The sequence below is a fragment of the Pecten maximus genome, chromosome 8 (assembly GCF_902652985.1).
Source record: "Pecten maximus chromosome 8, xPecMax1.1, whole genome shotgun sequence".
In the NCBI taxonomy this organism is placed as follows: Eukaryota; Metazoa; Mollusca; class Bivalvia; order Pectinida; family Pectinidae; genus Pecten; species Pecten maximus.
Window position 1 is genome coordinate 22,094,417 of NC_047022.1, and position 64,696 is coordinate 22,159,112.

Here is a 64,696-nt window from a genome sequence, read left to right on the forward strand (position 1 = left end):
GTAAAGACAAAACAAGACAGAAAATATCCAAAGAAATGGAATTCGATATTCCGTTAGCGGCATTGCATGTTTTGATGCTTTTTTTATCAAATAAGAGTTATCTCCCTGTATAGATCTTGGTAGATCGACCGGATAAGAAAAGGTCAGTTGCACACCTCCTGACCATGATGTACAATTGTGTCAAGTTTCATGAAGTTCCGTCGAGTTGTTTTTGAGAATCGATTACTTATCTCAATTATTTCTAAAATATGAATGATGAGGAAACTATTTTTTATAACATTTTTTTCTCAAAAGTATTTTTTCTATGCGGATAAATATCAAAGTCAATGCTTAACAAGGTGCATTGTGTGTAATCGTGCGTTATTGGAAGTTATGAAGCATCGGAGTTATGTTTCAATGCAATTTGGTTACGGTGTTATGCTATTTTGATCCAACCCAAGTGCGCCAATTTTAGCTTTAAATGTAATAGGGTTAGCATTAAATGTAATAGGGTTAGCATCAATGTATGAGGGTTATCATAATCAGTGGTTAGGATTAATTCGTATAATTATTGATCATAAAGTTATTAATATGCATACATCTGACTTAACAGTAAGGAAGCTTAATCAGCACAACAAAATGGTTCAACGAATCATTTGGCCACTCATTATCAGGTTAAGTGTCTGAAATATACAACGATATTTTTAATGGCAAATGAAACACCGTGAAGTGGCATAAATTATGTTTATATCGAAAAAAAAAATGGATAATTTGTCAATTTTTTTTTTTTTTTTTTTGAAAATTTGTAAAAAAAAAATGGTCAGATTGTCCCTAAAACGCGGATAAACGAGTTGTTTCCATGCGTACTGACCCCGTTTTTTGATCTTCAATCAATTTTGACTCCAGCTAGGTCCAAACCAAAAGAAAAAGCAATATAATCGTTAGTTTTTTTTCAGAATTAACGCTTGTGTTCACATTTGTTAGTTTAGGGTTTGAAGTGAAATAAAAACCATTCGGAAAATAGGTCAATATATTCTACATTTCGAAATTGCTCAAAGTCAGAATTAAAAGTATCAATAAAAACAATTCTAACCCCCGAACCGGAAGTAAGATTTTTCTTAATTTTTATAAGTGTCACAAAATTAGCTTAAGAGGTTTTGTTCCGACCTCTAACCCTGATATTAAATCAAATGTTTAGAATCATTTGGTTTGCTGCTTCTCATAGTAATGACCATAAACTATATATTTAGAGTTTTATTTTTTTTTCTAAACGACTTTCAATGGCCAATATAGCATCATTTAAATGGAGATTAATATCTCTTTAAATAGGGTCGATATGTACAAAATGAAAAGGGGGTTATGTGTAGTTTTGAAGCACCTAACTTGCGAAAACAGGTTCGATTCCGAACGCGTCCGGCAAGGCGTAATGGTTAGCGATGTAAAAAAAATTAGCATTAGGACTTGCAAATTTTTCCTTATGCTACTTTTGTAACAGTTGGAAAATTGAAATATTTTACTGTTATAAGTGGAAAATCGTTGCAAAAAAGGTGTCAAACAAAAGATTAATAGCCCTTCTAAATAAATATAAAAACAAAAGTGAAAAAATCGGTCGGAAAATGTCAACCCTAACTGTTTTACTTTTTAGTCCGAAAAATTACTCTTTTCTGCGGTTAGGAGTCGAAAAATCAGATAATGTTTTCTAAAAAAAAATTGTTTGGGAATTATTAAAATACGAAGGAGGCTTTGGAGGTTTTACGACATGCTCTTTCAAGTGATCCAAGTCTCATCTTCCTAGCATAACGGGAAAATTTCCTTATGCTAATCTGTTGAGACAAAAAACGAAAGTGTCTCGGGATCTCACTTTTGGTATACCCTTTTACTGAATTTGGCAAAACTTCCCAAAATCGATTTTTTTGAAATCAGAAACTTGTGGAAGGGTTAGAGAGGTCTCTAGGTCATCATTTGGGGTTAGAATAATAACATTTCTCCACAAAAAAATCAGTTCTAAACCCGTTTGGGAAAAAGTGTTATTCTTACGGAATTCCAGATATTTTATATTTTTAACCTTCGCAGACATCTGAGAACAACATCTCCACAAAAAATCAGATTTCTAAAACATCGGGAAATTCTAACCCCAGAGGTCAGTTGATCGCGTTTAGCATAAGCATTTTCGGACCCTAATTAGGGCCTGCGTCCGTCCGTCCGGTTAAAGTTTTGGTTAAAGTTTTATAATGGCACACCATTCACTTAATAATGGTATTAGGATGCTGATTCTTTGCATAGAGGTTTTTTTGGGTGGCATTACTTTTGCGCGGTTGAAACTGAAAAAAAAATATTTTCATTATTTGAAATTTTGGCAATATTATTATATATTATCATCCATTGCATGTTATTAACATTTAAATGTATTGAATGGTTCACTGATATAATTTTTTTTTGGAATAAAATCAGTGTACTACTATGCTGTGCTATGCAGAATCATGTTTATATTTCAATCCAAGGCTGTTATTACACATTTCACTTTAAATTCACTTTTAAAAATTAGATTCTTTTACTCTGTACAGTACACATACCAAAAGAATACCTGAATATCTTTTAGGGGCAGGAAACATTGTTTATTCAACCCAATAGAGTTGGTACACATTGTTTGGAATGAACTTATTTTCATAAAATGATCATGTTTCAGTTTTGGCTAAAGTTTTTTACTTTTTGTTTCTTCAAGCTTTCTGCAAAACGCGAAAATTAGTAATCATCGAAACAGTTACAGTATACTGCAGTATGCATAAAATCAATATACTTCTTCAAGCTAATTAGTTGGAATTTTCACTGGGTATAATGGTGTTATAAATATCTTATATAAATATTGCTATCGATTCAGTCATTACCTTAGAATCATCAACGAAACTCTGTATTGTATTAACGTTTTATTCATTATAAGTGTTGCCACGGCGCTCGAGCGTATCGATGTAGATAAAACAAACGTATCCTCCTGATACATTGGTATAGAATAATATATTTAAAAAAAATAAATTAATATTAATGTATTGGGGAACTGCAAGCTGTTATCGACCACCTATACATCAGGCTAACTCATGAGTGTTTCAAGGGACATGCATCAGTGATTTTATGGAGACGATATCAATAATTTATTGCATTCAGAATTGTCGCCAATCGTATCTACAACAGTCGTAACTTTTAGCAGAGTATAAATTTCACCCTGTTCTTCCGTAGATCAGTCATCATTACAAGTAGATCAGTCATCATTACAAGTGGTCCTAGTTCTTCAGTGAACGGCTGTCATTAGAGAGCAAAAATATCACATATGAAAAATATAACATATCCCTAAAATTTCAACAGTGTCACTCTAGCATAAGTTTTATTCCGTCGATGTTCAAGTTGTTCTTGAGATATCATCCACAGACTGGAAGAAAGCCATATATTGGAGGTGAGTTTACACATCGTTCCTATGGGATGTAGGAATGAATATTCATGTTGATGAAAACTTCAATAGAAGATTTTACATGATTGAATGATATCAAGTTTTAAATGCCTAACTCTCGGACATGATGGAATGATATCAAGTTTTAAATGCCTAACTCTCGGACATGATTGAATGATATCAAGTTTCAAATGCCTAACTCTCGGACATGATGGAATGATATCAAGTTTTAAATGCCTAACTCTCGGACATGATGGAATGATATCAAGTTTTAAATGCCTAACTCTCGGACATGATTGAATGATATCAAGTTTCAAATGCCTAACTCTCGGACATGATGGAATGATATCAAGTTTTAAATGCCTAACTCTCGGACATGATTGAATGATATCAAGTTTCAAATGCCTAACTCTCGGACATGATGGAATGATATCAAGTTACAAATGCCTAACTCTCGGACATGATGGATTGATTTCAAGTTTTAAATGCCTAACTCTTGGACATGACGGAATGATATCAAGTTTTAAATGCCTAACTCTCTGACACGGAGGAATAATATCAAGTTTTAAATGATAAAATCTCGGATATGATAGAATGATATCAAGTTTTAAATGCCTAACTCTCGGACATGATTGAACGATATCAAGTTTTAAATGCCTAACTCTCGGACATGATTGAACGATGTCAAGTTTTAAATGCCTAACTCTCGGACTTGATGTGACGGATCATCAATTAGCGTAGTAATGTATTTCTCGGTACAGTAAGGTCAAGTACTATCAGCATTTTTGTGACACTTATATCACGTATTTGACATTTATTCTGACAATGTCCATCATTCACCAGAGAACCAGGAGGAAACGTGGAATTAAGTACACTCAGTTTTGCTGTGGGATAGTAACATATTGTCTTTTCTATATTGTCAACCAATCGTGCTTGGTGGGTAAACCAACAGTGAGTGAGAAACTAATTAAAACGACAACCAAAGCAACAACCAAAACGACTACCAACTCCTTGGCGAGAACGGTTGTCAACAATTACACCCAAACCGAAATCAACAAAAATATCAAAAATATTCCAATAAATTCAATCCGGCCGTTTGCTAACTTCACTTATGCACTTGAGGTGGACATGGTGGAACTTGTAGAGACTTACAAAAAACAAGGTTTTGTCAAAGAAAAGGTAATAAATCCCTTCCCTTATACATACATTACCAACCCTTCTCAAAAATGTAGACTGACGAAACATACAGGAAGGGCAGATAATGTGTTTATTCTGTTTCTCGTTAAGTCATCGTACAGACACATTGCGCAAAGAGACGCTATCCGACGCACGTGGGGGGACGAACGATACATGACATACTTCAAAATCCGAACTATCTTTGTTCTCGGTCTTCCGCCAGGTGACACTGATTCCCGCGTCAATACAGAATGGCGGTTACATCGTGACATTCTTCAAATTAACTTCACCGACACCTATATGAACAATACCCTGAAGATGATGGCGAGTGTGTATTGGACAACCGAATTCTGTGAACATGCCCAGTTCGTTATTATGATTGATGACGATTTTTATGTTTCCTTGGAAGTCTTGATAACCCTTTTACAAAAATTGCCGCCGGAACTACAACAGATGCTGTACCTGGGAAACATATTCACGTTTCGAAAACCCAGTCGTGATAAAGGATTCAAATGGTATGTTTCTCCTTCGGAATATCCTTTTGAACTTTTCCCGCCTTTCATCAACGCCGGAACTATTGTTATGTCCATGGACTTTGTGAAAGACGTACGGATCGCTATGCCGTATACAGCTTTTTTCCGTTTTGACGACATTTACATGTCAATTGTTGCATATAAGCTAGGCGTGGCGCCTTTAGGGAGCGGAAGGTTCTGTAATTGTAAGATCCTTCCAGGTAGAAAAGAATATCTATTTAATTACATAACGACGTCACATGGATATACACCCAGGGAACAGATATGGGCGTGGAATCGACATACTAAACGCCCTGATATGACGCCGTTGATAGATATATGACATTATCCGAATCTCTGATATCAATTTATATCAATTAATGCCTGGTGTTTTTTTATGTCCGTATTGTAATAAATTACTTGTTTTACCATATAACACTTCCATTCCATAACGTTTATCGAATGACACCTCTAACAGTTCTGTTTATTTCGATTAACGTCCTATTAACACCAAGGGTCATTTAAGGACGTTCCAGGTTTTGGAGGTGGAGGAAAGCCGGAGTACCGGAGACAAACACCTGCCTGCGGTCAGCACCAGGCAAATACCCAACGCAGGTTTCGAACTCGCAATCCAGAGGTGAAGGGCTAGTGATAAAGTGTCAGGACACCTTAACCACTCGGCAACAAAGGCCCCTTCAAATCATGAATATCTTTTTAGTGCAAAATGTATTGTCCGAGTCGTATTTTCACTGCTAATAGTTTATTTATAAAGCATTAAAGTCATATCAACATACTAAAGTGGAGTCTTGTTTAATAGCATCGATTGTGTGTTCGTTATGACGGTATTATTGTAGACATTAGGACTACAATAGATCACCATTGTGTTCGTTATGACGGTATTATTGTAGACATTAGGACTACAATAGATCACCATTGTGTTAGTTATGACGGTATTATTGTAGACGTTAGGACTACAATAGATCACCATTGTGTGTTAGTTATGACGGTATTATTGTAGACTTTAGGACTACAATAGATCACCATTGTGTTCGTTAAGACGGTATTATTGTAGACATTAGGACTACAATAGATCAACATTGTGTGTTCGTTATGACGGTATTATTGTAGACATTAGGACTACAATAGATCACCATTGTGTTCGTTATGACGGTATTATTGTAGACATTAGGACTACAATAGATCACCATTGTGTTCGTTATGACGGTATTATTGTAGACATTAGGACTACAATAGATCACCATTGTGTTCGTTATGACGGTATTATTGTAGACATTAGGACTACAATAGATCACCATTGTGTACGTTATGACGGTATTATTGTAGACATTAGGACTACAATAGATCACCATTGTGTTCGTTATGACGATAATATTGTAGACATTAGGACTACAATAGATCACCATTGTGTTCGTTATGACGGTATTATTGTAGACATTAGGACTACAATAGATCACCATTGTGTTCGTTATGACGGTATTATTGTAGACATTAGGACTACAATACATCACCATTGTGTTCGTTATGACGGTATTATTGTAGACATTAGGACTACAATAGATCACCATTGTGTTCGTTATGACGGTATTATTGTAGACTTCAGGACTACAATAGATCACCATTGTGTTCGTTATGACGGCATTATTGTAGACATTAGGACTACAATAGATCACCATTGTGTGTTCGTTATGACGGTATTATTGTAGACAATAGTACTACAATAGATCACCATTGTGTTCGTTATGACGGTATTATTGTAGACTTTAGGACTACAATAGATCACCATTGTGTGTTCGTTATGACGGTATTATTGTAGACATTAGGACTACAATAGATCATCATTATATATAAAAACATGCTGTGTTGCATTTGCCTATATGTCGTTAGTAAACCAAATTGTTTTCATGAGGCTGTATACTACAATTTACAGTGATTCGGTCAGAGTAGGAATACAGCCCCAGGTGTTGCTGGTCAAAACAATGGCCGCCAGTTACTTTCGGCCTGGAGAGATTTCGAGGCTAGCATTTATAATCCACGACACAAAAAATAAAGCAACTTCACAAGTTATAAGAGTAATATTTTATAATGAAAACAAAATGAAGTCAACACAAAATAACTATAAGCACCGTTCTTGATCTAAGAATTATCAAATTGTCAATGTCGTCACACTCACAGGGGCTCGTTTCCGAATTTTCAGAAATGTAAGACACGACAACATTAAAAGTCCAGTATTTATAGAAAAATAAAATAAAAATCTTGTGAAAAATCGGGAGCATCAGCATGGTTTCCGTTTGTGTATGTATATTGGATTTTAGTTTTGTGGTTATTCACTGATGTTAAAGGCCTACTGTACCTTGCAAAAGCATTGTAGGCATTTGCTATTAATAACGACATGAGGGACTATATTAATCCTTCTGGAAATTTCGGCTCTTACGGTATTTGAACCTGATGACGTCAGTGATAGGGGAAGCGGCAAATTTAAACGCGTCTTAAGCTACAGTATATAAAAAATAACAGTTCAATGCTTAAATATTTACATTCTGTGTTGCATTTGCCTATATGTCGTTAGTAAACCAAATTGTATTTATGAGACTGTATACTACAATTTACAGTGATTCGGGCAGTGTATGAATACAGCTTAAGGTGTTGTAGGTTAAAACAATGGCCCCCATGGCAGTTACATTAGGCCTAGAGAGCTTTCGAATGCTAGGCTAGCATTTATCTACATAAACCACCACAAAAAAAAGTAATGCAACGCAAGTTATGAGAGTAAAATTTAATGAAAAAAATGTAGTGGACAAACAGTTATTATTAGTTCTATTCTTGATATATACATGTAGGATGTAATCACATTGTCAATGTCGTAACACACAAACAGGGGCTCGTTGTCGAATTTTCAGAAATGCTAGACACGACATCATTAAAAGTCCTGCATTGATAAAAAAAATCTTTCGAAAAATCGGCAGTATCGACATGGTTTTTGGTTGTGTATGCATACTGAATTACAGTTATATGGTTATCCACTGATGTCAAAGGCCTACCTTACTCCAAAATCGAGCCCCTGTGAAGGTGAACATCGTCTGCTAAGTTAGCGACACTGATGTGACCGGTTAGACTAGATTCCGTTTCGAACGAAATATCATTGGAATCGTTTTCACCTACTGTCAAGACGATTTTCATTTAGAATTTAAGAGCTGATATTCTTCTGAAAATAACGTAAATCCAGTCGTTAGAAACATAAGTGTTTCCGAGGAATCGAGTATGTCACCGCATCACTTCTAAATGTTAACCGTATATCATTTCGTCGAAAAAATGGCCTTATTTTCAAACAATCAGAACTTATGCAATTGTGAACAATTTGAAGATATCTACAAACGTATATAAAATATAATATAAAGCCAAATTTGTGCAAAAAATTTTATGTGATTGCTATTAATAACGACATGAGGGACTATATTATTCCTCCATCTCCAAAACCTGGCACGTCCTTAAATGACCCTGGCTGTTAATAGGACGTTAAACAAAAAAAACAAACAAATATTATTCCTTCTGGAAATTTCGGCTGTTCCGATATTTGAACTTGATGACGTCAATGATAAGGGAAGCGGCAAATTTAAACGCGTCTTGAGCTACAGTAAATAAAATAAAATCATGAATGTAAATAGAAGCATTGAACTGTTACCAAATCGTAGTATACAGAAGATATGAATACAATTTGGGTGACAGATAAATATTTCATGTCGCCCTAAAGGGCGACATTCTATTTATCTGTCACCAAAATTGTATTCATATCTTCTGTATACCATTTGGTAACAGTTCAATGCTTAAGTGTTTGTTATGACGGTATTATTGTAGACGTTATGACTACAATAGATTACCATTGTGTGTTCGTTATGACGGTATTATTGTAGACGTTATGACTACAACAGAACACCATTGCGTGTTCGTTATGACGGTATTGTTGTAGACATTAGGGCTACAACAGAACACCATTGTGTGTTCGTTATGACGTTGTCAGTGTTGACATTGGGGCTACAATCAATCTTCATCAAATGGCTGTTCCAATAATAAGGATCACAGCGTCGCTAAGGAAAGACATCGTCTAGGTTTAATCGAATGATAATTTACTAGAGGCTGTTAAAGTTGTAGAATTGCAAAGAACTACCTTGCAATGATTTTGATACATTTAGTAGAAATATACTATAATTCGTGTTGGCCTGTAAAGGTCTGTCATTTATAACTACTATATATACCATAACATGATTATCTCTTCTGTTGATGCATCTTTATTCACAGAAATATTTCAAATACATGTAGAAAGATTTTAAAAAGCATAATTTTGAAAAGTTAAGACTATTACTTATATTTAATACCTATATTGTATAAAAGCAACATACAATACCAACATTATAACGAAATTATAATACAAACTATAAAAACAAAATATCTAGGGAAAAACAGGAGCAAAAACAAAAATATATTTGCGTGCAACTCTTCCATGAAAAAGTAAAAAAGTAATTAAGATCAGGTGTCCCGGAATAGTAAGCGTCGCATGCTTTATCAACGACATCCTCCATGGAAAAATTGTCAAATGCAGTTTAAAATATTTAAAAACGAGAAATAGGATAACGACAACGCAACTACTACGCATATCAACAAGCATCGAAAGCGACGACTTCATATCGCACGCCAGAAAATAGAATATTTCCTAATGTGATTATGATGTCGGCCATATAACTTCACCATGTCCTTCATCAACCTGCATCTCTCTAAACCTTGCGTTGTTGATTTCTCCATCAGTATGAGTATATTTCCACCAGTATAGCTCCATCAGTATCAGCATAGCTCCATCAGTATCAATATGTCCATTGATATCAGTATATGTTCATCAATATAGCTCCATTAATATCAGTATAGCCCCATCAGTATAGCTCCATCAGCATAGCTCCATCATTATCAGTATATCTCAATCAGCATATGTCCATCCGTATCAGTATAGTTCGATCGATATCAGAATAGCTCCATTAGGATAACTCCATCAGTATCAGTAAAGCTCCATCAGTATCAATATAGCTCCATCAGTATCAGTATAACTCCATCGATATCAGTATAACTCCATCGATATCAATATAGCTCCATCAGTATCAGTATAACTCCATCGATATCAGTATAACTCCATCGATATCAGTATAACTCCATCGATATCAGTATAACTCCATCGATATCAGTATAGTTCCATCAGTATCAGTAAAGCTCCATCAGTATCAATATAGTTCCATCAGTATCAGTATAACTCCATCGATATCAGTATAACTCCATCGATATCAGTATAGTTCCATCGATATCAGTATAACTCCATCGATATCAATATAGCTCCATCGATATCAGTATAGTTCCATCGATATCAGTATAGTTCCATCGATATCAGTATAACTCCATCGATATCAATATAGCTCCATCGATATCAGTATAGCTCCATTGATATCAGTATAGTTCCATCAGTATCAGTATAACTCCATCGATATCAGTATAGTTCCATCGATATCAGTATAGTTCCATCAGTATCAGTATAACTCCATCGATATCAGTATAGCTCCATCGATATCAGTATAGCTCCATCGATATCAGTATAGTTCCATCGATATCAGTATAGTTCCATCAGTATCAGTATAACTCCATCGATATCAATATAGTTCCATCAGTATCAGTATAACTCCATCGATATCAGTATAGCTCCATCGATATCAGTATAGTTCCATCGATATCAGTATAACTCCATCGATATCAGTATAGTTCCATCAGTATCAGTAAAGCTCAACCAGTATCAATAAAGTTCAATCAGTATAGTTCCATCAGTATCAGTATAGCTCCATCGATATCAGTTTAGTTCCATCGATATCAGTATAGTTCCATCAATATCAGTATAACTCCATCAGTATCAGTATAATTTCAACAGTATCAGTATAACTCCATCAGTATCAGTATAACTCCATCGATATCAGTACAGTTCCATCGATATCAGTATAGTTTCAACAGTATCAGTATAACTCCATCGATATCAGTATAGCTCCATCGATATCAGCATAGCCCCATCGATATCAGTATAGTTCCGTCAGTATCAGTATAGCTCCATCGATATCAGTATAGTTCCATCAGTATCAGTATAACTCCATCGATATCAGTATAGTTCCATCGATATCTGTATAGTTATATCAGTATAACTCCATCGATATCAGTATAGCTCCATCGATATCAGTATAGTTCCATCGATATCAGTATAACTCCATCGATATCAGTATAGTTCTATCAGTATCAGTAAAGCTCCATCAGTATCAATATAGTTCCATCAGTATCAGTATAGTTCCATCATATCAGTATAGCTCCATCGATATCAGTTTAGTTCCATCGATATCAGTATAATTTAATCAGTATCAGTATAGTTTCAACAGTATCAATATAACTCCATCAGTATCAGTATTAGTCCATCGATATCAGTATAGCTCCATCGATATCAGTAAAGCCCCATCGATATCAGTATAGTTCCATCAGTATCAGTATAGCTCCATCGATATCAGTATAGTTCCATCGATATCAGTATAGTTCCATCAGTATCAGTAGAACTCCATCGATATCAGTATAGTTCCATCGATATCAGTATAGTTATATCAGTATAACTCCATCGATATCAGTATAGCCCCATCGATATCAGTATAGTTCCATCAGTATCAGAATAACTCCATCGACATCAGTATAGTCCCATCGATATCAGTATAGTTCCATCAGTATCAGTGCAGTTTCATCAGTATCAGTATAACTCCATCAGTATCAGTATAGTTTCAACAGTATCAGTATAGCTCCATCGATATCAGTATAGCCCCATCGATATCAGTATAGTTCCATCAGTATCAGTATAGCTCCTTCGATATCAGTATAGCTCCATCGATATCAGTATAGTTCCATCGATATTAGTATAGTTCCATCAGTATCAGTATAACTCCATCGATATCAGTATAGTTCCATCGATATCAGTATAGTTCCATCAGTATCAGTATAACTCCATCGATATCAGTATAGTTCCATCGATATCAGTATAGTCCCATTAGTATCAGTGCAGTTTCATCAGTATCAGTATAGCTCCATCGATATCAGTTTAGTTCCATCGATATCAGTATAGCCCCATCGATTTCAGTATAGTTCCATCAGTATCAGTATAGCTCCTTCGATATCAGTATAGCTCCATCGATATTAGTATAGTTCCATCAGTATCAGTATAACTCCATCAGTATCAGTATAGTTTCAACAGTATCAGTATAGCTCCATCGATATCAGTATAGCCCCATCGATATCAGTATAGTTCCATCAGTATCAGTATAACTCCATCGATATCAGTATAGTTCCATCGGTATCAGTATAGTTCCATCGATATCAGTATAGTTCCATCGATATCAGTATAGTTTCATCAGTATAGCTCCATCAGGATAATCACACCAGTATTAGAATAGCTCCATCATCATCAGTAATGTCCATCAATATAAATATAGGTCCACCATTACCTGTTTAAGACCACACATATCAGCTTATATCTATGCTGCTAATATGTAAACCTATCAAGAATCCAATCAATAAAATATGTAGAGAATTATTATCGGTACCACAACCAACTAGTTATTAAATATCACCTATCTAGGGTAGTTAACTAAAGGTTTGACCAAATATGTGTGGCATGTAACGAATATACCGCCAGGGATCGAACTCGAAACCATGTTTTACTAGACTGACGTTCTACCGAATGAGAAATTCTCTAAGAAAGAAGAGGTTTTTAGAGGAAACAGTTGTGCTTGTTAAACAAGGCTTAGGGGTTTTCTTTGGTCCAATCACGAGCGCCAATGTATCAGAGGTGCGCTTAGTGATTTTCGCTGCGAATATCCTATTCTTTTTCGGAGACCGTAACAGAAGCTTGAATCAACAGCTAGGGTCTTTTAAGGACGGCCTTCTCTACACATCCGTGTGGTGAGTGTGTGTGGCGGTGGTGTTGTGTGGGTATTGGAAGGCTCCGGCAAACGCATTACTGATGTCAACTTTATAGTGTTACCTTACTGAAGCATACCGCCATTTTACCAGTCGTCTCATTCCCGAAAATGCCGAGCGCCAAGCATCAGTAGCATGCCTCGGCAATGGTACAGAACCCAAAGCCTTCATATTACAGGGACGGACGTTTAAAAAGTGGCCAAAAATGAGGTAGTGTCAAAGGAGATTTTAGGAAAGAGATGTTTAGAAAGAGAGAAAAAGTCAGATCCCGAATTTAGAATTAAGTCGCCTCTTACGATCTTGCAAAGAGGGTACAATTCCCTTGAATTGACTTCATCGTGGTTAAGTTAGATGTTAGATTTAGAGTACATGTTTATATCATTTCACTGTTTTCATCCATATCTGTTCTGGACAGTTATCTTCAACACGTGTATGTAAGTTATATACTGGTGTATGAGGAAAACTCAGTATTATAAATATTGTAGTGGCACATTAGTAGAATAGCAATAACATTTCTTTAATGGCATGGCCATGGTTTAAAGGGCGTGATGGCGATACTTCCCTGTAATATATACGGCATGGCCAGGATTTATATGGTACGCTAGCGATGACATGGCTTCCTGGAAAAGTTACTGTGGCGTTATCATTCAATTTGATATGAGATAATCAACAGTGTATCTTCACACCAATGTAAAATTGATACACCCTGAAGACACCATATAATTGTTAGCCTTACCTTTTTTTTCAAGTATGAAATATCATATAAACAGTCAGACAATATGGGGAAAATTGGATCATAACATAATACATATCGTGTAATTGATATCGTGTCTAAATAGCTTTAGCCATTAATATTTCAGCTTGTAAACACATCGACTGGCACAGATAATTGTCCCGTGCCCAATGGACCCTGAATATCTGTAATATGAGCAAAATCGTTATACATTATATATGGTGTAATGATGTTCACTGGAAAGGCTCGCTTCTCCCATCACGAATAGTATTAAATATTTCAACAAGTTCTACGAAACACGTTAAATATAAACATATACATGTAAGGATCTCATCTTTAATGCATATCATTTTATCTATATTTATTATACTAATGTGCTAAAGTTAGTCTTCATATACTTTAAATATGCTTGTTTGGCGTATTCAAATCCTAGGGTAATATATAACCGAATTTAAACAATTTTCCTGCTGCCCATTGAAATATTTGAAATATAAAAGACTATATGGGGATTTTGTAACTATGTGGGGATTCTGTAACTATGTTGGGATTCTGTATCGATGTGGGAATTATGTTACTATGTGAAGATTCTGTTACTATGTGGGGATTCTGTAACTCTGTTGGGATTCTGTATCTATGTGGGAATTCTGTTACTATGTGAAGATTCTGTTACTATGTTGAGATTCTGTAACTATGTGGGGATTCTGTAACTATGTGGGGATTCTGTAACTATATGGGGATTCTGTAACTATATGGGGAATCTTCTGTAACTATGTAGGGACTCTGTAACTATGTGGGGATTCTATAACTATTTGGGGATTCTCTAACTATGTGGGGATTCCGTAACTATGTGGGGATTCTGTAACTATATGGGAATTTTGTAACTATGTTGCGATTCTGTAACTATGTGGGGATTCTGTAACTATATGGGAATTTTGTAACTATGTTGCGATTCTGTAACTATGTTTGGATTCTGTAACTATATGGGAATTTTGTAACTATGTTGCGATTCTGTAACTATGTGGGGATTCTGTAAGTATGTGGGGATTCTGTAACTATGTGGGGATTCTGTAACTATGTGGGGATTCTGTAACTATGTGGGGATATTCTGTAACTCTGCTAGGATTCTGTTACTAAGTGAAGATTCTGTTACTATGTTGAGATTCTGTAACTATGTGGGGATTCTTCTGTAACCATGTTGTGATTCTGTAACTATGTGGGGATTCTGTAACTATGTAGGGATTATGTAACTATGTGGGGATTCTGTAACTATGTGGGGATTCTGTAACTATGTAAGGATTCTGTAACTATGTAGGGATTGTGTAATTATGTAGGGATTATGTAACTATATTGGGATTCTGTAACTATGTGGAGATTCTGTAACTATGTGGGAATTCTGTAACTATGTGGGATTTCTGTAACTATGTAGATTATGTAACTATGTAGGGATTATGTTACTATGTGGAGATTCTGTTACTATAGTAGGATTCTGGAACTATGTAGGAATTCTGTAACTATATAGAGATTATGTAACTATGTAGGGATTATGTAACTATGTGGGGATTCTGTAATTATGTTGAGATTCTGTAACTATGTGGGGATTCTGTAACTATCTGGGAATTCTGTTACTATATGGGGATTCTGTAACTATGTTTGGATTCTGTAACTATGCGGGGATTCTGTAAATAGGTGGGTATTCTGTAACTATGTGGGGATTCTGTAACTATGTAGGGATTCTGTAACTATGTGAAAATTATATTACTATGTTGGGATTCTTTTACTTTGTGGGGATTCTGTAAGTATGTTGGGATTCTGTAACTATGTGGGGATTCTGTAACTATGTGGGGATTCTGTAATTATATGAGGGTTCTGTAACTATGTGGGGATTCTGTAATTATATGAGGGTTCTGTAACTATGTATGGATTATGTAACTATGTAGGGATAATGTAACTATGTGGGGATTCTGTAACTATATGGGAATTTTGTAACTATTTTGAGATTCTGTAACTATGTGGGGATTCTGTAACTATGTGGGAATTCTGTAGCTATATGGGGATTCTGTAACTATGTTTGGATTCTCTGTGTTGGGATTCTCTAACTATGCGGGGATTCTGTAAACATGTGGGTATTCTGTAACTATGTGGGGATTCTGTAACTATGTGGGAATTCTGTAGCTATATTGGGATTCTGTAACTATGTTTGGATTCTTTAACTGTGTTGGGATTCTCTAACTATGCGGGGATTCTGTAAGTATGTGGGGAATTTTCTGTAACTATATGGGGATTATGTAACTATATGGGGAATATTCTGTAACTATGTAGGGATTCTGTAACTATGTGGGGATTCTGTAACTATGTTGTGATTCTATAACTATGTGGGGATTCTCTAACTATGTGGGGATTCCGTAACTATGTGGGGATTCTGTAACTATGTGGGAATTTTGTAACTATGTTGCGATTCTGTAACTATGTGGGGATTCTGTAAGTATGTGGGGATTCTGTAACTATGTAGGGATTCTGTTACTATGTCAAGATTATATTATTACGTTGGGATTCTGTTACTTTGTGGGGATTCTGTAAGTATGTGAGGATTCTGTAACTATGTGGGGATCCTGTAATTATATGAGGGTTCTGTAACTATGTTGCGATTCTGTAAATATGTGGGGATTCTGTAACTATGTGGGGATATTCTGTAACTATGTTAGGATTCTGTTACTAAGTGAAGATTTTGTTACTATGTTGAGATTCTGTAACTATGTGGGGATTCTTCTGTAACCATGTTGTGATTCTGTAACTATGTGGGGATTCTGTAACTATGTTGGGATTCTGTAACTATGTGGGGATTCTGTAACTATGTAGGGATTATGTAACTATGTGGGGATTCTGTAACTATGTAAGGATTCTGTAATTATGTGGAGATTCTGTTACTGTGGTAGAATTCTGTAACTATGTAGGGATTCTGTAACTATGTAGGGATTGTGTAACTATGTAGGGATTATGTAACTATATTGGGATTCTGTAACTATGTGGAGATTCTGTAACTATGTGGGAATTCTGTAACTATGTGGGATTTTGTAACTATGTGGAGATTCTGTTACTATAGTAGGATTCTGTAACTATGTGGAGATTCTGTAACTATGCAGGAATTATGTAACTATGTGGGGATTCTGTTACTATGTAGGGATTATGTAACTATGTAGGGATTATGTAACTTTGTGGAGATTCTGTTACTATGGTAGGATTCTGTAACTATGTAGGGATTATGTAACTATGTGGGGATTCTGTAATTATGTGGAGATTCTGTAACTATGTGGGGATTCTGTAACTATGTGGGAATTCTGTAACTATATGGGGATTCTGTAACTATGTTTGGATTCTCTAACTATGCGGGGATTCTGTAATTATGTGGGTATTCTGTAACTATGTGGGGATTCTGTAACTATGTAGGGATTATGTTACTATGTGAAAATTATATTACTATGTTGGGATTCTTTTACTTTGTGGGGATTCTGTAAGTATGTGGGGATTCTGTAACTATGTGGGGATTCTGTAACTATGTGGGGATTCTGTAATTATATGAGGGTTCTGTAACTATGTAGGGATTATGTAACTATGAAGGGATTATGTAACTATGTGGAGATTCTGTTACTATGGTAGGATTCTGTAACTATGTAGGGATTCTGTAACTATGTAGGGATTATGTAACTATGTAGGGATTATGTAACTATGTGGGGATTCTGTAACTATGTGGAGATTCTCTAACTATGTTGGGATTATCTAACTATGCGGGGATTCTGTAATTCTGTTGGGATTCTGTAACTATATGGGAATTTTGTAACTATTTTGAGATTCTGTAACTATGTGGGGATTCTCTAACTATGTGAGAATTCTGTAGCTATATGGGGATTCTGTAACTATGTTTGGATTCTCTGTGTTGGGATTCTCTAACTATGCGGGGATTCTGTAAACATGTGGGTATTCTGTAACTATGTGGGGATTCTGCAACTATGTGGGAATTCTGTAGCTATATTGGGATTCTGTAACTATGTTTGGATTCTGTAACTATGCGGGGATTCTGTAAGTATGTTGGGATTCTGTAACTATGTAGGGATTCTGTTACTATGTCATGATTATATTATTACGTTGGGATTATGTTACTTTGTGGGGATTCTGTAAGTATGTGGGGATTCTGTAACTATGTGGGGATTCTGTAATTATATGAGGGTTCTGTAACTATTTTGCGATTCTGTAACTACGTGGAGATTCTGTAACTATGTGGGGATATTCTGTAACTATGTTAGGATTCTGTTACTAAGTGAAGATTCTGTTACTATGTTGAGATTCTGTAACTATGTGGGGATTCTTTTGTAACCATGTTGTGATTCTGTAACTATGTGGGGATTCTGTAACTATGTGGGGATTCTTCTGTAACCATGTTGTGATTCTGTAACTATGTGGGGATTCTGTAACTATGTGGGGATTCTGTAACTATGTAAGGATTCTGTAATTATGTGGAGATTCTGTTACTATGGTAGAATTCTGTAACTATGTAGGGATTCTGTAACTATGTAGGGATTGTGTAACTATGTAGGGATTATGTAACTATATTGGGATTCTGTAACTATGTGGAGATTCTGTAACTATGTGGGAATTCTGTAACTACATGTATGTAGGGATTCTGTAATTATGTGGAGATTCTGTTACTATGGTAGAATTCTGTAACTATGTGGGATTTCTGTAACTATGTAGATTATGTAACTATGTAGGGATTATGTAACTATGTAGGGATTATGTAACTATGCGGGGATTCTGTAAATATGTGGGTATTCTGTAACTATATGGGGATTCTGTAAGTATATGGGGATTCTGTAAGTATGTGGGGATTCTGTAACTATGTAGGGGTTCTGTTACTATGTGAAGATTATATTACTATGTTGAACTTCTGTTACTTTGTGGGGATTCTGTAAGTATGTTGGGATTCTGTAACTATGTGTGGATTCTGTAACTATGTGGGGATTCTGTTACTATGTGGGGATTCTGTAACTATGATGGGATTCTGTAACTATGAGGGGATTCTGTAACTATGCGGGGATTCTGTAAACATGTGGGTATTCTGTAACTATGTGGGGATTCTGCAACTATGTGGGAATTCTGTAGCTATATTGGGATTCTGTAACTATGTTTGGATTCTGTAACTATGCGGGGATTCTGTAAGTATGTTGGGATTCTGTAACTATGTAGGGATTCTGTTACTATGTCAAGATTATATTATTACGTTGGGATTATGTTACTTTGTGGGGATTCTGTAAGTATGTGGGGATTCTGTAACTATGTGGGGATTCTGTAATTATATGAGGGTTCTGTAACTATTTTGCGATTCTGTAACTACGTGGAGATTCTGTAACTATGTGGGGATATTCTGTAACTATGTTAGGATTCTGTTACTAAGTGAAGATTCTGTTACTATGTTGAGATTCTGTAACTATGTGGGGATTCTTTTGTAACCATGTTGTGATTCTGTAACTATGTGGGGATTCTGTAACTATGTGGGGATTCTTTTGTAACCATGTTGTGATTCTGTAACTATGTGGGGATTCTGTAACTATGTGGGGATTCTGTAACTATGTAAGGATTCTGTAATTATGTGGAGATTCTGTTACTATGGTAGAATTCTGTAACTATGTAGGGATTCTGTAACTATGTAGGGATTGTGTAACTATGTAGGGATTATGTAACTATATTGGGATTCTGTAAATATGTGGAGATTCTGTAACTATGTGGGAATTCTGTAACTACATGTATGTAGGGATTCTGTAATTATGTGGAGATTCTGTTACTATGGTAGAATTCTGTAACTATGTGGGATTTCTGTAACTATGTAGATTATGTAACTATGTAGGGATTATGTAACTATGTAGGGATTATGTAACTATGCGGGGATTCTGTAAATATGTGGGTATTCTGTAACTATATGGGGATTCTGTAAGTATATGGGGATTCTGTAAGTATGTGGGGATTCTGTAACTATGTAGGGGTTCTGTTACTATGTGAAGATTATATTACTATGTTGAACTTCTGTTACTTTGTGGGGATTCTGTAAGTATGTTGGGATTCTGTAACTATGTGTGGATTCTGTAACTATGTGGGGATTCTGTTACTATGTGGGGATTCTGTAACTATGATGGGATTCTGTAACTATGAGGGTATTCTGTAACTATGCGGGGATTCCGTAACTATGTGGGGTTTCTGTAACTATGAGGGGATTCTGTAACTATGAGGGGATTCTGTAAATATGTGGGGATTCCGTAACTATGTGGGGATTCCGTAACTATGTTGGGATTCTGTAACTATGTGGGGATTCTGTAACTATGTGGGGATTCTGTAAATATGTGGGGATTCCGTAACTATGTGGGGATTCTGTAACTAACAGGGGATTCTGTAAATATGTGGGGATTCCGTAACTATGTTGGGATTCTGTAACTATGTGGGGATTCTGTAAATATGTGGGGATTCTATAACTATGTGGGGATTCTGTAACTATGTAGAGATTCTATAACTATGTGGGGATTCTGTAACTATGTGGGGATTCCGTAAGTATGTGGGGATTCTGTAACTATGTTGGGATTCTGTAACTATGTGGGGATTCTGTAAATATGTGGGGATTCCGTAACTATGTGGGGATTCTGTAACTTTGTGGTGATTCCGTAACTATGTTGGGATTCTGTAACTATGTGGGGATTCTGTAAATATTTGGGGATTCTGTAAATATGTGGGGATTCTGTAACTATGTTGTGATTATGTAACTATGTTGGTATTCTGTAACTATGGTAGGATAATTGCTAATTAAATTAAGATCTACCAACAACTTCATCTGTAAACGGCTTACATTTAACTTGTCAACTGATATGAAAATTAAGCAAGTGTGCTTTAAACAATCAATTCCAAAAATGAACTACAAATGTATAAGGTAGTACAGTACATTTGTAACCAATCTAAACTATTTTTAGGAGAAAAAATGTTTAAAAAAAATCATATTTCAAGATGCAAGGACACCAACAACTACAGGTATCACTTCACAGTTAAGGAGTTAAAATTATGAAACTATGAACACTTACCTCAGCCTTGTCACTGCGCTGAGACGAAAACGAGGTTCATACGAAAAGGCGCGAGGATGTATCATGGTGACTTCCGAAAGTAGTTTTGGCGGGAATTACATAGTGTGTGTGCGTGTATACGGTGACTGTGGTCTCATCGATACACCCTACGTGGCAACACACTGTGTGTTGACTTACCAGCGTTGTTGTGAGGTATCCCCTAATATTTCGTCTGCGTACTCAGATTAGAGTTTGAAAGCATATAATGAGGTAATCAGAGCGAGGTAACGGGAAAAAGTACCTCGTTTCGTGGTTGTGTACTCAGGGTCGGTACCTCGCTTTGTAGGGTACACCAACACACACCCACACACCAACACACACTGACACACCCTCTCTCTCTCACACACATACGCACACACACACACACACACACACACCCACACACACACCCACACACACACACACACACACACACACACATGGGCGTTGTTCCATGTTCATGATTCAACGCAACGTTTTTTGTTAATGTGACGCTTGTCAACCGCTTCCAAGAACACAAGGACTGCTTTCAAATCAGTCATTCAAGTACTAGATTATTGAAGTGCTGTTCTTCTGATGATGAAAGCACAATGAGTTAATTAGATGACATTAACGTATGAGGTTCGTTTCAATAAGATCTCCATGTTTGATATCTACGATGAACTTCATGTACTATGTATGTAATAGATTGGTGTGACTATCAACACAATCTCTTCGATCCGTATATATTATAATGAAATCAGAACGTTAAGGTTACTATTGGACACGGTGAAAATATCAGTTATATTGATATTATACAATGTTTGTTATAGCTTCTCTTCACTGATTGGTTCTGAAGGTGATAAAGCTACGTGGGTGTCGACATCTGATTTGAGTTTACCAGAAACAGAGAGAATAGATATATATTTCGCCCACATTAGCTGGAGTTGGAAAATAATCAAATGCACACACGTATTTCCAACACGAGAGAATGTTGGATATTATATCACTATACATTTTAATTATATTTCAGTCATAAATAAAGTCTGTATTGATTTCTTCACTGAGTGTATATATTAAATATATATAATTAAACAGGTCGAACCAAAACGATAATATCAACGGCAGTATTAATCAGGAAATGGTAATTGATTGTTTAATGTCAGCACGGGCAGCTGATGGATTGGGTGACAGTGTCGTAACAGGTATGATAAACGCAAACAATACAGGTACATTTCCCGGTGTTGTTCAGCATCATAGGTCAGGCACCACTGCGGAAACTTGTTGACATTTCTCCAGAGTTAACATCACCAGACGTCACGGTGGCTGGCTCCATTCTTGTCTCCAATCATGCGGAGCGATCGACATGTCGCGTGCGCTATGGATGTCACAGCGATGAAAATCAATGATTTTTCTGTCTCAAAATCACAGTCATCTATACACCATGGATTGGAAGATGAACCTTGATGTAAATGGCTACAAAGGCATCACGACGCCGTTATCATCGGTTTGTTTTAATACACTGTCAAGTTGATGCCTCGATGATCTACTCCAAAAACCAGAACAATGGAGAAAACTGGTGTTCTCCGATGACGTTACTGAGGATAACCTGGATTCAATTTATATTGTGAGTCACGCCTGTTGGTTGGTACGAAATGACGTCTTTCGTAACAATAAACCGTAAAATGTTCGTCATGACAATAACATCAACGATAATCTGCCTGTACTTTTGTGTGGGTATATTAGTCCCCAAGGAACAACCACCGGATGCACCTCTTATTAACTTTACTACCAACTTTTCATATCCTCTGGATATAGACATGGTCAAGCTTGTCTCCGATTATCGGAATGGACATATCATTACTGACGAGGTCATCAACCCTTTTCCATACGAGTTCATCAGGAACCCATCGCACAAATGTAAACTGAGTAAGGAAGAGGTCAAAGTTCAAGACAAAGTCTTTATCTTGTTCATGGTGAAATCAGCTTACGGAAATAGGCGGTATCGAGACGCCATTCGTCAGACATGGGGACGCGAGGGGTATCTAAGATATTTTAATATCAAAACTGTATTCACTGTCGGAGTTCCGAAAGACCGAAGTCAGATCGAACGTATAAAAAACGAAAGTGATCTAGTGAAAGACATACTCCAAGTCGACCATATCGACAGTTATTTTAATAACACATTAAAAATGATGGCAGAGTTTAAGTGGGTTGTGAAGTTTTGTCAAAATGTCAAATATGTTGTTTTTATAGATGACGATTATTTCGTATCGCCGGAATCTCTGGTAAGCATGCTTGAATATTCACAGAACGTGAGGGATACAAAGCTTCTGTACATGGGACATAAAGTCTCTAAATCAAAACCGATCCGAGACAAACGAAACAAGTGGTATGTCTCGCATTCGGAGTATCCGTACGATATGTACCCAGACTTTATCAATGCTGGGACTATCATTATGTCTATGGAGTTTGTCATTGATGCTCAAATCGCCATGATGTACACAAAACTGTTCCGTCTCGATGATATATTCCTATCTATTGTGGCCAAAAAGCTACAAGTGAAGGCCTTTGGAACGAAACGTGTGTTTAACAGAAACGTGATGCCTTGGGACACATTAAACTTCGAGTTTCTCGTGACTGCCCATCATTACAAACCTTTCGATGTACAATGGCTTTGGAGGCGACATGGACGTAAGAAAAATACGGATATACATCCACGACCTAATTAGACTTCTGTGTGCAATGTAAACAATGTAAGTGAATTGTCTTTAAGTACTATTCTACGATCGATTGTGTGTGACAAGAAATTCATCGAAAATTTGATCGTTTAACCAATACGTGTCTGTATTGCTTCACATCGTATCTACAGCTACATGATCATTAAGGGTTTTTTTTAATCTCAATACAATGATTTGGAGGGAAAACTTTGTGTTTCGTTAAATTCAAAACAATGAACTAAAGCCACTATATGGGATAACTGATTGCTTTTAATTAAAGTCATCAACCAATTATGAAACCTTTATGAAATAATTACAGCAATCGACAAAATTGTATGTAACGCTTACTGAATTGGTGACAAAACACTACTCATATGACAGAATAGTAACGTCAATTTAATTGGTGACTACAAACACGAATCATGGGATAGAATAGTATCGTCAATTTAATTGGTGACTACAAACACGAATCACAGGATAGAATAGCTATTAACGTCAATTTAATTGGTGACTACAAACACGAATCATGGGATAGAATAGTAACGTCCATTTAATTGGTGACTACAAACACGAATCATAGGATAGAATAGCAATGTCAATTTAATTGGTGACTAAAATACGAATCATAGGATAGAATAGTAACGTCAATTTAATTGGTGACTACAAACACGAATCATGGGATAGAATAGTAACGTCAATTTAATTGGTGACTACAAACACGAATCATAGGATAGAATAGCAATGTCAATTTAATTGGTGACTAAAATACGAATCATAGGATAGAATAGTAACGTCAATTTAATTGGTGACTACAAACACGAATCACAGGATAGAGTAATATCGTCAATTTAATTAGTAACTACAAACACGAATCATGGGATAGAATAGTAACGTCAATTTAATTGGTGACTACAAACACGAATCACAGGATAGAATAGTAACGTCAATTTAATTGGTGACTACAAAAACGAATCATAGGATAGAATATTAATGTCAATTTAATTGGTGACTACAAATACGAATCATAGGATAGAATATTAACGTCAATTTAATTGATGACTACAAACACGAGTCATAGGATAGAATAGTAACGTCAATTTAATTGGTGACTACAAACACGAATCATAGGATATATTATAGTAACGTCAATTCAATTGATGACTACACACACGAATCATAGGATAGAATAGTATCGTCAATTTAATTGGTGACTATACTAATACAAATCATAGGATAGAATAGTATCGTCAATTTAATTGGTGACTACAAACACGAATCACATGATAGATAATATCGTCAATTTAATTGGTGACCACAAACACGAATCACAGGATAGAATATTAACGTCAATTTAATTGGTGACTACAAACACGAGTCACAGGATAGAATATTAACGTCAATTTAATTGGTGACCACAAACACGAATCATAGGATAGAATAGTAACGTCAATTTAATTGGTGACTACAAATACGAATCACAGGATAGAATATTAACGTCAATTTAATTTGTCACAACAAACACGAATCACAGGATAGAATAGTAACGTCAATTTAATTTGTCACTACAAACACGAATCACAGGATAGAATAGTAACGTCAATTTAATTGGTGACTACAAAAACGAATCACAGGATAGAATAGTAACGTCAATTTACTTGGTGACTACAAACACGAATCACAGGATAGAATAGTTACGTCAATTTAATTGGTGACTACAAAAACGAATCATGGGATAGAATAGTAACGTCAATTTAATTGGTGACTACAAATACGAATCACAGGATAGATTAGAAACGTCAATTTAATTGGTGACAACAAAAACGAATCACAGGATAGAATAGTAACGTCAATTTAATTGGTGACTACAAACACGAGTCATAGGATAAAATAGAAACGTCAATTTAATTGATGACAACAAAAAAGAATCACAGGATAGAATAGTAACGTCAATTTACTTGGTGACTACAAACACGAATCACAGGATAGAATAGTAACGTCAATTTAATTGGTGACTACAAAAACGAATCACAGGATAGAATAGTAACGTCAATTTAATTGTTGACTACAAACACGAATCATAGGATAGAATAGTAACGTCAATTTAATTGGTGACTACACACACGAGTCATAGGATGGAATAGTAACGTCAATTTAATTGGTGACTACAAACACGAATCACAGGATAGAATAGTATCGTCAATTTAATTGGTGACTACAAACACGAATCACAGGATAGAATAGTAACGTCAATTTAATTGGTGACTACAAACACGAATCACAGGATAAAATAGTAACGTCAATTTAATTGGTGACTACAAACACGAGTCATAGGATAGAATAGTATCGTCAATTTAATTGGTGACTACAAACACGAAGTCACAGGATAGAATAGTAACGTCAATTTAATTGGTGACTACAAACACGAATCACAGGATAGAATAGTAACGTCAATTTAATTGGTGACTACACACACGAGTCATAGGATAGAATATTAACGTCAATTTAATTGATGACTACAAACACGAGTCATAGGATAAAATAGTATCGTCAATTTAATTGATGACTACAAACACGAGTCATAGGATAGAATAGTATCGTCAATTTAATTGGTGACTACAAAAACGAATCACAGGATAGAATAGTAACGTCAATTTACTTGGTGACTACAAACACGAATCATAGGATAGAATAGTATCGTCAATTTAATTGGTGACTACACACACGAATCATAGGATAGAATAGTATCGTCAATTTAATTGGTGACTACAAACACGAGTCATAGGATGGAATAGTAACGTCAATTTAATTGGTGACTACAAACACGAATCATGGGATAGAATAGTAACGTCAATTTAATTGGTGACTACAAATACGAATCATGGGATAGAATAGAAACGTCAATTTAATTGATGACTACAAACACGAATCACAGGATAGAATATTAACGTCAATTTAATTGGTGACTACAAACACGAATTGCTTTGCAGGTAGGGCGGGAAAATTGCACTTGCCGTCCCAATGCATGATCGTAAGAGGCGACTAAATTTTCTTTTCTTTCTTAACAATTTAACATTTAGCCTTTAGTTGAGCGTGTGAGAACGGCATTCGGTTTCTGTCCCCTGCCCAAGACATATCAGAGTCTTTAAAAATGGTAGACACTTCTCCTGATTAGGGCTTTGGGGCTACTTCTAAAATTAACTGGGGATTGAAGGTTTGAGAGGCTATAGTTGGATAGTGAAATAGAAATTAAGACTCCAAATTGGCAGTAACCTGGTGTTTATCTATTTTTGTGTCTATTCAATCCATGCATACAAAGTTCCTGGTTCGCAGGATGGCAGACTTTAACATACTTAAGCTTTGTCATCCTTCTGGGTGTTCTGGCCTGGCTATATCCTGGTGAGTGATGCAGGCCCTCTCAGCCTTGTTTGGTATTGGAATGTCTACCGTTTTGGTAGGAGTTGTATCCCTTTACATTTGTAGTAAAGATGAAGCAAGCTGTCCCAACTTCAGTTTGTTTGTTTGTTTGTTTGTTTTTTTGTTTGTTTAACGTCCTATTAACAGCCAGGGTCAGTACCTGGCAACTGCCCCACGTAGGTTTTGAACTCGCAACCCAGAGGTGGAGGGCTAGTGATAAAGTGTCGGGACACCTTAACCACTCGGCCACCACGGCCCCTTCCCAACTTCAGGAAATGGAAGTAGGTTCCAACTCTCTTACTACAACTATAGCTTGCCATATTCAGCATAATCAACACAAATGGAGTTCCCTTAATAAAACCATGTACAGAGAAAAATGTTCATTCCTTTCAGTTGTAAAGATTATATTAGCAGATCAGTGAGGTAAGGGACTTTCTACATGTTTCAATTAGCGCACCTATCATCTTTTCCCCAAAAAGGTGGTAGTGTGGTTATAGGAGCAGGGTTTGAGGTTTAATATAGTAATCCAGATCACAATAACATAGGGTCATTTTAATTCAGGAAGTTGAATTTTCTTCATTTTTTCTTTTACTTTCCTTTCTTTTTTTTCTTTTTTTTCTTTTTTTTTTAATTTTCCAATAAACCCAAACTGTATATATGACAAGAGATCCCAGAGGGATCTTGGCGCCCACCATTGAATGATCTTCATAGGTTCCATGTCATATTGATCTTTTCTCTACTTTTCCCTTCATTTTACTAATCTGTGCAAATTGAGACATCCCTACAGTACTTTTCAAACAAGGGAATCCTAGCTATATAAGAAATTTGAGATTTAACGATAATGGCTGTTTGTTTGCCAGGTTGTTTTCAGGACAGACTGGTCCAAAAATGCAATACAAGGGACCAAGGGGAACTTACTTATGAAATTTGAGAAAGATCCATTCAGTACTTTGAGAAATAGAGATAACAAACTTCAATTGTCAAAATCCAAGATGGCGGTCTGTCGGCCATATTGTTTTCCAATTGATCTCAAAATACAATAAGCATAATGAGGCACCAAGGGGAACCTCCAAATGAAATTTGAGAAAGATCCTTTCAGTACTTTCTCAGAAATAGCGATAACAAACTTCAATTGTCAAAATCCAAGATGGCAGCCTATCGGCCATGTTATTTTCAGATTGGTCTCAAAATGCAATATGCATAACTAGGCACCAAGGGAAACCTACATATGAAATTTGAGAAAGATCCCTTAAATACTTTCTCAGAAATAGTGATAACAAACTTCAATTGTGAAAATCCAAGATGGCTTCCTGTCGGCCATGTTGTTTTTTGATTGGTCTCAAAACGCAATATGCATAACTAAGCACCAAGGGAAACCTACATATGAAATTTCAGAAAGATCCATTCAGTACTTTCTCAGAAATAGTGATAACAAACTTCAATTGTCAAAATCCAAGATGGCTGCCTGTCGGCCATGTTGTTTACCGATTGGTCTCAAATCGCAATATGCATAACTAGGCACCAAGGGGAACCTACATATGAAATTTGAGAAAGATCCCTTCAGTACTTTCTCAGAAATAGCGATAACAAACTTCAATTGTCAAAATCCAAGATGGCTCCCTGTCGGCCATGTTTTTTTCAGATTGGTCTCAAAACGCAATATGCATAACTAGGCACCAAGGGGAACCTACATATGAAATTTGAGAAAGATCCCTTCAGTACTTTCTGAGAAATAGCGATAACAAGAATTGTTTACGGACGGAGGGACGGACGGACGGAGGGACGAAGGGACGGACGGAGGGACGGACGGACCACGGACCACAGACGCAGGGCGATTTGAACAGCCCACCATCTGATGATGGTGGGCTAAAAACATACCTTTCATCATCATAATAGCGAAGATTTTTGTCCTGCTTTGATTGATTGCACTTCACTCAGTCTTAAAAAATTGAACACATTTTTTTTTAAATCAGCCCTCAATTAATTACACAAATTACCTGTAATTGTTCTCCTCTATCAAATTAATCATTAAAAGTTTGCAAAAAAAATAAAAAAAATAGTATGCAGTTTTAAGTTGAGGGACTGATTTTTTTTTTTTTTACTTACTGGCTTTGAATAGCTTCAATATTATACTGAGCAGGAATAGGTATTTTCGGGAATTAACGCCTTTAAGGACTGCTTATAGCATATATTCACACACAGTTATCCTCATGCCCTCACACACCATACTTTTGACAGCTTCTATACCACTACTGTACATACGATTAAGTCTTGAAAATAACAAAGACACAAAGATGGCCAGTACTGGAAGATATTTAATAAATAAATCACCTAAAATCTAGATAAATTATCAACAAAGGCATAGATGTAGTGAGGAGTATTTACAAACAAAATGGTGAGCATGACTAGTGTGTCTGGCTTGAGTGTAAAACATCAGGAATCTGATTTCCTACAAATTCAAACCTTCAGGCTGAATACACTACAGACAAAGTTTGCGTAAAAATCTAGCCTCAATTACCTCCCTTTGTCAGGAGTGACCAAGACAAAAGAAAAGGGGTCATTTTTTCAAAAAGGGACTTTTTCACACTATATGAAGTGAAAATATTATTGACGTTGGAAACAAAATCTTTACTAATATTTCTTCTGACATATAAGTGGAAAATATTACCTGTGTGTATTTTCACAAATTTGTACATTTAAAAAAAAATATGAATAATAGCACTCCCAAAATATACATTTATCATAATATAATGGAGATTATTAATGATATGTTGATCTACAAGTAATAATAATGAGAGATTATACGTTTTCATCTTATACCATACAAAACTAAGATCACTATTATTGGTACTTTGGCTTAAAATATTTTGACTTCACAATGCCCACAAAACCAAACTGATCCCTAATAATAAAGTTGCAATGACATGACAATGATTAGTAATGATCAATTAATCACAACAATAGGCTGTTGTATACCAATACCAAAAGTTATAGATACTTTACACTATTATATATACCACCCGTCAAAAGTTTCTCTTTTTACCTTTTAAATTTTAAATCAAACGCATCCAAAAGAATTGCATCCCACTGTCGTCGGTGTAGCAAATATTAACTATTTTCACAGTATCACATTTCTTCTTTATGTACATTTTGTATTAGAAATTTTGTAGTAAGCAGCAGGATTCCTTGTAAACATATATAGTTCCATTGAAATTTTATAATTTATTTTACTATGAATTGAGAAAGAATGAAATTAAACCTATCAAATTCTATTTCTGAATGTAAAATTTAATCTGATCCAAGAATATTAAAATCATATTATATATGTATACTGGTATATCACAGAATATCATACATCCTTGGAAAATATTTTCAGACAAATTAACATCACCAATCATAGAATACAAAAACATGAAAGATATGCACAAGAATCTTTACAAATCACAACATCAAAATTGTGTACAAACATTTTATACAAGTACAAAGAATTTTTGAAATGATAAAAACAAAATTCAATAAGATTGTAAGTTTCTATACATATAATTTCCTTAATGTGGAAATAGTTGCACTAGTTTCAGAACATTAAGATCTCTCATAGCAAGATTTTTAAGGGGAATAATAATTACTTATTTAGTTACAAAGAAATAATCCATAGATTTATGTAATGAAATTATATTGATTTAGTTCCAAGATCTAACAAATAACTTTCAGACTGAAAACTTTGTCTTCAAAACATTTCCTGAAAATCTGTGGAAATATGAATTACATGTACATATATGTATACATTTAAGACAAAACAAAATCTCAATTTACAGTAAGAAAAAAAATCACAAAAACATTGAGTTTAACGTATACATTTGTATATTATACATGTAGATACCTTTTCAGGTACCTAAAACAATGATGCATATATCGAATTAAATGTAATAAATAAATTAACGATCCATAAAAAAGATGATCAGCCATACAGGAACCCCATAGAGAAACACAGGTACACATTCATCTCAAGATCTGATTTCACACACCAAAATTAACAAATGTGATGTATTTAGAAGATTCACAACATTAAAAACCCATTGAATAGTTGATACTGTATTACATACATATTATCATTTCATATATATTTTCAAATTTATCATAATAACTAATAGTGTTTTAAAAAATAAAATCCATTCGTTAGAAAAGCAACCATGTTCACAATGAATGGGTACTAGAGTGTACAATTTTATTTGACCAATAACTGGGTTTTGTTCATCTATGTAATATTATCAAGACTACATAATATGTTCAGAAATTTTACTTTTAAAGTATAACGTGTTAAAAAATTCTAAATCTTTCTACAGGATAGAACCCTGATTCACAGGGCTTGACATAGATTCCCATAACCTCATGATCTGTACATTGTATACATATTGTCAAAGACTGCTGAGATTGGAATTTTTGTGACAAGTCCCTGTGCTATGATAAAGAATATGTATACCCTTGTTGGTCAGTAATACAGTAGATGTGATATCAACTCACAGGAAAAAACTTATGGAAAATGTTCATGTCACTTAAATTTACTTTCAAGATGCTTATTGAAAACAGAAAGTGAAATTCCATTTGTTGTGATAATTCTTGTAATAATCATGAAGTTAAAATATTTTGTTCATAAACCAAAATATGTTTGTGTGATAAGACAACTGCACAAAAGTTGTCTTGACTGAGTTACACATGAAAAGTCTTACTGAATTATCCCACTCACAAACAACTTTATAGTATTTTACTTTGCTTCATTACATATCTAAATACCATATCTATCAACACAGGTATAAAATGGCATGCTTATGAAAAATAAAGATATGTATTGAATCATAAAAGTTATCACCAAGCTATATAGGCTAAACATATCTACCAACTTGCAGGGGTATAATTTTACCTCCTATATCGGTAGGTAATTATAAGTCCTAAATTTACCTAATTGCAGAAGCAAAAACTTACCCTACATGTGGGCTAATAATTGGACTAGTAAATCAAAATGGATGTTATAAAAATCTAACTAGCATCAGGTTTTTTTGTAATAAATGCATTTTTCGTTTGGTATGAACTCTTAGATAATACCAACAATCAATATAAATGTATTTTGCTGTTCAAACCAACAAACTTGTCATGACAATCTGGGCTAGCAATCAACTAGTGTAGAATTGGCCATTGCCCCGTAGTGACTGGGGCCGAGTCCCTTCAGGGTACCGAAGTCTGGCAGAGAATGGCGTACATCAGACGAACTGCCTCTTGACTTGTTTGATCGTGCAGAACGATTAGATTTGGCAGAGTGAGTATCAGATGTTGATGAACTATTGTTCCACTCACGATCTTTAGTGTCTATCCCAGAATCCTCAGACATGGGTGAACCATTATGTCTATAATTAGCAGCCCAACCAAGACCTTTTGCTTGAGCCGCGGCTAAATATCGTTTACGGCGATTCATTTTGTAGATTCTTATCCTCTCTTCCTCTTCTTCTTCGTTATCTAAAATCTGATCCCAGCGTAAACTCTCAGTAGTGCGTTTACTGACTGTCGTACTGCTGGCACTTTTGAGCATAGGCTTGTTAGTTCTTTGCCCTTTGGCTCCACTCTGAGGTACTCGGTTGGCCACTTTGGCCGAAGTTTTCTGCGGCTTGGCCGACTTATGCGATGTATTTGTAGGATCACTCGGAGAAGGAGTTGGTTGGGGTGATTTCACTATCTGAGGTAATGTATTAGCACCGTCTGTAACCTCACTAATATCATCCCTTGTTAAATCTTCTCCATCTCCTCTCAAGCTTCCTTCATCCGGCACACTCTCCCCGCTCTCCTGGATAGCCTTGGTATCAGGGGAAGACCTCTTGGAATCTCCTGCAACACAAAAAGAATATGAATATATATAAGGAAAACGTGGCTTGCTGAGTGTTTTGCAGCTTTAAAAGAATCTTACCCGAGGGTTGAGATTCCCTTTTCTCTTACCCTGGACAGGGATATCCGCAGTTTTACCGGGGTAAGATTTTCTTATCTCACCCTAGGGAAAAGACAAGCTACACGCGCTCTTTGAAAGTGCTTTTGTTCTCGATAGGTTGACATCACTATGACCTGCCACGGAACGTTTGAATGTTAATTATATAGATATCAGTATTGTTCACAAAAGACATTCAAATAAGTATTAGTTATCAGAGCTAACTGAGTGTTTGGTGTTCTTTTTGACAAGCTTATCGGAAATATATTTTGTATGAAATCAACATCATAAGGTGTAAAGCGTCTGCTGCAGCCTTATCACAACTGTCATCTGCCGTCCACATGTTGTTGTTTACATACGTTTGGATTTGATTCACACCTCGATTGGAAAACAGGGTAAGAGAAAAATAATCATTCACCCCTTTTTGGGGTGAGATAGAGGGATCTCAACCCTCGGAGGGAGATTGTTAAGTTCCTAAACACTCGGCAAGCCTCGTGTTTGGGAATTTAACAATCCCCCCTCGGGTTGAGATCCCCTATCTCACCCCAAAAGGGGTGAAAGATTGTATTAATCTATGCTTAGGAATACATTGCCTAAAGTACCTCTTCTCACTGAGGTAGAAGGACATTAAATGATTACAACATGGAGCAAACAAATGTCAAATGTGACCAAAAAGTGATGAACAGTCAAACAAGCCTGAACTATTAAAACACCCTAGAATGTGTCAAGGAACAAGTTGAAATTTAGCTTAAATAAATAAAAATATTCTTTGTTAAATGTGATTAAAACATACACATTTTCTTAAAAAGTGGCCAAGTACAATGTACAACCTTTGACTGATCACCAACAAAATTCTACCAGGTATAGAACATAACATTATGGTGTGGATGTGAACTAAATCTGTCCAGAGGCTCAAGAGAGGCTCTGTACAGATACGCTGCATGGTTGCACATATGCAGAAAACAACACATGCATACACAAAAACAAATGAGGGGCATTACTATTAAACTAGAAATATCTTAAACAAGAATATTTTTTATTACTATAAAGCAATTCAAATGTTCCCTACTGAGCCCCCACGAAAAATACTAACAGTGACCTTGACCCAAAACCCTGAAACTCAAACTTGTCCGAGATATTATATAATTATGGTCCTTTATCAATGTGTGAAGTTTGATCAAAATCCCCCAAGGAATGAAGCTGCTGCAGCACTGCCAAACTTTGGCATTATGAACATACGTACATGTTCTACAAGACAGACAGATAGGATCGAAACCTATATAGTCCCCCAGGTTTCACAGGTAGGGGACTATCACTGGAGCAGTTACAATACAGAAGAGCATATCCGTACTGCATGTAACAAATTACGTTGTTATTGAAAATGACTTGGCTTTGCCTGTTTTAATGGTTTTTAAAATTCAAGGTCAAATTGGCAATATTTGCTGAAATTAAAAAGCCAATAATCAAATTCAAGGTCAAATTGGCAATGTCTGCTGGAATCGAAAAGTCATTGATCATATATTAACACCAAGAGTACTAGTGACATTAAAGAAGTGTTTGCAATGCTACATCACAGATTTCCGAATAATGAAATTGATCAACAATGCACTGGTATATTAACATGTCCACAAACAAACCAAACACAGACTTACATTAGCATCACCATGTGACGAGCATATTGGTAATTACACACATGACTTAATTTACCTCTACATCCAGGTGACAATTTATTTTTAAACCAGTTTATTGAATTCATATTCTTCAAATTGCTCTGCATTGGAAACTTCATCATCATTCAAATCATAGGTTCAGAGGCACAAATTCCCAACTAAGATTGAGAATGTTTAATGCCAAGTCCCCGGTGTACATACGTATGTGATTACAACAGTTAAAACTGCCAAAGCATTATCATGTTCATGGTTACAACAAGTTTTGTGTAATATCAGAATTATTAAACAAGTTGGCCAATTTATTTTTGAAACAAAATAATATTTTTTCATAAGAATCAGTTACAATATAAAGCCAACAAATTTTAATATCTACAGGATGTGACCTGAAAAATTAAGAATAGAATTTGATAGGATATTAGACAACAGGAGAGGAAAACGCAACGACCAGACCAGGATTCAAAACTGGGACCTCTGGCCTCTTGACAGATACTCTAACCATTTGAGCTTCTTCCCACTGGCACTCATGACAGCCAGTCCAGTTCTGCTACATAATAAATGTAACGGATGTTAATTTCATGGCTTTCTTAAGGAATTTCAAAGTGAAAAGTTTAACTTCACTAAATAGCATGATCCCGTTCATTGTTTGATAAACAAGATGCCCAATGGGCCTGTATCCCTCAGTGTTATTCATTGTTTTAATGATTTTAGGTCTTTCAGTTCATCATAAGTTACTGATGTGTTTTAGCAACTTTGACTCCTGTAACATTGAGTGTGGGTTAGGCTTATTTCTTTTTACAAACTGTATGTAGCACTTCATCCAAGGAAGCTATTAATTAAACATCATGATTCAGTTAAAGGTCTTACAATGATAGGCCTTTTAATCAGAACTTGTGTAAGTGTTTCGCCAAATTGATACCTGGGTGAAGGTCATTTTTTTTCACAAATTTTGCTGATCTTTGATCATCTTGGGAAACATCTAGTCAAATGTCTTATTGATTCTTAAAGGCTCTTGGTTATTGAGGAGAAGTCAATAAAATCTAAGATATATTCTCACAAAAACATCATTTGATTAAATTGGTATAAATAATGAAAAAAAGAAATATTGTATCAAATCTATTTTACCTTGAATGTTGCCCTAAATATTTTGAAATTGGGAAGGTAATTATTATCAGTAAGACAATAATGATTTTATGGAAAACAAACATCAATCCCTTTGATTACGATTAGAAGTGTGAAAACAAAACAATACTTGTAAGGTATTTTTTCAGTCAATTTATTTAGCTTGAGAGTCATTTCCCTAAAAACTGGACATGTATTTTTCACATGAATATCATAGACCCTATGACATTAAACAAATTTAACCCCTGTGACCTTGAATATGAGTCAAGGTCATTATATGCTTTCCCTGGCCCAACATCCCAGGAATACTCCAGCAAGATATCTTTATCCAAGGACTTTTGGTTACTGAGAATAATAAAGATAGATACATTTGTACCTGGTATGGAAAAATCTATATATTTTATTGATGTGGCAATTTAAACAAGGTACGTATGGGTGTACAGTGTTCAGTAGCGTATCAGCCATAAGACTCAGTGAATTGACACAGTTGACAACTTGATTTGTAAGGATTTTAAACATTTGAAATGTATAGCTATTGATCTGCTCTATCTTGACGATTTCAACATTCCAGAGGGGATTTTGTCTGATTTTTCCTGACAGAGTTTAGTAATACCATTATTATATACACTGTACATCGTTGCTGAAAGGTTTATCCAGAGGGAGCTGAGCGAAAGACAAATTTAAATTCTAACCAAACCTTATATCCCCAAATATTTTCCAAGTATATATCCAACATCAAAATTTGAATTAATCATAATCTATTTCTTTAATGTAAAGTTAAATCCAGACAAAAAGATTCCCAAAATCTTGTATTTTTTTCGTGAGGACACAAAATTAAGTAATCTTTGTTCCCATAATCCTTCTTATATTACACTTTTGCTGCACAAAAAAAATTTTTTTCGACAAGGTGACCACTTCCAAAATCGGCCAAGAAAAACTGTAAGTATGGAAGCGTTGATCATGGTTTCTACCTCTACAGGGACCAACAGTCTGTATAATATGTTCCATAGCACTGTCTCTATATACATTTATTGACTTATATTAAACACTGGTGTCCCTGGGGGTTTAACAAATATTTTCGCATGATGATTATATATCTTATTTATGGGTATAAAAATGGCCTATGACCTAAAGACAATTTTTCAGATAAGGACGAACTTTGTCCCTTCATAAATATATGATGTAACACACTTCTTATCTGATAACAGTCTCAAAATCCAAGAGTAGAATTTCATTTCTTTAGACACAAATCCATTTAACCCATTCACTTGAATTAGTGACATGTAAATTTTTAAACCCTTTCAGCTGGGACCTGCTAGAGTCCACTGTACAAATTCTGATTGTACTTGGACCTGGAAACTACTCTCAGTTTTGACAGGTTTTTTAATTTCATTATTATTTTTTCTGCCATTACTTACAAAACAGTTGTCACTACAAAGTTCACATTTTCAAAATGTTTATTTGAAATTGAACTAAAATTCTGTGTTGTTATAATAAAAAGAAAAGTTGACATTTGAATTTGAATTTTTAGGCAAGTTACATATACTGGTTTAACACCTGTATCATGACTAACCTCCTATAATTTGCTAGATTTGCCTCACTAACTAGTCAGTAATATATTAATTAATACCTTGGTAAAAATGGTTAATTATGTACCAGGGGCCCAGGTGAACCGAGTACAAATTATCACATTATTATCAGTGATAAAACTACTCAAATGTATTCAGGTACATTCAAAGTTAATTTATTTTAATGTTCATACCTAATGGTAATTAGACCTATCTCTAAAGCTGATCAAACTACTTACCAATACATATCTTTCTTACCCATGATAGCAACACAATAAAAATCTCAGGTATATTTTATGTATACAAGTATATAAATTACTGATATCTTTGCTATATATTGTAAAGAAGTTATAAAAATTTCTAAACAAAATTGTTGAAGACCAATCTATTAAGACTAATGACTAGTCTACACTTTGTTCAGGAATAGTTAACATTTCTTAAGTAAAAAAAATTACTTGTAAATTTAAAAACCCATATCGCGACCCTATAATGATAACAGATTGAGTTTGACCTTGAATGGATGGCAACAACCTTTGAATCAAAAGCCAGTACATATTTTTAAACATGTATATGAGAAATTATTATTATTTTTTTACTCCACATACACTTATAAAAAAGATCAACAAGAATATAAACTTATTGCAAAAATCTTTACATATAACATTTAAGTCATAGTATCTATATAGGACATCTATGTGAAAAATATGTATATTCAATTTTGAGGGAAACCACTCTTAAGGAGAATACACGTACTAGTAAATGAATTTAAAAAATACTTTATATTGTTTTGTTTCCACTTTACCGACATAATAATTACCTTAGATTTTCGACATAAAAATACACATTTCGTGCGTAATATTCAAGATTTCATACATTTCTTATTCCACATTATACAGTTATATAAATTAGAACAGACAATATTTTTGTGAGCATAAAGCGCATGACCGGGCCTATTCCTTATTTCTGATGAATATGTAAAAATAACTTTTTTTTTCTGTTCACATTGATAGTGGATGCACATGTCCTAACCAAAGCTTTATTTCAAATTCTAGTTATGAATATTCATGGGCTAAAATAATATCTAATCTTTATAATTTCTGTCTGTATGATATTTTTGTCAAGAAATAAAACGATAACAAGAGTTTTCTGAAGTAGATGGATATGATGACAACTTGAATGTCACTACTGATCAAAATTCAGATACAAGTACAGATGTACATGGAAATGATTTTCTAAAAAAGGCAAAACACTTAGGTAACTTAAATTGTATATATATAGCTCCAGTGTACTTGAAATTACAAAGCAGTCAAGACATTTTAAAGTATTTACAAATATTCTATTACGCCAGGTAAAATACCAATGGTACAATTTTACAAATTATCTTATAAACAATGGCATCACCATTCACAACTCATATCCACACCTTTTTTTCAAAACTAGAAATCTAAATATGCTCTTAATATCTTAATTGAAAAAAAATCATACAAGTTGTAACTGACATCAAAGAGTTTCTGTGAGCCAGATTATTGATACAATATAATCACCACACCAGACCTTTACAAATATCGTACAATAGACGTTTAAATCGGAGATAAGTACTGCTTACTGCCAGAAGTTGTGTAAATACGCGGTTTGGAAGTAGTTTCAGTATTGGCCTTTTTAAAACTGATATAATTCAAGAGACATCTATGAAATTTTCAGGGGCTAAGAATTTATATCTTAAAACCAGAATTTATCTTTTTAAGAATTTGGATTTTGAAAAAAAGTAAAGTTCTCAATTATGAGTGTCCAGTGTACTTTAAAATTGTAATACATGTTGTCTGACTAAACAACAATATATGTGGTGATTTTAAACAAAATAATTTCAATAGCTCTGTCAAAATGAATAGAGCCATTTTAAATTGTACAAATGTACTAATCGTGAAATCATTGATGTTCAACTGCATATATGTAACATACACATGAATATATATATATATAGCCTAATAATTGTAAATGTAAGCTAGCTAATTACTGCAATGATTGATTAATACTGTAAGCTCCGAGTCTGACACTAACAGTATCCCTATTTAGCTAAAAGTAAACCATCATAATCCCCTTAAATTTCTTTAAAATATCATTACCTTGAAATTCATTAATAAAGAATTACATCATTTCAATGGCAACAGCATCATTAAAATACAATTTTTCAAATGATGTTTAAATGGCTCCAAAAAATGGTCTTGTCTTAAACAGTAAATGTAAATGCTATAGTCCTTCTATGTTGGAGATGAACTTCTCTTGTACAGAAGTCGAGAGGACAATTTCCGCGTAACACACTGCTAGGTTTTTCTGTATCTTCTGAACGGTCTGGTTTATATTCAATAACAACATGCTGTATTTGACACAGGGACTTGACATGAATTCCCAACCCAGTTAGTACATAAGTATATAAGTATATGGACTGTGGGTTGGGAATTTATTGTGTCTAGTCCCTGCGATATTTGGTGCAAAGTAACAATAGTGAAAAGTATGTCAGGCAACAAGAAGGGAGGTAATTCTGTGATATATTTTAAAGAGGCTTGCCCGCAGAGAGATCAGAAAAATTGGCTAATAGAAAAAGATTTTTTACACATGACAGATTGTTGGAATTGTTGAGTTTTTCATTTTATTTTCCTTATAAAACGCTGAAAAGTGATATTAAAACCTCATTTTTAAATATTATTTATTTAATCGCAACCCGCAATAAGTCTTATTTGATTGACACATCAAAAAAACAAGCACGTGCACAGTGCCGCACAGTGATAACTTCAAAGGCAGCGGCGATTTACAAAGAAGATTTGCCGTTATATTCCATACATTTCCCTCTCAGGTTGAGTTTTAAAACGTCTTTTAAATACATATTCTGTAATTGTTTTCAAGAAATAAAGTCGGAAAGCCTCTAATTTTGTCACATAGAAACGTGTACTGAAGTTTATTTAGTGATCGGAGATGTGCTGTTTACCGGTCTGTCTGCGGGTAAGCCTCTTTAAGAATTTTGAAATAATCCTTCAAAATCGTCATTTTGTTACAATTTCTGTGCAAGGAATAAATCAATCTAGAACTCTCTGTCTGAAACAAAACCAAATTACTGACCACCATGAATAAATAATGTACCTTGTTTTGTTGGGTTTTTTTTCAAAAATGAAACTCAAATATAAGTGAAATTTACAAAATTGCTAGTTCAAAAATGTAGATTACCAGTTACACCAAATGTATATACCATAATACTTATAAGTCACAAGTTTAATACCAGCCTTTGTCTTAATCTACCCTCACATCTATGGGTGACTCGCTGCCTCTTTCACACCCCTATGTAAGTGGTGCCCATTGATAAAGCTGAGAGGATCCAAGGAGGGACAACGAGATATCAACAATTCACTCACAAATATCTATTTACATACAAACCTTTGAAACAAACACACATTTAGACATTTTGATTTTTCAATATCCTGCGTTTCAAAATTAACTTAAATTCATTTTCTTCAATTTATCTTTATCATGATCATAGAATTCGAAGATTTTCCTTCCTAATTAAGGCAACCTCTAAAATCTTCAAATCTTTTAAGAAGAAACTTATTTCTCAATTAAAATCTATTGAATTTTTGATCAAATGCACCTGTCTTGCCATATTCCAATATTTGTTTCAGCTGCATTCTATTTTTCTAATTTGCTTTCTAAAGTTTTATATTATAGTATCTCTCTGGAGAATATCCAGTAGAAGAATTGAATAGCTGTACTGATGCATTTTTTTCACTGTAATTATCATTTACTCTTATTAATTAATAATCAATCAAATGATAATTAATAATTATAAAGTAATGCATGTATTAGTTAAAGGTGATATGAGTTTCAAATTTTCTCTCTCTCATTTCAGCCATTCATTCAATATCCTTTCAGTATGATTAAACTTCTATCATTAAGATTATAAAGAAAGTAAAATTAAATCATTAAAAACTTCAACCCATCATTAACCAGTACATATTGATTTTATTAACATTCTTATATAAATCAAGATTTTATTTCTTTTATTTTTAGATATTATAACTATACCAGAAGTTCAACCCCTTGTGGCACCCCCTAGTTATAACCCACCACCCGTGGCCCTTAAGAACTAGTGTAGTGTATTATAGTCTATCCGCTGATAGTGTACAATTTGGCCACCAACTCAACATATAGCCTACCCAACACTTATCTACCTGACAAATTGGTATAAAGAAGTGACTTTTGCAAATCATAAACTCATTGTTTGAGGATGAATGCTCTGATTGGTATGAAGTATATCTTTGTAGGAGGAGTGCTCATGACAGGCTGTCTACCAGTAAATTATAACTCTGAACATTTATTAATAATGGGAGCACTACGAGATAACTCCATGGATAACTATTATATTAACAGTTAGATAAAATTACTATACAATATATACTTCAGGTACTAATCGGCATAATTTGAAATAAATATACAGGGTACTGCAGGGAAACGAAGCAGCAAATCCACAGGGGCATGATCAAATCGCATTAAATCCACAGGGGCTTGATCAAATTGCATCAAATCCACAGGGGCTTGATCAGATTGCATCAAATCCACAGGGGCTTGATCAGATTGCATCAAATCCACAGGGGCTTGATCAGATTGCATCAAATCCAAAAGGGCTTGATCAGATTGCATCAAATCCAAAGGGGCTTGATCAGATGAAAAAACTGATTTCAACTAAAGTGAAATATATATTTACCCAGCAAAAAAATTATACCTAGTAGGAATTATTACTGCAAGCAAACAAAATTATACTTAATTTTTAGTGTTATAAATATAATTAGCCCTGGGTTTTCAAAAGATAAATATGCACAGTCTTACAAAAGTTTCTAACTCAAAATAGCATAACTTTTGAGCTACAACTCTCTTACTCAGAGAAATCTGTTTTCCTCTCCTACATCCTGTTACTGTGGTCCTCTCCATCGCTATTTTTAGTCAGTACCTTTTTTAAGATTTCATATTTTTGTCCCCTTTTAGGGATAATAAAGTAAGAGAATACACCATGACTAATTTAAGGAATCCCTCTAGATGCCCTAAAAGTAATTTAAGAAGTCCTCAGTTATAAACGTAGAGTTAAGGAGTTATATATGTGATCATATCTTTAACGAATAAGATCACACTTTATAGTTACTAACTAAAGACAGTTTATCAATAAAAACTGTATTGTGTTATACAATATTGGTTCATATTGTTTTAACTACAATGTTATGTCTAAGTCATCAATTAGCCTAACAAATCACTATAGTTTTAATTGTGATCACAAGTAATTAGAAATCTTAAATGTTCAGTAAGTTTGAAATGAAATGCATCACTTAAATGATTACAGGCTGCAGTCAAACTGTAATGACACAGATGTAATAAACAACCTTCCAGATCACACCAAATACACTCCATACTGCTTCAATACCAGTAACATTTCCTTGTCTGAATTTGTCCCTATATATGTACCAACACCTGCACTGCTTAATTACCAACAATATACATGTATATAGATATATAATTATATACATGTACATGTATATCTAAGTCAAAGGAGGAGCCATAATTCACTCTCTACATCGTCACCTCATCATCATGCTCAATTCTGATTTGCCATATGTTCCAACTTCGGTATACTGTAAACCGTGTTGATTTTGCGAACATACCTTTTCAGACATATTCATGAATACATTATTTTGTGACCACAGGAGTAGAAATGACTTTAAATTTACTAGTTATGAGCTATTAAAGTCAAGGACTTGGTAGGACTAGTACTGCTATATTAGAAACCAACATCTAGATCGCTATCTGAAGGTGATATTTTGGTACAAATAATCGAGAAGGATTTAATTCACGATTGATTCTCTTTGCGTATTAACACAAAAATGAATCTTACGTGAGATATAAGTGATTTACAATACCTTAAATCACTGTGTAGACCAAATGATAATTATTGATGATGTCATCTGTTTTAATCTCAAGACATCCACTGTCACTCCTAACCTCATCATGTGAGCTGTACAATGGCTAAAGAATGTCAATTTCACTGGCATTATGAGTTGTGCTTAGACTCTTCTTTTATGTAAATAACATGCAGTTAAGTCCACGACCAACTCTTGTGAATATTTCATATGAAATAAAAAGTATTCAGACACACAACAAGTCCAAACGATTTCTCATTTACGACCACATTCACAAACCAGAAGTATAAAATTATGGAAAATTTAATATTAGTCTGACAACTCCCCACCCCTGTACTGGTATATAATTCATTTCTATACCTACATCTACTGGAATGAAACCCTACATTCATGTGCTAATTCACAAATCCCTCCTCAATCAGGTACAACCAGATTTTTATTTGGTACTTAAAAAGTTCTATAGAATTTAGAATATGAAGAAAGTGCCGAGTTTCAGCCAACAGCATACTAATTAATGACCACATGGACATTTTCTGAATGTATATATTGAATTATATACCAGGCCTGTCTTAATATCGGATATGTTAATATTCACTTGGAATGTAAACTGAATGGTTTATATTTAAATATATGTATATGTATAAGATGCTTTGTATACCATTTCGTCACCTTATAAACTTTCCATTTTATTTCTGTGATATATTCCATCACAAGCTTGATTAAATTCATACTAGACTAGTGTTGTATTATAGAAATATTAGTATATAAAGCTCTTGTATCTCAAATTTTGAAGGATTTCGTAATAACGTCCTGTTTTTTTCATGCAGTATATACTTTTTAGTACCATCTGTTGACAGAAAATCTGAATTAATGCAGGCGCTGATATAGGAGAGATCTTTGAAATTAACTACTGTACATTCGACTGATCTGCAGACCCCAAAAATATATTGCAGTTTGATATTCAGAATCCTCTTGCAGAGAAAAGGCATTTTAAACTTCTTTTCCAGTTCCTTTGGTGCCATTGTGCTGGAAATTGGTAAGAATGTTAAGATACATTTTTTTAGGCAAGCCAACAAAATGTTTTATTTGTTTGGATTGGACTACCTGTATATATATCTTTCAGTTACACATTCTGGTTTCAAAAGTTTTAGAATTTGCTGTACAAGCTAAATTATCTTATAATGATTATACTTAATTACTTACAAGTTCTTTTTCAAAAACATACAATAACTATAAATATGAAATTTCAAAAATAATGAAGTTTTTGTTCACAAAACAATAAAGAGATATAAAAAATCTGACTTTATACCACAATTGCATGTTGATAGACCATATTGACATTAAAGAAAACTCCCTACAGCTCAACAAGTCAGCTTGATATCCCAGATGAAATATACCACAAGTATAATTCTAGACAGATTCTAGTCTGTATGGTGATGTGTACACCTGTTTCAGATCAAAACCACCAGCCTGCCCAAACAAATGCCCTCTGTTATATAAATCCATTCAGATATACATCGGATCAACTACATCTGATATTATATCTATCTAGGGCCCCAATATACCTTAAAGACAAGTTGAATTATTCATAGCATTTGACTTTTACTGTGTAAAATGTTTTCCAATTTCTTACACAGTATTTTTTGGTATCAGAAATGATTGATTTTTGTCCTGCTAAAGAAAACAAATCTATAACATCTTAATCTTCAGTGTACACAAACAACTGGTCCATTCATCTAGCTCTGTTTGCTTTAAAGTTGCACAATATAAGATATCAAACAATCTAAATGGCTGTGAAATCTTGGGTGTACCCACTGATATAAAGGGAAACTGTAACAGAATTAGCTTACACAATATTCTAATATCATAACATCTTAAGCAAAAGTGAGCGAGAACTATGCCTCGCTGACCTTTTGAGGACAGACACCACCTGGAGAATTCAATTTCAAGTTCTTTAATTAAATTTCCTACTTAAAAAGAAACCAGCTAGAAGGCAAATTTTTCAGATATTCGATTGATACAATGACATCATATCTGCATAGAGAAAAAATACCTATAGTTAAATAGCAAGAAGATGCTTAAATAAGTTAATAAAATGAATTTAATATACTGTAGGAATTGGAAGAGAAGATAATTAACTGTGGGAAGACTGGCCCTTTGACTCCTAAAATATTACGATAGAGCTTCCTCGAAGGAGAATTGAAGACATGTACATTGTTAGGAGTCGGAGCTTAATCTCTATTCAAATGAAAAAGAAAATAGATATTGTGGAGCAATATTAACACCTCCACTTGCAACCTTACAAAACTTTGAAATCTTAATTTGATTGGTTTTGCTAAGAGGTGTATTCATGACTTTTCAGACAAGTAAGGTTTGACAAAGGATGGTTACTAGATGGCCTGGTTCAAATTTCATTTGAAGTGAAGTTTGAAGTTGTATTCCAAACAATTATTATTTACAATGCTCCCTCTATTAAGACATTCTACACAATTGGTACATGTATGTCCGTAGCCTTTTTCTGTTATCGACAATTAAAATGTATTGCTCACTCAAGACATTACAATGTATACGACCTTTACACACCTGTTTTTTGTATTTATATATCAACATATGTTGAAATTCTTTCAACTTTGACCCTTTGACTGTATGACCATGGAATTTCATACAAGAAGTATGACAATTAAAATGACAAAAGGCTGAGGATCGATCATCATCAATTTGGGAAAGGAAAACTGCACTAGCAATGCCTGGATAATCCTTCAAACTCCAAACAGCTACAAGTACACATTCACTGCCTGAACTATCAGTCTGAGATTCTTTAATGATTTGTTCTGATTAAACCATGTAAAGTCGTAAATTTCATAAAGGTTTGAAACAAATTTTCATACTTATAACCTGCATGTAACAACCAGATACGATTCATGAACATGTATCAGTTGTATAACGTAAAACTACATGAAAGACTGACGGCCACCTGTGTTAACAATATACATGTATGACTACATATGAATACACACTCATTCAAATTAACAATGAATATGTTCCTAGTTGTTGTGAAAGACAATACCAAAACCGACAATAGACCTAAAAATTGTATATTCTATGAGGTTAATGGTCAAATTGAACTGTACATGTGAACACCATCTCCACCATCAGACATACTTGTAGTTCAACTTCTAAATTAGTGAGTTAATAAAAGAGGAAAATTATGGTTCAGAACTTTTTTTAAATATCTTGAGATTTTTTGTTTGTTTTTAAATTGCATGTTTCTTTGTCAAATTATTTATGCAATTATCTGAAGATATATACGTAATATAAAATATTGGAAATATTAGAAAAGATTTGTTTTTTCATGAAGCTAACAAAACTCTACATAATCTAGGACTTATGTTTGTCGGCCATATTGAGTAACATAGACTTGTCATTAAAATGTTAAAATATAACAATGATCTGGGTCACACACAATGGCCATTTTTAAATGAAGAATACAATGCAAATTCATTGTAAAAACCTATAGCTATCCAATCAAGTAAATCACTAAAATTTTCATTTTCTGAAATATTGAAAAAAAGACTCAATGACAGCAAACAAATAACAAGCTTGATTAACTTTAAAGAATGACCATTATCAAACAATGCTCCTCCATAGAAAGCAGAGGTGTTATACTATAACTTTATTTTTCTTCTTTCACATCCTTTTTTCTATTATAGTTTCATTTCCATTTTAAGTATTCTTTTTTTTTACCAAAACACTTCTTTAATTAAAGAAGTGTTCTGGTACTCAGAAAGTATACACCAATTATTGCAAATTTGAAAATCAAACAGTGACCTTCCAATGTTCCAATTTGCACCTCTTTCACAATTTGTACTTTTCATGATAATATAAATAAGGTATTTTAAATACCTATGACAAGAAACAATTAATCAGCTTCAAGAAGAATTATGATAATAAATCATGAGATTAATATATGAATGTATATATATCATGTATGCACAATATATGTAAATTAAAGTCATTGCTCCGCTTTTATACAGAACCAACTGACTGTGCAGCTCTAAGTAAGCCAAAGTTTTAACATTTACATAATAAAACATAAGAATGATAACATAAGCTATATTTCATGGCCATTTATTCACAATGTGTACAAAAATATCTTTTACGTATTTTTTTTCCTTTCTTTTTTTTTGAACAGTGACTTGTTCCATTGACATGATAGTGAATTAAGTAATACAGACAGGGTTTTAGGTAGTTGTGAAAAATTAAGCTAAAGTGAAACTTTTTTTTAAATTTTTTACAGGTTCCGACAGATAACAAGAGGAGCCAAGATCTAGAAAGCTCAGTCAGTAAGAGCGCTGGCTACATAAATAACCCGGCCATGTTAGTTTGTGTTTCTGAGGAAGCTGAAAAATGGGCCACTCTGTGCTGTCATGGTTGTGTCCTTGAACAAGAAACTTTACTCTAATTGATTCTGGATGGCATATGTACAATGACCCGTATCAGCCGACAAATTACAACTACGTAATTGAAGCAGCCGACAAATTACAACTACGTAATTGAAGCAGCCGACAAATTACAACTACGTAATTGAAGTGGCTGTACGTACACATTATAACTTAACAGAGAAAACAACCCTTAAAGGGTTACTGAGAGATCCACCCACACACCTTGGATCTTTATCTAAATTAAGTTGTGTTATATATAGTCTATTATACTCTATCAAATGACCTATTGACCCTTTTTCACATCCAAATTAGAAGTTATAATTAAGAATTACTCAATACAGTTATACTGACAACAATACAAATTCTTAATTACTCAACTGATATGACAACAATACAAATTCAAGTTGAAAACAATACTCAAAGCAATTTTGATTAACCTTCCAATTGTCCCAGATACGACCTTTGAATGTTAACTTTTACTGGTCAATGTGTAAGAAAAGGCATATCATAGTAGCCTCTGGTTAAATACATGTACATTGTATAATTTAATTACACAGGTTAAAAAACCTCCTCATCGACCTCGGAAAAGGGCTATACAAATGAAAGAATTGAAAACAGATAATTTAAGAAAATTATATACATACATACAGTAAACCTTTGGTTTTTGAACAATTTTTTTTGTTTTTAATTTTAGATTTACTGAACTGTAAAAAACCGGATCTTTATTCATGATAAATGTTCATCCTCGATACTCCAGGGATTACAGACCTGTACATTCACATACCATTCGAAGAGAGACTGTATGAGATCATAACCCCTGGAGTATCGAGGATGGCTAAAGCTTATTGATGTCAGGTAAGTTTGGGATTGGTTTTCAATAAAAAACAGTGTTTAACTTTCCAAATTAGCAATAAACATGTTACATAATCAAGTAAATTCTTGTTAATGTAAACAAAGAGAAATTGAATCTATTACCATCAACTGAATGTCGACATATAAGGTCAAGTTATATTATTCAGAAACAAGTTTAAAATTGGTTGTTTACATTCTATAAGGAATTCTAAGAAAGCAAAATAATAATATATTTTACATTGTAGTACTTTTTTTTAAATTTTAATCTATCTATTTGACCTAAAACTGGTCCAATAAATCCTATTGCATATCAACATCTGATTTATCAACACAACTGTACTCATTACACATTTAATCTTGGATTATATACATTTACTTCAAAAACAAAAATGAAAAAAATCTGTCACCGTCTCCCAGATGACAAGCAAAGCAAGAAAAAGAAACATGAAAATGTTTATTGGGTATCATTTCTTCATAGTTTTCAAGAAGAAAAACACTGTTTAAGCTAACAAAACTACATCTTAAATCAAACCATGTGTGAAAAAAAAATTGTAGACGTCTTATAACCTGATTAAGTTGTAATACCATGCTTATATATAATACCCTGGACCACATCATTTCAAGTAGGTTTTCACCCTTTAAGATATACTGACATGTATTATTTTACGATATTAAGTGCACCTGTTGATTGTAATCTTGTTGGCCAGAACTGACCACGTATTGTGGCTGGATTACATCGAGCGGTCACCTCCAGTGCTTCTTAACAATAGATAATGGCACATGACCAATCCGAAGCTTATGGTAATTGTAAAACAGAGGTTAAATCAGCACGCCTGACCTACACTACATTTGACCTTTTGTAGACTGTACAATACACCTTTACCCAAACATGAGTGGAGAACACTTCTGATCAATAAATATTTACTCAAAAGTTTTAAGAGGATTTATTCTGAAGTTATATACTAAAGTGGTACGGGCACTATATCCTGATTTTCTGATTCATCTTTTTTTCATTGCCGATATATATTATATATATCAATGTTTAATTAAAATATGAAAATGATGGTGTTTTTTATTAATTACTCACTGTCACATGGCAAATAAATTTTGTCAGATTTGATAATTTGTATACAGCGGTAGTAATCTAATTATGAAATGCTGATTAAGGCAATTTTACAATATTTACCCAGGTATATGTTCCTAGTTCATCCTTGAAAAAATTGAGTAAAATTGTCAATAACAACCTTTTTTTCTCAGACACTTAATGTACATGACCTGGTAATGTAATTATACCTTGTGGCAGCTAGGTTCACACTTAACTATATATATTAGTGAAAAAGTCTAAATATGATAGTTCCTGTTTTTATAAAGAATTTGTTGGGGTTGAAAGATGACCTTAATGTGTTTACATATAGATTTTATTAATCATCCTGTGCCAGGCAAGTAAACTTTACAAAGACAAGTTTTTGATTTCTCCATGGTTAGCAGGAAGCTTAAGACTATACATGTCTATTATCAGTTATGATAGTCATGTTGGTCAATCATACACTTTTTCAGTACAATCTGCTGATTACATCTATTTCAAACTTCTATAATGGCATGAGGACACTTTAGTTTAATTTGTATACATGTGTCTTGATAAATCCTCGCAATGTTTAGCTAGAGTCACAAGAACTTTAAGTGTCAAGGAGACACCAGCAGAAAGAAAGAGACAGGATCCCGGAAAGAACAAACAAAACAAGAGGCCCATGGGCCTTAACGGTCACCTGATTTTTGAAATATTTCAGTAAATTTGAATGAAAGAATGAATTTAAAAACAAATAAAACAAATGATAGTCAAAATTGTGATTTCCCCATAACTATAGTAAAGTTTATCCCCTCCCATGGGGCAAACGCGAGACCCCAGGGCTAGGAAATTCACAATTATGGTAAAGCACCTTAAGACCCTTCTATCTGTGAAGAGTATTTAATTCTACCTTAAATGGGCTGTAAGAAGAAGATTTTTAAAATTTCTGTTAATTTGACCCTTTTTGGCCCCTCCCATCAGCCCCTGGGGGTCAGTCAGGGCCAACATGTACATACCATCAAACTGTCATCCCAAGCTGATAATGTTAACGAAGTTAGAATGAATTCCAATAAAAATTCAACAAATAATAGTCAAAAATGTGATTTCCCTATATAAACTATAGTAAAGTTTACCCCCTCCCCAGGGGCAAACGTGAGACCCCAGGGTCATGAAATTCACAATTTTGGTAAAGCACCTTAAGACCCTTCCATCTATGTAGAGTATTTGATTCTACCATATCTGAGAGTAGAGAAGAAGATTTTTGGAATTTTTGTCAATTTGACCCTTTTTGGCCCCGCCCACCAGCCCCTGGGGGTCAACTAGGGCCAACATGTACATACCATCAAACTGTCATCTCATGCTGATAATTTGAACCAAGTTAGAATGAATTCCAATACAAATCCAACAAATAATAGTCAAAAATGTGATTTCCCTATATAAACTATAGTAAAGTTTACCCCCTCCCAAGGGGCAAACGTGAGACCCCAGGGTCATGAAATTCACAATTTTGGTAAAGCACCTTAAGATCTTTCCATCTATGTAGAGTATTTGATTCTACCATATCTGAGAGTAGAGAAGAAGATTTTTGAAATTTTAGTCAATTTGACCCTTTTTGGCCCCGCCCACCAGCCCCTGGGGGTCTACTAGGGCCAATAGGTCTCAGGTGACCTAATAAAGATCTCAAGTGTCATCAATTGCCAGTGAATAGATCAATTTTGGTATCTTCTCTTTAGCAGAATCTGAAAACAGAATAAAATCACCAAAACTTCAGGGGACCTTGCATTTAAGTGGACTCTCAATACCAACATAGAGAGGGAGTAAAAACAGTCTTCAATACCAGAATATTGGTTCTCCAATGTCTCCTAAATGGAGACAATTGGCAAAATCAGCCCGATTCAATTGCCAGAATCTTACAACATATTGTAGTATAAGATAGAGTAGACATTGTCTTTCCCTCCTCCTGTAACCATGATTGAGCACATTTCTGACGCCTTGTTTCTAAATCATCAATAGCACCCTTTTTGCTATTAATTACATTATAAGACTTCTGTATATATCTTAATTGATTTAAAAAATTTTAAATGTTAAGAACCAATTACCTCAAGAATATGCAAACAAAGGCAAAAAGTACAAGCCATAATATAATAGGGCCAATCCTTACCCTTACATAGCCTTTGTATCCAATATTTGAACAGTATATCTGTGTATATTTGTTACTTGGAGTGGTCACCGTTTTCTTCGTACACATTTTAAACATAAATCTACACTTGACACCATCTCGTCTTTCAAGAGTTTGTCAAACAGTTTCTCCATTACAGCCTTATCATATACATGAACAACAGCCCACCAGAGGGTTTGTTTGGGTGGAGATGGGAATGTACAATTCAAACAAAGGAAAATCACTTACTGAAGGGATTCTAAAAATGTCAGTACCTGGCAACTGCCCCACTTGGGTTTCGAACTCACAACCCAGAGGTGGAGGGCTAGTGATAAAGTGTCGGGACACCCTAACCACTCGGCCACCGCGGCCCCACAAGGAAACAGTAGAGATAAGGTTTTAAATCTTTCCATCAGGGATCACACCCAGGAACTTTTCCTTATTTGTATGAAAGTAAACCTGGCTGTACTAAAGAGAAAAGTGATTAAGGAATAGTGAGGATTTTCCTAAAAAAAAGTGCATTATTTAATGTAAACTTATATAATTAAGGGAATGTACAGGAAATCAATTTCTTATTATTTTCCTGTCAATTTCTTTATCAGAACTTATCCCACACTTCCATAAAGTATAGCTTTTTATATCATTTTATTATTATATGTTTCTTTTTTTCCCCATGATGACCAAAACTCAACATTGTTACTGTTGGGAATTAAACTAACAATTTGTGTGTGTGTTACTGTTAGAAAAACAAACGTGATCTTGGAGCCAGATGAACTAATAAAACTATTGTTATACATGTAGAATTATTCAGGAATGCTTCATTGAAAATATGTTTATTCACATGATGTACGGTTTTAAAAAAGAGTCACAGAATTTTATTTGAAAAAAAAACAACAGAAGAGTACATCCAACAGTCAATCTAGTTAGAATATTAAGACTTCATGAAAAAATCACCCAGGGAAAGCAGTGACGATGACCTCACACTCACCAGGCACCTATTGACGAAAATCACTTGAAAGTAGGTTGTAAATCAATATATATCAACTCATGTGACAGAGAAGTAAATTACAGATAGTCAGGGCCCTTCTAATAAGGGAAAACAGAATTACATACGTTTGTATTGTAGTTATATTAATATAGCAGCAGTATACATAATGAGCATGTGATAATGAATGAATGTTTTAAGTTGATACATGTATCTCGAGCTTTATACTTAAATCATATTGATCATGAGATAATCAAATGTATAAATCATAAAAGCTTCTCTGTATTATGGTATACAAGCATCTTCTGCTTCAAATCACACTTAATGGTAATAACTCACTATTAAATGATGATATGTATTGATCTCCACATGTATATTAAACATATACTATATACTACGCAATAGGGGTGTGTGTAAACTGACGAAGGAGGCACATTTATTTAGAAACAGATTATAACACACTGTCAGATTGTGCATTGGCTTTTTAAATAGATGTATGTTAAACGAAAGATATGGATTAAATACTTATATCATTATATGGGAACAGCTCAATATTGTTAATTTTGTTTGATCTGGATTAGTCTGAAGAAGATATTGAAGCATTCTTTTACATGCATGTGCTATCATTGTAAAGACTTAAGTACTTTTATCTTCAACCAGAGCAATTAGTTGTATCGCTTTAAAGACTGATGAGTCAATAAGTAACAATGATCAGTAATTTTAATAGGAATTAAAGACACTCAGAGTGCTGCAACTTGATTTACCAGTGTAAAATATAACGACAGGTAATTACAGAATTTGTCTCAATTCAGAGTAACTTTGAATTATAGGGCCTTTAATGTAGGCATGCAAATCTTCACAGTATATAATATTGTACGTACATTGAATCTCTCGTGTGTGGTAATGTGCATTGTAAGCCGTATGTCCACTGCATTTAACTATTAGCAATTAAATACTTACCAGCTGTATTATCCAAAACGCCAACTCCTTCAATTCCAAACATATGATTGTCGCCATCAACATTTTGTTCGCCATCCTTTTGGTCTGCCTTCAGATTTTTCTTACTATTTTTCTTTTTCTTTTTAGAGTTTGCGGTAGCCGGGCTCGCGTTTTTCTTCTGCATCTTTTCATTCAACACAGACACCTTCTTCTGTGTTGATTTTGACACTGCCTTAATATCCATACTTAAGCCTTGTAAAACGCATATAACCTAACTTCAGCAGCATGGTATTAGCTGAAGATTCCATATCATTCCATAACAATCATTTCACACCATGCTAGCCTGCTGGTTGTTGACATTGCCAAACAACTGCTGACATGTAAACTAGTGGTCCGCGTTATATCGACAATGTAGTTCCAGTTAAAAACTTTTTGGTGAGTTATAATCCATCTAGCACCAGTATGTTTTTCTCTTGATTTGTGTTGTAACATTTTTTGACGAGAAAAATAATTAAACACACTGTCTTATGTTATTTTTATGTTATAATAGATAACCGGAAGTTTTCGCGGACGAATATAACGTTTCTAAGTGTTGACGGATCGACTTCCGGCAAAATGACAACCCTGACTGACAAGGACTTGAAAGCGCCAAAATCAAACGTCCAAAACAACAAAGAATTAACCACTGAGCAGTTTCAGCTGATTGATGACGAGGATGACGAATTGCTGTCATCATATATTTCAAATAGTAAATAATGCCATTGGTTTACATTGGAAAATATTTAGTATATTGTCTGCTCACTACTTGAGTGGGCGTGGCACATGTGCATGCATAACGTATCACCACACAGGGACCCCACAAAGTTGAAACCCAGCCATATGTAAATATTTCGATATCTGATTTTCACCATGGGGACCTCATGGGCTATTCCTTTTAAGTTACATTTGGAGTGTCTGATATGAATACTGTACTTCTCTTCAAATGGCTCTTCATTAATTTGCACCTTGATGTTGTATTTTAGATAGGCCTACAGTAGATCTAGAAGAGACTATATTGTTGTCTATAAGTAGCTTTAAGCTGAACCATCATTATCTTTTCTGTAAATAAAATGGGGGACAGTACTAGCAGAATCTACAAAATGGTAACTTTGATTAATCAATGCCATTATACGTAGCCAGGTATCGTGAACATCGCATATGTAAAGTGTGAGGTAAAGAACTACATTGTACGTTATCAAAGTTTGATTACTTATTAAAGCAATATTAAAGTTTACTTGTACAGATTTTAGAGATGTACATTTCCAGTGTCATATCTCTTAATTAAAGCTACACATTTGTGTAATGCATTTTTGTCTTCATCAAGACAACATGTCATAATTCTTTGCTTTATGTCATATCACTTTCCTTCATCAAATTCATTGGAGGATTTATATACCTGTTAGTATGTGTCATATGTATACATAGGTATAAAACATTTTTAGTCCCTACCAGTGAAACTGGGGGACTAAAGGTTTCCTCTCCATCCGTCTTGTTTGTACAAAATGTATGTACATGTATGTAGCTAGCGGATTCATTCCTTGATGAATTTGTATCAAACTTCACACATTGATAAAGGACGATAATATCTCAGATACATTTGAGGTTCGGTGTCTTTGGGTCAAGGTCAGGTCACTGTTATGTAATGTTATTATTTTAAGCAGGCCCTGTGGGAGACATGTATTGCTTTACACTAGTATGCTTGTTTTCTTGGGATGACCTCAATGTACCTTACAAGCTATTGCATATGGGACTCAAAAACAATACTAAACCTACATGTTTATCTGTAGTAGTTACATGTATGTATCTATGTTGGTTACAATTATTTATTTTTCAGTGGAAGAAACTTCATACAAAAGCACATCATCAGTCACTGATATTGGCGAGATTGGTCAGAATACCAGTAACAGTACAGGGAATGTATTCAAGAATTCAGCATCAAGTTCTACAAGCTGTGATATGAAGGACAACTCAGGATCCACTATCCCCCTGAAGGGTAGAGACAATAAAGACTTGACAACATCCATTGTTCATTCTAATGACCTAAAAGACACAGTAATTAGCTTACAGGTCAGTACTAATCCAACAAACTTGGACGATTCCCGCGTTGGACCGGCAGGTGACACAGCAAGCTCTCAGGTCACAATCCAAACGGACACAGCATGCTCAGGGTCGGTAACTAGGACTGACCAGATCATCGTTGACCAAACAGACAAGTCTACCCCCCTGGAAATGTTTCGGCCAGGATACCTGTGGGTGTCGGATATTACCAGGCAGCACTGGTGTGAACAACAGTTATTGTACAGTTTCACAGTCCCAGGGATACTTGTGGAGGACCCAGTTATGACAAAGGGGTCCGACCTCCACCTTCAAAGAGGTGTGTATACGATGCATCAATTTTTTTTTTTTTTTTTTTTTTTGTAAAAATAATAAATGTTCAAAAAAGCTGTACTAAAAAGATATGATTATCAAATCAATTGGAGGCAGTTGTTAAATACACTTGCCGATATGTGATAAGATTATAGATAAAATAGCACATTATATCCTATGAAAGGTTTTGATTATCATTCGCTCAACTGCTTACATTTATACAATTTTGTAGGTGTTCAATTTTATCAAGTTTATATATAAATGTACATGTATGTGTAAAAAAGAGGAAATTCTCAGAAATTAAAAAAATCTTTTCTTCTAAATTGTTGAGGTGTCTCCTTGACCTTCTGCCCTCCTATGACCCTGGCTGTTGGTGTCTCCCTGATATTTGATAATTATCGTGACCCTGGCTGTTGGTGTCTTCTTGATATTCTGTCCTCATATGACCCTGTGTATTGGTGATTCCCTAACATGCCACCCTCCTTTTACCCTGTGTATTGGAGTCTCCATGACATTCCACCTTCCTATGACCCTGTGTGTTGGTGTCTCACCCTGACATTCCACCCTCCTATGACCCTGTGTGTTGGTGTCTCACCCTGACATTCCACCCTCCTATGACCCTGTGTGTTGGTGTCTCACCCTGACATTCCACCCTCCTATGACCCTGTGTGTTGGTGTCTCACCCTGACATTCCACCCTCCTATGGCCCTGTGTATTGGTGTCTCACACTGACATTCCACCCTCCTATAACCCTGTGTGTTGGTGTCTCACCCTGATATTCCACCCTCCTATGACCCTGTGTGTTGGTGTCTCCATGACATACCACCCTCCTATGACCCTGTGTGTTGGTGTCTCACCCTGACATTCCACCCTCCTATGACCCTGTGTGTTGGTGTCTCACCCTGACAGTCTACCCTCCTATGACCCTGTGTGTTGGTGTCTCACCCTGACAGTCTACCCTCCTATGACCCTGTGTGTTGGTGTCTCACCCTGACATTCCACCCTCCTATGACCCTGTGTGTTGGTGTCTCACCCTGACAGTCTACCCTCCTATGACCCTGTGTGTTGGTGTCTCACCCTGACAGTCTACCCTCCTATGACCCTGTGTGTTGGTGTCTCACCCTGACATTCTACCCTCCTATGACCCTGTGTATTGGAGTATCCATGACATTCCACCCTCCTATGACCCTGTGTATTGGAGTCTCCATGACATTCCACCCTCCTATGACCCTGTGTGTTGGTGTCTCACCCTGACATTCCGCCCTCCTATGACCCTGTGTGTTGGCGTCTCACCCTGACATTCCACCCTCCTATGACCCTGTGTGTTGGTGTCTCACCCTGACATTCCACCCTCCTATGACCCTGTGTGTTGGTGTCTCACCCTGACATTCCACCCTCCTATGACCCTGTGTGTTGGTGTCTCACCCTGACATTCCACCCTCCTATGACCCTGTGTGTTGGTGTCTCACCCTGACATTCCACCCTCATATGACTCTGTGTGTTGGTGTCTCCATGACATTCCACCCTCCTATGACCCTGTGTGTTGGTGTCTCACCCTGACATTCCACCCTCCTATGACCCTGTGTGTTGGTGTCTCACCCTGACATTCCACCCTCCTATGACCCTGTGTGTTGGTGTCTCACCCTGACATTCCACCCTCCTATGACCCTGTGTATTGGTGTCTCACCCTGACATTCCACCCTCCTATGACCCTGTGTATTGGTGTCTCACCCTGACATTCTACCCTCCTATGACCTGTGTGTTGGTGTCTCACCCTGACATTCCACCCTCCTATGACCCTGTGTGTTGGTGTCTCCATGACATTCCACCCTCCTATGACCCTGTGTGTTGGTGTCTCACCCTGACATTCCACCCTCCTATGACCCTGTGTGTTGGTGTCTCACCCTGACATTCCACCCTCCTATGACCCTGTGTGTTGGTGTCTCACCCTGACATTCCACCCTCCTATGACCCTGTGTGTTGGTGTCTCACCCTGACATTCCACCCTCATATGACTCTGTGTGTTGGTGTCTCCATGACATTCCACCCTCCTATGACCCTGTGTATTGGTGTCTCCATGACATTCCACCCTCCTATGACTCTGTGTGTTGGTGTCTCCATGACGTACCACCCTCCTATGACCCTGTGTGTTGGTGTCTCACCCTGACATTCCACCCTCCTATGACTCTGTGTGTTGGTGTCTCACCCTGACATTCCACCCTCCTATGACTCTGTGTGTTGGTGTCTCCATGACGTACCACCCTCCTATGACCCTGTGTGTTGGTGTCTCACCCTGACATTCCACCCTCCTATGACCCTGTGTGTTGGTGTCTCACCCTGACATTCCACCCTCCTATGACCCTGTGTGTTGGTGTCTCACCCTGACATTCCACCCTCCTATGACCCTGTGTGTTGGTGTCTCACCCTGACATTCCACCCTCTTATGACTCTGTGTGTTGGTGTCTCCATGACATTCCACCCTCCTATGACCCTGTGTGTTGGTGTCTCACCCTGACATTCCACCCTCCTATGACCCTGTGTGTTGGTGTCTGACCCTGACATACCACCCTCCTATGACCCTGTGTGTTGGTGTCTGACCCTGACATTCCACCCTCCTATGACCCTGTGTGTTGGAGTTTCTGTGACATTCTGCCCTCTATGACCCTTGCTATTAGGAGGATGGATGTCAGATCAGACAGGAACCTTTGCAATATTAATGATCATTTCCTCAAAAAAAAAATTTTTGTTTATTTTTCAGAACTTGCAGTTCATGATGTTGTCAAAATAAACATTACGTCTAGTGAAGATGTATGGGCTGTAAAGATGTTGAACCTTCTAAACTCGGTACAGGCCTTCCTCCATGGTTCACCATTGGCAAGAGAAGTTCCGATATTTGGAGCTCCCTTTAATGAAGATGTTTTTGTCGTAGGACTTATTGACGAGCTTCGGTTTGATTTAGAAACCTATGCTATTGGTTTGTCAGAACTAAAAACAAGACTTTCCAAAACTAAACCATCAAAATCCCAAGAAAAACAACACCGACTGCAGGTTATGTTGTACAAGAAACTGTTTGATGACCTTGTGAAAGGCAATGTTACAAAGGATGTAATATCTCGTCACCTCCGCCTGAAGTTAACAAAAGAGGTCGGCGAGAGTGTTCAAGAAGAACTGAATAAATCAGGATTATCATGTAAAACACTTGATACTTTACTGGACATGGTTTTTGGGAGGATGGCAGCGGTCACATGTATTGGTGAAACGAGTGTTGAATATGTCCACCAGGAGTCAGGCCAGTCGTTTCTCCATCAGGATATTGTGTATGATGAAGAGGAACTGAAAAACATGTACCATCACTACCTGGGATTCTGGCGAGGGGAGAGGGCTGTACAAGGGGTTGATATTGAGGATGCATGGAAATGTCAGCGATGTGACTATGAGTCGGTTTGTGAATGGAGACAAACAAAGGCAGCTGAATGTGTTAGAAAGAACAAACTAGGTAAAAGATAGCTAGCCCAGCCTCAGAAAGTATAAACTAGGTAAAAGATAGCTAGCCCCGCCTGACAGAAACCCCATGGCCAGCCTCAGAAAGAATAAGCTACATACAAGATAGCCTCAGAAATCTTTCTATCAAATTTAAAGCTTAAAACACTGCGAAGATGAAAAATGAGATTGTTTCTTGGGGATTTCTTCCAACTTTATTGAATTTATTTATGTATATCTTTGATTTACCAGTACAAATGTAGTCAGTGTTGGTTGTTACCTATAGTGCAAATGAGTTAAAAAAAAAAAATTCAAAAGAAATTGTACTTTCAGTGCTTTATCTGTCAATTTCTTTATGCCTCATGATGTATTACAAATTCTTTGCATTGCATGCTATCAGGGAAGGTTTTGTCTCAGTTTTAAATGTAGGTCAATATGTTAATATTTCACATACATTTAACATGTTAATATTCCACAGACATGATGTCATATGAATTATATACCTACTGTATAAAATGTTGCCATAAAATAAAAATATTTATTGTATATTACAGCTAATAAAATTTTAGATTCTGAAAGCATTTCATTTAAATATATAAACATATTTTTCCATCTAACAGTAGTTGAAACTAGATGTCAATAAACTCAGCCCTTGAGCACAAAAACTTGAGAAGACCACAGCTTAAGTACAGCCCTACACATGTGACAGTGTGTATCTTTGAAGATTTAGTTTGAGGTACTTAAAACAAGTTTTATTGAAATGTATATTTACATATACATTTTTTATGGTGTTACACTCCTACCAATCTGTATACCATGTAGACACCTGAAATGTGCTTTTATTTACATTAGATTCGGGTAGACCAGTATTTCTCTTGTATCCAATATAATATCTGTGTTGAGAGATTTTAGTGTGATATATTGATGCTATATTTAATATTTATGACTGAATAAAACTGAATTGCATTGTTACTGTGACGTTATAAGTCTCTTCAGTACATTTCATCGTTGTTAAATTTGTAAGTAACTTTTTTTTGAAAAAGACATTTGTTTATTTCTGTTTTGTATAAGTGTGTATTTTATTGACAAGACATATCTTCACGGACTCGGGTCTCTCAGAAATATAGGCAGATTATACTTAGCAAAGTTTTATAATGGGTATTGGCATAGATTTTTGTTTTTTATTTTCTGGGTTTATCGCCTGCCGGGTGAACAGCCATGGTCTTTTGAGACAGGGTTTCCTATTAGTAGTTGGTGACAACATCACTGAAAAACATATATGGGAGACCCCTGGCACGTCATGAGAGCAATGAGGCTAAAGTGTCTTGCCCAAAAACACAACAACAACACCCAGACTTGCCTGTTTCTCAGTTTCCCGAGAAACACAAACCAACATTGGAAGGGGGTGACGAACCGCCCACCTCGGATTATGTTATGGCCAGGGCTCTAACCACTGAGATATCGTGGCCGCTATCAGCAAAGATAATGGACTCTTTTGTGACATAGTGACACATATAATAATATAATGATAGTAATTAACAAACAATGCAGATGTTTTCAGGAAGAAAATAAACACATTTCAAGGGCCGCTCATTTGACAAAATTCACTTATTTTTGCAAAGAATAAAAAAAAACTATAATAGACATGTTATTCCTTATTAGTGACAAAATTTTAATTACCATTCAGAAAAAAGAATTATGCAAAACTTGAACACCGACAGGAGAGCATGGACCACATCGTGTGGCTATATACATTGTATATCGCCCATAATCATCAAGAAGCCATATGTCCATATCACTGAGGCTGACACTCAACATTTGTACATCAAAAGCTATTGCAAAGAAGCAAACTATACATTATAGGTATGGTATACTATCATGTGACTATGTTTCCTTCCACCCCCATACTTACTGGGCTGAGTGTGACAGAAATGTAACCAGCTTTGATTTGTTTGATTTAAACCTTAAACGTCCCCCACCAATAGCCAGTGTCATTGTCAGAGATTTACATTGTCCTTAACCATTGGATCCTAATGACCTTGACTTTTGACCCAATGACCTTGGATCTTCGATCTGTTCACGTTTAATTTAATTGTAATCTGAAGGTTTCTGATGTTTTATTGACCTTTTAAAAATCTGTTATGTGTGAGAATCAGATATGAGCGAGATATGGGCGCGTCAGTCCATATCAGATTTTTAAATGACAAATAACACATCAGAAACCTTTGGATTAGTTTATTTCTGACCAACTTTGCATCAAAATTTCCAAGCAAAATGTTCATCAGTGAAAATATATAAAATTTGACTGACATTTTTCAATTCCAACCAACTTTTGCATCATAATATCATAAAAATGTCAATAAATAAAAAGAGGCCAAATTTGACCTTGAACTTTGACCCAGTGACATTTATTTTAGTCCGTTGACTCCTCGTTTAATTCTGACCAACTCATCGGTGAAAAGATACCAAATTTGACTTTGACCTTTGACCTAATGATATTGACTTTTCACTTCGCCTTTGACCTTGACTTTAGGAACTATATAAACCCCAGTTTGGTCCTGTGTGAGTGACTTAGATATGCCTAGTGTTATCTTTACCAACCTTGGCCTTATCAACATCTGCATTTCGTTGCATATCACCAAGTGAATTTCAGAGAGTGCTTGGCCTTTTATAGGGCACCCGCGATACGTGACCTTAATCCTGTTTTGCCTGTCGCTCTTGGTGTCAATATAGTAATTAAGTTGAAGCAAACTCCAAAATTCACTAAGACATCTTTGTATACGCTGAACACGTGAAAGCGTCATGATCAGCTAAAACAGCGTAACTACATTGTATTCCGCTAAAACTGACCATAATCGCCAATCTAATTAAAATCTAGATGGCCATTCATCTATATTTATACCCCCGCAACGAAGTTAGGGGGCGGGGGGGGGGGGGGTATACTGGAATCAGGTTGTTCGTCCGTCCGTCCGGCCGTCCGTCTGTCTGTAGACGCATTTTGTCCGGACAACTCCTCCTAAACCGATAGGCCAATTCCGATGAAACTTCACACAAATATTAATGATCATGTGTAGATGTGCATGCCACTTTATTTTTCTCAAAATTATGGTTGCTATGGCAACTGGTCACTATAAACAGGTTTTCCGATAAGAACCATAACTTTAAGTTTGTCCGGACAAATCCTCCTAAACTAAATGGCCAATTTCAATGAAACTTCACACAAATATAGAGGACCATGTGTAGATGTGCATGCCACTTTATTTTTCACAAAATTATGGTTGCTATGGCAACTGGTCACTATCAACAGGTTTTCCGATAAGAACCATAACTTTAAGTTTGTCCGGACAACTCCTCCTAAACAAAATGGCCAATTTCAATGAAACTTCACACAAATATAGAGGACCATGTGTAGATGTGCATGCCACTTTCTTTTTTTTCAAAATTATGGTTGCTATAGCAACTGGTCACTATAAACAGGTTTTCTGATAAGAACCATAACTTTAAGTTTGTCCGGACAACTCCTCCTAAACAAAATGGCCAATTTCAATGAAACTTCACACAAATATAGAGGACCATGTGTAGATGTGCATGCCACTTTCTTTTTTTTCAAAATTATGGTTGCTATAGCAACTGGTCACTATAAACAGGTTTTCTGATAAGAACCATAACTTTAAGTTTGTCCGGACAACTCCTCCTAAACCGAAGGGCCGATTTCAATGAAACTTCACACAAATATAGAGGACCATGTGTAGATGTGCATGCCACTTTTTTTTCAAAATTATGGTTGCTATGGCAACTGGTCACTATATTACTGGGTTATCTTAGTTAGCCTCTAATTAAGAGTTCCAATTCACCATTGACTCGTGCAGATTGCGGGGGTATTAGTCAGCCATCCTGATGACAGTTCTAGTTTAATCAGATTGCATAATCGCAGACTCCAAAAAACTGACTGGTCGCCTAATGAGTTTTAGTGGACAATACAAAAACAAACAGAAAATTTCAAAATCAGTAGTTCTCAAAATTCACGTAAAATATGATATTTTACGATAGTACGTAAATGAAGGGCATATATGAAAGTTTCCAAAGATTTAACGAAAATGTTAAAAGATGACTTGGAAAAAAATCTTGCTGAAAAATAGAAAATACCCAAACAACGTTCTGACAATGAAAATTTACCATATATTTAGTAGTCGGATGTTACTACATATCAGAGTTGAGTTTGCGATATCAGCAAGGGACATGTGCATACTAATATCTACTGGAAATAATGCTTCACCATTTCAAACACCTGGATACCAAGGTTTAACTCGCCCGGCCCGATTATTACAATGGAAAAACAATGATTTACAAAGAAACAAATAAAAGTCATAAAATGGCATATCATCTATGGATGATGACAATTTCTTATATAAAGATCAAATACTAATTTATTGATCCTACTAAAGCAACGCGCACGTATAGGAAGAGTATATAAAATACATTTCTATTGCTCAGTTTTAGTAATTAATTTGATGTACATCAAAATCCAAAATACAAATACACGTATCGGTAATCTACTGTTCATGTTTTTAACTGTTTGACAAAAGCAAAAAAAAGTCTAGCATAGATCTATAGTTCAGTGTTCTGTAACATGACTTGATCAAAGTGTGCTTCCACCGATATCATGGCGCTGACAGAGATTGATCTGCCGACTCCGGGTGGTATGTTAATACACGGATCTACTTTTGAGAAGTGACACGTTGAAATTGATTAGTTACGTTTGAGTCGTGTGGTATTACCGGATGTATCGGTTGTGTAAAGTTTCTAGGTTGGAGAGGTTTACAGGGTCTCGTTAAGAATATAAGATTGCGAGGTTGAATATATCCAAGTCCCTGTGGGGAGATTCGTTATGTAATTAGTAATATAATGTGATCACAGGGACCAGATTATTCTTAAGTTCACGTGTACTTGGGATTATGTATTTT

General features: G+C 35.3%; 4 protein-coding genes across 4 annotated transcripts; 3 read left to right on the forward strand and 1 right to left on the reverse strand.

The window, feature by feature from the left end:
• Nucleotides 1-3,266: 3,266 nt before the first annotated feature.
• On the forward strand, nt 3,267-5,850 carry LOC117332397 (beta-1,3-galactosyltransferase 5-like). The gene has a single exon (XM_033891281.1). It carries the CDS (start codon nt 4,244-4,246, stop codon nt 5,447-5,449), a length of 1,206 nt encoding a protein of 401 aa, XP_033747172.1. The 5' UTR covers nt 3,267-4,243; the 3' UTR covers nt 5,450-5,850.
• A 16,399-nt stretch (nt 5,851-22,249) lies between these two features.
• Nucleotides 22,250-23,962, forward strand: LOC117332783 (beta-1,3-galactosyltransferase brn-like). Its single transcript, XM_033891815.1, has one exon. The coding sequence runs from the start codon at nt 22,650-22,652 to the stop codon at nt 23,724-23,726; it is 1,077 nt and encodes a 358-aa protein (XP_033747706.1). The 5' UTR covers nt 22,250-22,649; the 3' UTR covers nt 23,727-23,962.
• Nucleotides 23,963-29,425: 5,463 nt separating this feature from the next.
• LOC117332785 lies at nt 29,426-54,244 on the reverse strand. The gene is made up of 2 exons (XM_033891817.1): nt 53,868-54,244; nt 29,426-33,002 (listed from the first exon to the last, which is right to left on the reverse strand). The coding sequence occupies exons 1-2, from the start codon at nt 54,088-54,090 to the stop codon at nt 32,290-32,292; spliced, it is 936 nt and encodes a 311-aa protein (XP_033747708.1). The 5' UTR covers nt 54,091-54,244; the 3' UTR covers nt 29,426-32,289.
• A 100-nt stretch (nt 54,245-54,344) lies between these two features.
• Nucleotides 54,345-60,742, forward strand: LOC117332784 (exonuclease V-like). The gene is made up of 3 exons (XM_033891816.1): nt 54,345-54,594; nt 55,720-56,259; nt 59,011-60,742. Exons 1-3 carry the CDS (start codon nt 54,462-54,464, stop codon nt 59,757-59,759), a joined length of 1,422 nt encoding a protein of 473 aa, XP_033747707.1. The 5' UTR covers nt 54,345-54,461; the 3' UTR covers nt 59,760-60,742.
• The last annotated feature ends 3,954 nt before the right edge of the window (nt 60,743-64,696 follow it).

What these genes read in the sequence shown, in the direction of transcription:
- LOC117332784 (XM_033891816.1), top strand. Translation starts at nt 54,462, where the DNA reads ATGACAACCCTGACTGACAAGGACTTGAAAGCGCCAAAATCAAACGTC. An exon ending in GTCATCATATATTTCAAATA is followed by an intron (nt 54,595 to 55,719) that starts GTAAATAATGCC and finishes TTTATTTTTCAG; the next exon opens with TGGAAGAAACTTCATACAAA. An exon ending in CGACCTCCACCTTCAAAGAG is followed by an intron (nt 56,260 to 59,010) that starts GTGTGTATACGA and finishes TTTATTTTTCAG; the next exon opens with AACTTGCAGTTCATGATGTT.
- LOC117332397 (XM_033891281.1), top strand. Translation starts at nt 4,244, where the DNA reads ATGTCCATCATTCACCAGAGAACCAGGAGGAAACGTGGAATTAAGTAC.
- LOC117332785 (XM_033891817.1), bottom strand. Translation starts at nt 54,090, where the DNA reads ATGGATATTAAGGCAGTGTCAAAATCAACACAGAAGAAGGTGTCTGTG. An exon ending in CGTTTTGGATAATACAGCTG is followed by an intron (nt 33,003 to 53,867) that starts GTAAGTATTTAA and finishes TTTGTGTTGCAG; the next exon opens with GAGATTCCAAGAGGTCTTCC.
- LOC117332783 (XM_033891815.1), top strand. Translation starts at nt 22,650, where the DNA reads ATGACGTCTTTCGTAACAATAAACCGTAAAATGTTCGTCATGACAATA.